The sequence below is a fragment of the Triturus cristatus genome, chromosome 9 (assembly GCF_964204655.1).
Source record: "Triturus cristatus chromosome 9, aTriCri1.1, whole genome shotgun sequence".
NCBI lineage: Eukaryota > Metazoa > Chordata > Amphibia > Caudata > Salamandridae > Triturus > Triturus cristatus.
In genome coordinates this window covers 1,060,276,044-1,060,348,132 of record NC_140592.1, presented here as the reverse complement: position 1 = coordinate 1,060,348,132, position 72,089 = coordinate 1,060,276,044, and positions in this window count along the sequence as shown.

The window sequence follows — 72,089 nt, the reverse complement described above, 5'->3', positions numbered from 1 at the left end:
TGCGAACGGGGAAATAAGGCGTTGCGGGCCCCGAGCCCGATACTGGAACTTCTTTCGTGATGTGGAGAGTCGGCACAGGTCGGTGCGACTCTCAGCTTGGGAAGTGTTCTTGGGTCCTCAATCAGCAGGTGTGGGCAAGTAGGCAGGCGCGGCCAGCGACCCTTTAGCACGGCGGTGCAGGAGGGTCTCCACAACGGGGGCGGCGCGGCCTGAGATGTCCGGGGATAGCGAAGCGGGGTCGCAGGGCACGGTCAGTGCAGCTGTTTGACCCGGCGTAGATCACAGTCGTCGGACGGTTTCCGGCGGGAGGGGTGATAGCACGGTCAGCGCGCTCCAGTAGCAGGCGGTGACAGGGATGCAGGCGGCCTGGCCCGGGGACAGAGAGCGGCTCGGGACGGAGCGGGGCTCTCACGGGTTTGAGGCAGGCGAGCTTCTGAGTGTCACGGCCCTAGGAGGGGCGATGAGGGGCGCAGTCTCTTTTCCAGCGGGATGCACACACGGCTCGAATTGGAGGACGAGCAAGAAGCACAGAGAACCCACTGGTCCTGGGGTTCAGTTCAGGGGGCAAGCTCAGATCAAGCCCTTGGAGAATGTTCAAGCACAAAGTAGCAAAGTCTTTTCAGTAAGTCTCTTCCTCTCCTTTCTCAGCAAGGCAAGCAGCAGGCCAGCTCCTCCAGCGTCTTCTTCTCCTTCTAGTCGGGCAGAGGTTCTTTGTGGTAAACAGGATTCTGATTTCTTAGGAGCCAGGCTCCTACTTTTATACCATGATTCTTTTGTTCTTTAGCGCCAGGGGGCCTAGGCCTGGCTCAGTCCAGTTCTGGAGCACTTTGTTATGGTGACTCTGCTCTTTCCTTTCAGCAGCAGGGCAGAGACATCAGCCGCCCCACAGGGGGTGGCGCCGGCTTTGTGGTGGCAGAGCACAGGTCTATTCAAGAGTCAAGATGTACTCCTCCCACCCATCCAGGTGTAATCTTGCTACCCACCACCTGGCAGCCAACCTGTCTCTGGGGATCCCCCCACCCTGCTCCTACTGTTGCTGGGCAGAACACACACACACACAGCAGAGGCAGACTGAGATGGTCAGGTCAGTAAATACTAACTTTCTAAAAGTAGTATTTACAAACCCAGGATATTAAAATAGACTTGACTACAAGACGTATTTTATCATCCTGAGTTCAGGCATACTAGACTTGACACTTCTACCATGCTCTCTGAGTCCACTGGGGTCACAGCGTTGGCGTGATCCCAGCAGCCCATTCTGGCCTATGGAGAGCAGGTAGCCTTCAATAGTGAAGAACGAAAATGGCTGTAATTCACTACTAAGACATGCCACACACATCAGGGCATGTCCTACCTTATGCCTACAATGCACCCTGCCCTTGGGCCTACCAGAGGGGTGGCTAATATGTAGGTAAGGGAAGGTTTAGGGACTGGCAAGTGGGGGCACTTGCGCAGTCAGCGCGACGGTCCCGGACCGCGCACAGGGTCTGCGGTGGCAGGCCCTAGACACACTTTACAAGGCCGCTTCCGTGGGTGGCGCAACCAGCGCTGCAAGCCCACCAGCAGCATTGGCATTCACAAGCCCTGGCACCCCTGGTGCACTTTACTGGGGACTGACAGTGAATCCAATAAACCAATCATGGACATCAATTACAGGTACACTTTACCTAGGGAGCACTTGCACTGCGGCACGGATTAGCCGTGGCGCAGTGCCCTGAGCGGACAACACCAGCAAAACAATCGAGGCACACCATCAAAAAGTGGAAGGGAAACTCACGCCAAGGTGCCAGGTCTAACACCTATGAAAAGAGGTGCTCCAGGGAACAGAGTCAGAGGAAATGAAATTCACAGGCATTAATCACCTGCATCACTGTTAGGAGCTCTTAGACATTTGTAGGGGGAAATGTTGTGTGGCAGAAGATCAGAGTGGACAGATAGCTTGGTGTGGGGGTAACGTTGCACATGAGCAGGACCACTGGAATTATGCAATTGTGCGGAGATTTTTCTATACTTGTAGATTTGCCTAATTTGTCACATAATCCGTCATTTGCAGATTAGTCTGAAGATTTTAACAAAACAAATTTGTTTCTATCTTAAATGGTACAACTTAACATCCAGCACAGCACTAGAATAATTCTATTGGTGATGGTCTGTCCACAGGCAGTCTTACGGATGACCATCTGGACAAAATCATAACTCATCATGTGCGTATAGAAGTAAAAGTGCTCAGGGAGCTCAGTAACTGGCAGACATGCACCGTATAAAAACATATAACATGACAGGTAGAAGACACCACAACAGAACATCCATGTTCCTAAACTTACACTTTAATGAATCATGCTAAAGGGGGGCAGATATAATTATAATAGATTTATATTGGGGAGAGGATGTAGCCTCAGGATTAGAGCTACCGACTTTGGAGCTGGGGAGCCGGGTTGGAGCATCAGCGACCGCTCAGCTTCCTGTGATTCTGGGCAAATCACTTAACCTCCCCGTACCTAACAAAAATGTATGTGTCCATCTGTAACGAAACTGGCGCTCATGTAAAGTGCTCCAATAGCTTCCGGTCGAGTTCGGGCTATATAAATCTGCAAAAAAAAATCGAATTAAATCATAAATCTCCATTACACATGGTCGTATGCAATCCGTATGTATACAGGGACTGATGAACAAAGGACATGTTCATGGACAACAATGTTTTCATAGTTCCCCTCCGGAGTACATGATTCTGGAGTAGAAAACCGCATGCAAGTAATGGGCAGCACAAAGCATGGTTTGCCTTGTAAATGCGTTTGCGGACATCCACAAATGTGGGAGTTCACCAAGTCTGGCACACCCCTGTGCCACCCTGGAAATAATCATAGTTTTACTCCAGTATGGGACTGGTGTAACTCACCATCAAGGGTGGGATGCGGAATGGATCAGGATTTAACAGAAGGTGTTTCTTCACCTTCCCCTAAAGCCCGGTGTTACGCCCTCGACTAGCAAACGAAACCACGTACATCTGCACACAGGGCTGCGTTTCATCAGTGTGTAAATGTACACAGTTTACAATTAAGCTTTAGAGAAATGTAAGACCAGGGCCTATGTCACATGACCCTTCTAGTCACCTCCCTGCAGATTCCCAGGCGCTTTATTACAATGCTTGAATTGCAAAACAAGTAGACAAGTTCGTTTAAGAAGTGTAATTATTTATATGTGTTTTATAGCTTTATCATTTATTTTAGGCCTTTTAATAAGCACAGCATTTGTAGTAGCTGGTTCTCTAGGGACTGTGGATAACACTCAGGGCAGGGCACAAGTCATGTGTGGACACAGAAGTACAGAGTTCCCATACATTTTTTTAAGGAAGGATGTCTGCCCCCTCTCACCAAGGAAGTATTCCAAGCACCAATATGTTTTTTAGTGCTTTTGCGTGTCAGTTGCCCTTTTTATATGTGGCTAATACAAATTGAAGTTAACACTTTCACGTCTATCCGTGCGCATATTTATTTTTTCCGTTTAGTATTGCAATCAGGAAACTATGTCATTGAAGTATATACATACTATACAAGACCTTATAGGTGTTTAGTCATGCAACAGTTAATGTTGTTGCACCAAGGATATTGTGCTGCATAACTAAATACTTATAAGATCCCAAAGGCGAGACCTATTGGCTATGCCAATGCTTGTTTGTCTTTGTCACAGAAAGCGGAATTTGTTTTGTTTTGCTTCGGGCTCCAAGAATATTTTAAAGACGGCCGATACCCCTTAAGACCACCATTGCCTACGACTTACTGCCACCATCGATGCTCACACTAATCAACAGACAAAAGTGAACAGTTTTTGAAAATTGAACAGTTTGCATTGGTCTTTCGTTTTACTTTACGAAGCAGATTTGATGTGATGAGACGAAATTTAATAAAGTATGGTGAGGTTAAGACTTTCGTAGTTTTCTTGAAAGACATATATCTTCACAGGCACACTGTTTCCAGGCTACCTGTGGGGCTATAAATTGCATGGGATGGTATATATATTTGCATTTATTTGCCTTACGAGTTTCAAAGCACTCAGATTCTTGATCACACGCACGACGATACTGCACAGAAATGGTGAAAAGGCACTCCCCTCTGCATGTCCATTTAATTAGCCCTCAGTGGGCCTCACAGGTGAAATCAACTGAGTGTTGCATGCTGGGATCAGTTGTGCACTTTAAAAATTCCCTTACCTTTAGTAGGCTTCTGTGCTGTGTCAAAGTGTTCATTTCATTAAAGAGCCCTGCAGTGGGCCTCCAAGATGAAAATGTTCAGTTCAATTTTCTTTTTTTCTGCCGTATATATATCTATATATATCTCTAAATATATATTTCCAACCAAATCCGACCTTTTCCAAATCAGACACCGACACTGGAAATGCTTTCAGCCATCCGGCTTGGGTATTTATTTCCTTCTCGTAACGCGTTTCGGGACGTATCCCTTGCTCACACAATCTAATGTGAACCAAACGTTTCCATTTAAAGCAAAAATACAAAGTCACATGATTAGCTCCTCACTAGACATAAAAAACAGACTATTATTGCCGTGATACCTAGTGTTTCTCAATTCAAAGTTATCTTGACATAGTGCCAAAGTCTCTCTTATATCAACATTTGTTCTCATTCAAGTGAATCAAAAAATGGATTGGATTTAAAAATACAAAATATTTCATATATTTACATTCAAATCAAAACATCCATTATTGAGAAAAGGGGAGTTCAGAGAGAGTGACATTATTTGATACATAGATAGAGTACTCTAAGTCTCATTTCAATAGTGTGTCATTCTTATAATTCCATACTAAAATTCATTTATAAAGTTATTACACAGATCATTGTCTAGTCGTATAAATCTAAGTCCCTTGTCACAGTTGAATTGTCCATCTTTCTTAAATTATGATTAAAGTAGCTTCCGATGAATGATTTGTTTACAATCCATTTTGGTAGCCTTTACATCCAGGAACCAAGAGAAGGGACAAGGGAAAAAGAAGACACATAATAATGTCATATTAGGACATACATTTATAAAATACCATAACAATAGGATTCAACTTTGTATTGATAAAGTGCTAGTGCTTTATACAGTACAAACATATGTGCAATCAATGCTTAATTAAAGTGCTAGTGCCTCTTTTTGTGCAAAAATCGCAATGAAAGTGCTAGTGCAATACAGTATTCTGTCTGTCAGGGAATCCTGAAAGAATTTATAAATTGTGTCCTATTGTTGTTAAAAACGGCTGTCCTTAGAATGATCACATTGGAAAGTATGGAAAAAAGGAGCAATCAATCCATCACTGGATTAGTCATTATTAAAATCAAAGATAAAACCAAGTTTAAAAACCAACATAGTTGGGAACGATACCTCTATTTTAAATGTATGTGTAGGTCTTCTTCAACATTCATACCATGAGGACTTTTTGTGTTGAACATAAGTATGTATTTAGACTCCAGTTTCCTTAATTTTCTTTCCCTATCGCCTCCTCTTTGTTCTTTAGGGACTTGGTCAATGGCAAAGTATACTAGTTCATTGGTGTTGCCTTTATGAAATTCATTTATGTGACGAGCAACAACATAGTTTTTATCGTTGTTAACAATTGCCCTAAGATGTTGCAGGATGCACACGTGAACCATGTGGATGGTACTTCCTATATACATCTTAGGGCAAGAGCATTTCAAGACATAAACAACAAATTCACGTTTGCAATTAAGGGGCTTTCTTATTTTCCAAGGACTGTTCAAAAGGGGAGAAATTATTTGTTGTGTATTCTTACCGTGTCTACAGGCCTTGCATTTAAAACATTTATGGAAGCCTGGGCTTACTTTAAGCCAACCACCACCTTTCTTGGCTTCCAAATCAGTTTTAAATAGGTCATCTCTCATTGATTTAGCACGGTTAAAAGTCACCAGAGGGATTTGTGAGACCTTCCCTTGTAAAATAGGGTCCTGTTTGACAAGGTGCCAGTGTCTACTCAGGCTGTCTCTCACCCTAGCCTGGTACGCACTGAAACCAGTAATCATACGGATCTGACTCTCAGTATTTTTCCGCTTTTCTTCAGCTTTTTTGGTATCTGGTTTTAATAATACACTTCTCTCCATATTTTCTACTTTCGATTTTGCCTGTCTTAGCGTTTCCATTCTAAATATATATATATATATATATTCACTTAAAAAAACAAAGTTTACAAGAACATTATAGTTAGGGAATAGAATTTGAAAAACCTTAGAAATGTACTGAAATAAACAGAGGTGACGTTATAGTTAGGCTCAGATTTCACTCGTACAAAGCAGTGAAACTCTGCAGTTATAGTTACCTGAGCTAGCTATAACTTATGTCCTCGCAATGCACTGCTTATGACCTCACATATTACTTCCAATTTTGACAGAAAAGGAGCTTGTAAAAGTCCATTCTTTATTTATCTTGTAAAAATTGCAAGGATAGTACTGTTAATTCCAGATGGATACTGGATGAGCAGCAGTCAGGAGGTCTTCATGGAGGGCTCCATGGACACGTTGTTGGGACTGACAGCTTAAGATCTATGAGAACAGGATATGAAACATTTATGTGAATACAATCACTCACACACTCACACACCCACAAAACCACTTACATACCCATTCACAAATCCATACAAGCACTCCCACATCCATTCAGTCACCCATACAGCCACTTACACACTGAGTCACTCACTCATACAACCATTCACCCATACAGTCACTACACACCCACTTACCCACCCATAGAGCCGCTCACACTGCCACTCACTCACCCCTGCAGCCACTGACACACTCCCTCACTCATGAACACAGATACTCAGACAGCATCTCACTCACCCACACAGCTGCTCACAGATCCACTTATACACCCATACAGCCACTTGTACACCCATACACACAAGGATACAATCACACAGTAATGTCATTTGAGATGCAATCAGTGATGTCATCAGTGATGTCACTGACCATATATATATATATCCAACAAAAGAAGTGCAGAGCCTGATTCCGTTTTCTAACCATGCATTTATTTTCATAATGAAAAGTGACTGCAAACTCATTTCTTTACGCGTTTCAGCTTAATAAAGCCTTGATCACAGGTGAGTTAAATTGCAACACAGGGAGGTGCTTGTGTCCATTAACCCACGTGGTTTGATGTCACACTACTACAGATCCCAAGATGCACCAGTGTTGTAATAATACTCCAAATATATGGTGCAATATTTAATTAAACTGCATAGCGTCCAAAACACCTTATTTAGGTTTGTAATGTTATCAGTGCATCTTGTCTGCTTTAAATAAAGTGCTCACGTGCATGTTGATAAAATGGCAAAAGCACATTGTCATGATGATGAAATCCGAAATTGTCCAAGAGAGGTTGTTGCCTCTCTCTTCTCCCTTTCTCACCTCGTGTCCAGAAATACCTCGGCAAATCCATTTACGTCTGGCACAAAGCAAGCAGGTCATGCCCCCAGAGATATGTCAACATATTTCAACAAAACACTCCATGAAAGGGGGCCCCCAATCTTGCAGGGCGGCTGCTGCGAACAGGAATGGAGATCCTGTGACATTAATCCAACAAAAGAAGTGCAGAGCCTGATATATATATTCACTGAAAAACCATAGGTTTCAGGCATGTTATAGTTAGAAATTAGCATTTAAAAAACCATAGAAATTAACTGAAAAAACCATAGGTTTCAGGAACGTTATAGTTAGTTGGACATTTCACTCGTACAAAACCATAGAAATTCCGGTGTTATAGTTAGTTCAACTAACTATAACTCGCGCCCACGCAATGCACTGCTGATGACTTCACAGATTACATCATTCATGACATGGTCAGTGACATCACTGATGACATCACTGATGACATCTCGAATGACATCACTGATGACATCATCCAGTGACTGTGTGTTTCTGTAAAGTTTAATTTTGTTTTATATATATGCCAAGCTGTATTGACGAATGAGTGGGTGTATAAGTGTCTGTATGGAGGATTTAGTAGGTACGTGACTGACTGTATAAGTGAGTGATTAAATGTGTCTTACTGAATGCATGGGTTAGTGACTAAACTGTGTGAAAGTCTGTATCAGTCTGTCTGTGTAAGCTGCTGCATGGGTTGGTGAGTAGCTGCATGAGTGTCTATATGGGTTATTGATTGCTTGCCTGAGTATTTGTATGGCTGCCTGAGTGTGTGTGTGGGAGGTGTGTGACTCTGTGCATAGATGTGTGAGTCGTTGATTCACTGGGTGTATGGGTTTAAGAGTGCATATGGATACAGCTGTATGGGTAGGTAAGTGTGTGTATGGATGTGTTGGTGAGTGAATGGATGTCTCAGTGGTACATGTGCAAGTAACTACATATGTAAAAGGCAGTATATGTGAGTGATGGTGTATATAAATAACTATATGTGAGAGTCAGTAATTGTGAGATTGGCTGCATGGATGAGTGTGTATTTGTATCAGTGATTCTATAAGAGAGTAATTATGTGTTAGTATCTGTATGAATAAGTGAGGTTGTGTCTGTATAACTGCATAGGTGAGTAAATGGAAGTATGATTGATTCTAGGGGTGGGCGGCATTTGCGAAATTAACTTTCGCAAATTATCGCGAAAATGCAGAAAATCTCCGCAAACACGCCGGAAATATCGCGAAGACGCGGAAGTTTTTTTGCCGCCTGTTCGCGGTATTTTTTGCATGATCGCGGGTCGCCAACTTACCCATGCGGTTGCTCATGGGCGCGGCCATCTTGTTTTCACTTGTCCCGCCCTCTCGCGATGCTTACTTCCTGTTCCGGGTCACGCAATGCATGTTCGCGCCTGTTCGCGGTCGATATTTCCTGTTCGCGACCGCTTTTACTTGATCGCGTTGCTTTTTGCTTGCTCGGGGAGAAAATATCGCGCAAACTTGCGCCCATGGTCGCAATGGGCGCGGCCATCTTTTTTTTCACTCTATTGCATGGTTCTGGGGCCTGATTTTCAATCCTCCCTAAATCTTTTCAATCCTTTGTTTATAGCCACTTTTTTTGGATCTTTATTACTTATTATTTCTCTAACTATTTTCCTGCTTCTATATTTTTGGTTTTTGTCTACTTTTTTTTTGTTTTTTAGCTACTTTTTCTCTTTCTATTGCCTGCTATTTATTTCCTTTACTCCTTTATTTATTTTACCTTTTCTTTCCCGCCCCGTCCCCAGAACCATGTCCAAGGGTAGGGCTGTTCGCCGGCGCAGCCAGAGCCGCGACCGCCTTCCTTGCGGAAGGCAGCGCCCACAAGGGGTGCAGGCACAGGCCTTATTTGGGGAGGTGGAGTTGGCTGCACTAATTTTCTTTGTGCAGCGCCACCTCCCCTCAACCCTGGCAGCAGGTGGCAGGCCTGGGTCCGGGTACGGCCTCCGGGGGCGTCGGCAGCGGTGGGGGAAGGTGCGCCGGGCAGTGTCGCGCATCTCTGGGGTCCGGCGCACCCAGGCACAGCTGACGCACCGGTGGTCCGACATCCTGGACCGTGAGCAGGACCTGCTGGACCTGCTAGGAGTGGAGGTCCCGGGGCTTGGTGAGTACCTATTTAATTATTACAACTTTGTGTCTGTTCTTCTGCTCTATGTTATATATTGCGAATATCTTTTTTTCCTTCCAACCAGCTAGAATGTTGCTGCTTACAACACATTCCAGATAATAACGTTTAAAAGTCTTCTGTGATTATAACACAGGTGCTCTTCTGCGCTGCTACTACTAATCTTACTTGTTTGCAGCTTTGCGTTTGCGCTTGATTAGCGTGATTCTTTACGAGTTTATTTTAGAGAAATTAAGTTACGTAATGCTACAGTGACTCACATCCACTCCTTACTTTGTCCTGTCACTAATAGATAGGGGCGGATTGATACTTAGGTTTAGGTACTTTGTATGAGCTTCTAATTGGTTAGTGGTATGCGTGATGCCCCCCCTCACTCAGTTACGTGACGTGCTGCTAGTAAGGCAGTCTTTAGAACCTTTTCTAGTTTGTTCAATGAGTGGAGGTAGGCTTAGCAGTTACTTAGCAGTAGCAGATCAGCATCAATCAAACCAAAATATGGTGTATACAAAAAATGTAGTCATGTTCATGTGTCCTCCATGATTGGACCACACGCATTGTTGAGGAATACAGTGGAAATGCATACTTAATGTACAATTGGCATGCCTGGAATAGGTGGGCTAGGTTGGGTGGTATGTTGTACTACTACTTAGGCTTAGTTGTAACTTCGTTTTCTGGAATCAGAATGGAAGACTGGATTACTGTTGATAAATAGCAACTTAAGTAGTCGAACTGCGAATCCCCCGATATTACATGTTGACCAGATGAGATCGGTCAATGTAGTTATTGCAATTGTTGTTTACATAAGTGTTTTTTGACCGTTGTTGAAAAATATTGTATTTGTTTGACACCATCCATCAATGTTTGTCCCTTTCTTATATCTTTCCTGTTCATCAGCACCCAGGGGCAGACCGACAGCGACTGGGCAGTCAGCGGGACAGGAACACCACCAGGAGGACACCGCTGAGGGCTCCTCTGCTGGCCCCAGTAAGTCTTCTTGTTTTTAATAATATTTCTTATTCCATAACTTTTACTGCCCCATTTTTCCCGAACTATAGTGTGTTTCCAAATGCTATTTTTTTACCACCAATTATCCTTCGATCTGTACGGTTTCAAAAATCTTATCCCTGCCTCCGCTATGATGACTCTGAGTACTACTACTACTACTACATACTATCAGTCTGTCTGTACTGTAGTAGCTAGTCTTGCCCAGTTGGCCAGTGCCACTCTTTGTGAAAGGTTGTAATATAAAACTCATATTCACCAGTAGCTCATACAATCCGTTGGGTCGTAGTCTTGTACTACTTTTACTCTTATTGATGTTGAGGCTTTGAAAATTCACAGCAACAACAGCCCTACCAGATTTCTTAATATTTTGATATGATACCCTATAGGACATACCACTGTTGTAGGGATCTTGCACATACATTTGCACCAGAAAATAGGATGTTGGTGATGGTAGGTTGGACCTTCCTTGCACACCTCAATCAGAAATTCCGCACCCACCACAATTCCACTGCTTGACTATAGTACTGTCTTGTCATACCTATTAGGTCTCGGAACCCTCCCCCCAAGATACCCAACAAGTACACAACCCAGAACATAACACACCCAACCTCTGTCGTGGAAGCAATTCACATGCACACCCTTACTTTAATTTGCTCACTCGTGTAAGTTAGTCCACACCAAATACCACCAAGTCTATGTAAGTTTAAAATGTTTATTTCAATTTGAGAAGGTCTGTACACTGTTTTCTTAGCAGCACCAACTGGCAAATCAATAACATTAAAACAATATACATTGTTACACTTATACAGTTGGGAATTAAATCATGATAACTGAACAGTGGTGGAAGGCAGCACCACCATCCCATTGCAATTTAGTTTATATACATTTATAAATGAAGATGTGAGTGAAGGGACCCCTCACCTCAGAAGAACCTAGTACTGGTAGTTGGTGCATCGTTCAGAAGCTCTGGTTCGTAGAAGGGAATCCTGCGTCTGTAATGCGAAAAAAGAAATGGTGTGCGTTAGTATATTGCAACTTGCAAGCATTTCTCAGCCGTGCCAAAAAGTGTAGCATCTATGGATAAGCAATACGGACTAACAGTAACAGTAGTACACCAGTTCTTCCTAAAAAAGTGGCTTGTTAATGTTTGTTGACCGCTTGTACGCAGCGCGTATACTAGACAGTAGCAGTGTGAGGCAGGTCATGTGGGCTCAAAGGTGTCTTAAGAAGCTGCAAGGTAAAGGTAACGTCACATGTGCATGGCTAGGGCTAATCAAGCAAAGGCTACAATGATCATATAACTATTAGTGTCTACTCTACTACTACCTGATTTGTACTAGTGATGTATGTTAGTATTAACTCATTTTTCAACCTTGCTACTGATCAATAGGGGGGAGGTGTATATGACGACTAATAAATGTGTAATGTTTTCTAGGCGCACTACCGACCACCATTGCCGGGGCCAGCGAAGGCGATGTGGAGGGCGAGGATGCGGCAGTTGCAGATAGCAACGGAGCGGTAGGGGGAGTGGCAGCACCAGTGGCAGGCGGTGGTAAGTTAGATTCATAATCCTTAACTATTGTTGAACTTGACAGCACACTCACTGCAAGGGTGTACTGTATGTATATGTATACTGTACAGTTGTGACTTAGGGCCCCATTAGGATGGTGGGCGTATTGCCCCCGCCGGGCCGGCTGGAATTCACTGCCGTCACCGCAGGGGCAAACCTCCCGCCATCCCTGTAGAAAATATTCAGACATGTCCAGGCGGAAAAGGGTTCTATATGGCGGTGGTGTCTCTCTCACCACACCGCCAGCCATATAATCTGCATTTTGGAATGCCTTTGCGTGGCGGCATTTCCGTCCGCCACGGAAAGGCATGCACACATTGCAGAGTATGCTTGGGGGCCCCCATGGAGGGTACCTACCTATGCTATGGTACCCCCCCCCCGACTTTCAAAGCAAAACGTGACAGGCTCCGTGCGGGGCCCGTCATGTTGTGCTTGGAAAAGCAGCACAACATTTTAGCATTGCTTTCAGCAAAGCCAACCAGAATTTAAATTTAAAAAAACAGGGTGCGCCCGCCACTGTGCCGGGCGCATCATCCTAATTAATTGTCCCCACGGGACCCCCACCCTTTTTAGCAGTCGGATGGCGGGCGAACAAAGTCCGCCCGCTATCCGATGTCGTAAGTAAGTATGAGTTGTTGGGGACGTTTGAAGAGTGAACAAGAAGACTAGAATTCCCTTTAATTGGTATAGGACTAGGAGCCGGAGTATTGAGTAACCAATGGCCTCATCTATCTGATTTCAACTCCGCTTTGAAAGTTTTATGGAGAAGAGCACCTGGTGCACTGTTCAACTAAAAAGTGTAAGACAGGTGGAAGGAAGAAGGACGGGCGACATTTAAAATGTTATGTACTACTGTGCTTTATTTTATAGTGCTACTCTACCATGCCACTATGTGTATAAATAATTACCTTGTCCTACTGTTTTATTAAGACTATATTTTACAATTGTCTTGTTTTTTTCTTTTTGATACACAGCTACTCCGAAAATCAACCGGAAGGAGTTGGCCACCAAGGCACGGCGCCGGAAGCTGGAGGCAATCCAGCAGGAATACCGGCGGCTGGTGGTCCTAGCCGAGGAGGAGGAGGAGACTGCAGCAGCAATTCTGAAGGACTGGGTTATTCTTAAGACCCAGCGGTGCCAGGGAACAACACCTGAAACCTTCGTGGGTTACCTGTTCTGGCGTACCAAACACAGAGACACGGGACACTTCCAGCGACGTCAGAGATCAGCGTTTATTTACTGCAGGGATACAGAGGTCACAAGAAGTACACAACGTGTAGGTTCTCGGAGACTGCTTCAAATTCGTAGAAGTGGATCGCTCCTTTTATACAGGTTTTTGCCATAGCACAGTATGGCGAACAAAGGTTACAACTCAGTTCCCACAATAAACTTCAAAAGGGTCGCGTTCATGTTTCAGAGGCCGGAACATAATTACAACAGTCTTGCCGGTTCCCAACTGTAAAAACATATTCCCTCCGCAATAAACACATTCCATCCTAACCATAAACACATTAAGAGGAAGGACGGAAAACAGATGCAAGGAAAGGACAAGAATACACAACAGGTTAGAAAAGAGTGTCAGGGGCAATAAAGGAAACTCGATAGAAGGGTCAAAGACCTCGTGTCTAATGTATGCGTGGCTGAAACAATAGACCGGAGCGGCAAGATGAGCCTTGAGCGGGGCCATCTGCCTTACTCGTGTCATTTCCCTCATCGTAAAAGTCACCTCAAAGAAACACGTGTCCTTCGTGCAGGCTTGAAAGTCCCAGGGTCACGAAGCGGACAAAAAGCCCGTTCGCTGGCTACCTGAGGGCAAGAAACAAAATGGATGCTGTATCTAAAATGGAACCCGAGGGTTCGGATGAACAAACCCAAAAATGAGACGAACCATACGTGGCTGCATAGCGAAACTGCGTACACCCACTATACTCGTCATTTGCGGTTCGTGGATACCAAACTCATCCATATTCGTCACCACTCAAAAAGTGCCGTCCCGTCTCATACGGAACCTCAGACGCTCCTTTTGCCCTCATGTAGGCAAGCACTAGTCAAGATCGGAATCTATATCAATATTCATCAGATCGTTCAGCTGCTGCTGGAACATCATCCTATTCATCAACGTCTCCTTGGTAACAGATGGCCGCCTTATACACGTCGCAGCACATAGGCCACATAAGGCAGGACCACACTGTACACAAAGACAACACGTGAACAGAAACGTTACAACAGCCCCTACGATCATTAGAATCTTCCAACCCCAGGTTGACATCATGCCCCAAAACCATCCCAGAAGCGTCCAATTACCTTCGTCCACGTGTATGGACTCGGAAATCTTGTGCAACTTCGAGATGGCTTGGTAAACAGTTGGAGCATTGTCAGGAATAAAAATGCAACAACTCGAATGGATAATTTTACACACACCCCCTCTATCTGCAAGAACAACGTCTAGAACCATACGATTCTGCAACGTCATGAGTCTATCCGCCCGTAGTTCAGCTGTTAGATTACCAAGGGCATTTGCAGTAATATTAGCAGTCGACTCTACCACACGGGTCAACTGTCTTAGGTTCCTACTATTAACCATAGGTCCCCAAAATGGCAAGAAACCCTTAAAGAAGTCTCCTGCTTCTTGACCAGCAGTATCCTCTTTGCTAATAACGCCTCTCACGACTCTAGTTTTGTGGTAGTCCGAAGCAACTGTGAAAGTCGGAGGTAAAAGATTCGCAATATAACAGGTACCCGAAAAGTCGCGGGGCAACCATGTATACGCGCGTTCATAACATACAAAATAGGTGCCCTTAGCAGTCAGAAAAACAGGGGAGGAGAGCATCGGTAGGACATACGTATCAGTGCAAGCACTGTTCCCAAGTTGTGCTCTCGGATTTCGACCCAAACCTTTCAAGCAGAAATTACCAAGGTGCGGTACAATCCATATTGGGGACGAGCTCTTAAGCTGTCTATCACCCACTGACGTACTATACTCAGTCTCACTCAGATCCTTATAGGCCTGCATTTCTTCATCTGGAATGAGTGATGCATCAAAAACATCTCTATCCAGATCTGCTATGGCTATCGCCAAAGGCTTGTGGTACGGCCCAGGACCAAAATTGACAGACCGTGGCTCTCGACTGGGGTAGGAATCTAGTGCACTACGGAACATAGTTTGGAATGCTCGAGCTGAACCCTGGGAGCTGTATGGAAGGACCAAATACGGAATACCCCTATCCATGGTGTGTGGCATTAACCCACATACCCAACAATTGGTAGTATTCACCACCAACTGATGCTGATGTAGAAGTTGAACAAAGGAATTATTCATGAATTCCGCACGCCTAACCTGCTCATGTTGAGGCAAAGGATGAAAGGAATGTGGGGAGACAGTGGTGAGGGAACTTAGGTTAGGAGAAAAAGTAGGTGAAACAGAAGGCAAGAACAACGGCACTCCGAAATACACTCCACCCACCAATAACATAGATAACGCCAGAAACAGTAGAAACACCTGAAACAAAAAACATTTTGTTCGTACAACCCTCCATAATTCTGATCTCTGTGCCAACACCCTTTCTTCTTCCAACAGCTTAGAGAATGCCATCCTCTACAAACCGTCCGTGACGTACTTGACGCACTTCGTTCTGAGTAGCGATTATCAATCCCCAGGAGTTCCCAGAGATCAACAAAAGTAACCAACCTAACATCAGAAACCTGCTAAACAGAAAGGAGTACCCGCACGGCCCTACGGTGACCCGGATGGTGAGGTTTCCTCGAAACGTTCAAATTTATTACAAGTCTCTTAGCAGTGGAAAAGCACAAAAAAACTCAAAAAGAAAGGATGTAATTGTCCATAATATTCGTAACGTCAAAAACCACTGTACTGTTACTTTTTATTAGTCCTTGTACGAAGAAAGTATCGACTTCTTCCAGGTCGAGTTTGCTCTACAAACAATTGTTCAGCTGACGCAACAGTGTTCGATGAAGTGGACAACGAGTCAGACCTTGGGTTCTCTGCTACTGATGACTCCACATGTGGATCTGGCAGCGACGAATCCTCCTCCACAAGTTGAGCGTCGCTAAATGGCACAAAGTGCAAAGGAGTCTCAGTTTCTGTGGCCGAAATCCCAGTCCTCACCCAACCGTCAGTTGGTAAGGGGATCGGTACCTTCTTTGTGTGGCTGGCATGCACCCAGTTTTTCCGACCCTCCAGTCGAACCGCTGTCCTCGTCGTCAATAAGACTTGGAAAGGTCCAACGAATCTTGGCTCCAAATTACGCTTTCGACCAAAATTTCGGGTAACCACCCAGTCTCCTGGCCGGAGCTGGTGTCCAGGACCCTCTGTCTGCGCCGGTAGAGCTTCAAGGACCTGTTGATGGATTAACCGTAGTTTAGTGGTCAAATCATGCAAGTAATCAATTAACATTGGATACTCAAGACTATCAAAAGCCTTAGGCCTCGGGACTCCCCAAATATTCGCAGGGCGACCGAACACAATCTCATATGGGCTAAGCCCTACTCGAGAGTGTACGGTTGCTCTGGTTGATAGGAGAGCCAGAGGCAAAGCATCAGGCCATGACAGACCAGTCGTAGCTTGGATCTTGGCGAGTTTCAGCTTCAGGGTACCATTGTACCCTTCAACCAAACCCGCTGCCTGAGGATGATTAGCACTGTGGAATTTCTGTCGAATTCCCAGGCCCTTACACACACTCTGCATTACACTTCCCACAAACTCGCTTCCATTATCCGACCACACAATCCGTGGCATTCCGTACCTAGAAAAGTACTCCTTCAGCAGGATTTTTGCTGTGGACAGGGCAGTATTATCCTTAAGAGGATAGGCCTCAATCCATCTGGAGAACGCGCAAACCACAACCAAAACATACTTCAGGTTATTGCATCTCTCCATATGGATAAAGTCCAGCTGGATAACCTCAAAGGGACAAACAGGAGGGGCGAAATGACCAGGCGGAGTGGGGGTGCCTTTTCCGGGATTATGCATCAAACACACCATACAATTCTTAATCACTCTCTCGGCACACTTAGCAATACCCTCATTCCTCCATACAGGGGACAAGAACTTACATATTCCTTTCGCACTAATATGTGACAACCCATGAGCCATCGTCACAACAGCTAATACATACGCATCTGGTAACATCCACCTCTGACATTCCGTCAGGTCAACCCAACATCCATGCATATCCAATTTCCCTGTACCTTCTTTCCACTTGGTCTTTTCAGTTTCAGTAGCTTCGTTCTGAATTGCTTTCACACTCTCAACAGTATTTTCACACATACCAGTCTCCTTCGGCCACCTCACTGAACTCGTGACATACATTCGAGTTGCAATATTCTTAGCCGTTTCCTTAGCAATCTCATCCGCGAATGCATTACCACGACCAACATCATCCGTCACTTTCCGATGTGCACTGCATTTAACGATCGCCACTTGTTTAGGCAACGTAAGTGCATCCAAGAGATCATTCACGAGATGCCCGTGTTGGATCTTCGTACCATGCGATGTCATAAATCCTCTTTCTCTCCACAATCTTCCAAAGTTATGCGCAACACCAAATGCATACTGACTGTCAGTAAACACATTCACTCGCTTTCCCTTCGACAGAACACACGCTCTTGTCAATGCAATTAACTCTGCCGCTTGTGCGGAATTCTGATTCAATCTCGCAGTTTCCACAACCGTGCTCAACGTCACCACAGCATACGCAGTCGTCACATCGCCATTCGGCAATTTGAAGCAAGAACCATCCACATACAAAGTACCATCGGGGTCTGCCAAGGGAGTGTTTTTCAGGTCCACACGACCTTTTGTTTCTTCCTCAGTCCGTAAATAACAATCATGTGGCAGTACATCATCTGATTCCATATTAATCGGCAACAATGTCGCCGGATTCAGTACATTACAACGTTTGATCTGTATATGACTTGCCAAAAGGGTCAGCTCGTACCCAGACAACCTTGCACTCGTCAGATGTTGAGTCTTTGTCCGATTCAAGAGCGTATCAACTGCATGCGGAACCATTACTATGAGCATATTATCCATGACCAAACCTGCGGATTGTCGAATAGACGCCGCAGCTGCCGCTGTCGCCCTCAAGCAACTCGGCAACGCTCTAGCTACTGGGTCTAAGGTCGAGGAAAAATATGCACACGGACGCTGCTTATCACCAAATTGTTGCGTTAAAACACTCAACGCACAACCGTCCCTCTCATGGACGTATAATGTGAAAGGCTTACTGTAATCAGGAGTACCTAACACAGGAGCCGAACACAACGCATCACGTAGTTCAGAAAAACTCTTCTGACATTCCTCCGTCCAGGGCAAAGGAGTCGAAACGTCCTTGCACGTGAGAGCTACCAATGGCTTCGCTAACAGTGAAAAGTTCGGGATCCACTGTCTGCAGTATGACGTGATACCTAGAAAGGCACGCACATCTCTCTGAGTTGTTGGCACAGTCATTCGAGCAATTGCTGCAATTCGTTCAGGGGTCAACCTTCTTCCCGCCTTTGACAATAAGTGACCTAGATAGGTAACTTCTTGACAACAATATTGCAGTTTGGAAGGTGACACTTTATGATGTAAAGCACAGAGATGCTGTAACAGAGACACCGTAGCGGCTCTACAGAGCTGTTCAGTGTCAGCAGCGACCAACAAATCATCAACGTACTGAATCAAGGCAGCACCAGCCGGTAACACAAACGCATCAAGTTGACTCTTAAGAGCTTGGCTGTAAATTGATGGACTCTCACAGTAGCCCTGTGGTGCGCGTTTGAATCTGAAGCTGCGACCACCTAATGAGAAACCGAACAAATCTCTGCTTTCCTCAGCAATCGGAATGCTAAAGAACGCATTCTTCAGATCGATCACCGAGAACCATGATGCAGTGGCTGGAATCAGAGTCAGTAAAGCTGTAATGTCTGGCACCACAGGAAACTGCGGAACAACGACTTTATTTACCTCCCGTAAGTCGATAACTAGACGGTACACAGGAGGCTTGGAGGGATCCGTTCGTTTCAGAATAGGCAACACGGGACTATTGCACACATTACCCCGTGTCTCCTCAATAACATCTTTACCGATCAGATCGTAAATGATCGCTAACAGTGCCCTTTCACCATCAAGGGAAATACGATACTGAGGTATACGTGGCAAACGCGCACCAACTTTCAGTTGGACAACATAAGGTGGTATATCCAACAGGCCCACGTCATTGGGACCTGTCGCCCACAAGGAGTCCGGAAGAGATCTCAATGCCGCTGGGAGCTTGTCGATCGATAAATACATAGGGGAAATCAAGCTCTTACCCAACGTAAGCTCCACACCCGTAGGAGAACAGTACAAAGTCGCATGTAACCTTTTCAACAAATCTAAGCCCAAAAGATTCTCACCACAACCAGTAGTCAAAATCAAAGGAGCTTCTAGCTCATGAGACCCAATTGTAAGGGGCAAAGGGCTAGAAACTGGATTGCTAATGGGGGCGCCAGAAAATCCAACGGAAACATTCGTTAAGCCAGACAAAGGCGCGCCAGGGAGTTTCGAATGCATGATGGAACTTTTTGCTGCACCAGTGTCCAACAGAAAAGGCTCAACGACGCCCAAAGTGGCTACTGCAACATAAGGCCCTCTCTGATCAACCGGAACTGATACTTCTCCCTTCCTTTGTCTATGGCTGTCCTAGTAAATACCATCCGCATCAACATCACGCTCAACATAGCAATCATCCACATGATACTGTGCAGACCGACCGGACGATGGTTCGCGCCGATCGAAACAATTGTGCGAGTCCGAAGACGTGGCAAAGCGTTCGGCCTGATTCTGGGTAACTCCGCGACCTCTACCACGGGAAGCCTGTTGAGGACCACTACGTCCTCCTCGAGCCGACACACCATTGGTCCTATCACGGAGAACCGGACAATCGAACTTCAGATGGCCCTCCCCACGACAATATGCGCATTGATTATATCCCAGCACAAAGCGAGGTGCGGGCGAAACATTTCGCGTCTGCGATCTGGAGAACTGTGGTTGTGATCTGTTTAGCTGCTGTGTATCACTGAAATTCGAACGCGGAGGATAGGCTTGCTGCAATAAGACCTTAGTTTTAAGATCCTTCGTTTTCTTATCTGCACGCTCACTTTCCTCCTTTTCTCTATTTTCGTAATATTGGGCCGTAGCCAATATTTGGGCAGTGGTAGAAACAGCCCACGAACTCTCAGAATTCTTCAACTTGTTGCTAAGGTCGGGCAACAAGTTCGATACAAACTTATCAACGAACAGCCGCTGACCACCCTCAGAACCCATGTCCTGACCACTATGATCAACAAACGCTTCCTCAAATCTAGTAAAGAAATCAGAAACGCTTTCATCCCTCTTTTGCTTGCACGCTGATAATTTGTCCCAATTGACGCGCATCGCTGGCATAAGTGTTTTCATGAGAGTAATTATCCTCTGAGGCAAAGCCACAATAATCTGTTCAGGTTTAGCCCCACCGACCTGCCGGGCATCCGCCGCTGTAAGGGCAGCCCAGTCACCGCCTAGGTCGGCTGCGTGATTCTCGTGATGAATTTTCGCCCAAATCGGCTGAGGCACCACATTGCCAAACAACATGTCAATATCGGCTAGGTTCATAACAGTAGCATCCACCAATTGGGACAGCTCCTTGTAATAACCCGCAGGATTCTTACGGGGATCAGGCAAGGATTGCTTCACTTGTAAAACTTCCGATCGTTTCCAAGGGAGGTGTATCCACACTCTCTGGAAATGGCCTGGGACAGGAGGGTTAGCAGCAGGATCACCTGGCATCCATACCGGGGGAACTTCCCGCATGGGATATTGACCAGGTTGTGCCATCCATTCCGCAGTCTCGTCCTTAAACAACACACGAGGTTGCACCGTACATCGAAAGGATAACAAGCCTTCTAGGGCCTCTCGAACTTTGTCACCCACGATTACACCCGTGGCAAACCGAAGCTGTAGCTCGGAAACTTCAGGTGGTATATCATCGGTTATATCATCGTCCCACTCCTCTTTCAATGCCTTACACAATTCTTCGAACACAAATCGTTGCGTGGGCACATTAAACTGAGAAAACGTTTCAAACACTACACGTGGGGTGTATTTAACAGGGTTACGAATCCATCTACGTGCCGTTTTCACCAACGATTCACGTTCTCTACCATCAGGAAGCTGACTGCGTCTTTGAGCGACATCTGAAAGAGTCGAGCCAAGTATCGGCCCAAAAAGCGGAGAATAAAGAGAAGCAACAGCAGTCATGAGACGACTACGAACAGAAGGAGAAGAGGAAGAAGATGCAGGCGTAGCAACAATAGGGGTGGAAACAGTGGAAGTAGACGCAGCAGCAGGAATAACAGGAATGACAGGCTGAGGAGGGACTTGGAAAGGCGCAGTTGGGAGAGAAGCCGGAACAAGAGGATGTACGATCTGTGGCCCAAGGGGATTCGGGAGTACGGGAGGAACGGCGGGCTGACCAGCAGCCGCCAAAACAGCGGGTTGAGGAAGAGGTGGACGAACGGGACCCATAACATCGGGAGCATAGGGAGGGGGTGATTTCATCAGATAAGACAAGAGCGAATCCTCCATCGCTTCTTCTCCTGTCTTATCAATATTAGAAGGTAGCACCGGATAACATTTATCCACTGCCATATGGTGAAGCCGAGCACTAACTTCCTGCTCTTTCTCATCTTTGTCTAACTGATATTGTTCTGCATTGCGCATCACCGTGATAACACCTTCTCTTTTATTTTTCTTATTCTGTTTGATTTCTCTCTGCTTGGCCTCTTTCCGCTATAACCGGAAGGAATCAAACATGGCCGGCCTAGCTTTCTTTTTAAATAATTTAGCTTCCAAGTTATCTAAAACGGTAGTCTCGAAACTACCATGAGATGGCCAACTAAGGACGCCATCATTTTTAGTGTAGCGGACCCAATATTCATTATATACGATAGGACCCACGCCATGACGACTATAGAGCTCATAAATTGGAGTTCCAACCGGAGGTATCGGACATGAATCCTCCAGCCGGGAATCCATGCTGCAACATTTGAGAAACCCAAACAAAGTACTACGGCCAGGCATCGTGCACACTAACCGAGTATACAAACTTCAAGGGCTATCGAATTACGATGTCCTCGCAAAAAAATGCAAGACCCTCGGTTTTTGGCAATTGCAATCGTCAAATAAACCCAACAACTAAGAACCACGAATGCTATGGAACCATGCAAACAACAAAGCAACACTGGGAGCGACCCACAAATACTTAACTGAGAGAACAATGGCGTCACCAGGAAGGCCCGTTGAGCGTCTCGCCGTACAAAGGACTACGCCAGGCGCCAAAACAGGTCGACAGTCAGGGCATCGGTCCGTCGCAGCCGTCAGGAGGCGGGGATCTTCGCGGGAAAAGACGTCGGGCCACTTATTTCGACAACTGGATCGATGAAGCGGGGTGCACCTTCCCTCGGCGATTTCACACGAAGTTCCTCACGATCGTCGGGCTTTGGACCGGTACCGTTGATGTGGCCCCACGTTGGGCGCCAACTGAAGGACTGGGTTATTCTTAAGACCCAGCGGTGCCAGGGAACAACACCTGAAACCTTCGTGGGTTACCTGTTCTGGCGTACCAAACACAGAGACACGGGACACTTCCAGCGACGTCAGAGATCAGCGTTTATTTACTGCAGGGATACAGAGGTCACAAGAAGTACACAACGTGTAGGTTCTCGGAGACTGCTTCAAATTCGTAGAAGTGGATCGCTCCTTTTATACAGGTTTTTGCCATAGCACAGTATGGCGAACAAAGGTTACAACTCAGTTCCCACAATAAACTTCAAAAGGGTCGCGTTCATGTTTCAGAGGCCGGAACATAATTACAACAGTCTTGCCGGTTCCCAACTGTAAAAACATATTCCCTCCGCAATAAACACATTCCATCCTAACCATAAACACATTAAGAGGAAGGACGGAAAACAGATGCAAGGAAAGGACAAGAATACACAACAGGTTAGAAAAGAGTGTCAGGGGCAATAAAGGAAACTCGATAGAAGGGTCAAAGACCTCGTGTCTAATGTATGCGTGGCTGAAACAATAGACCGGAGCGGCAAGATGAGCCTTGAGCGGGGCCATCTGCCTTACTCGTGTCATTTCCCTCATCGTAAAAGTCACCTCAAAGAAACACGTGTCCTTCGTGCAGGCTTGAAAGTCCCAGGGTCACGAAGCGGACAAAAAGCCCGTTCGCTGGCTACCTGAGGGCAAGAAACAAAATGGATGCTGTATCTAAAATGGAACCCGAGGGTTCGGATGAACAAACCCAAAAATGAGACGAACCATACGTGGCTGCATAGCGAAACTGCGTACACCCACTATACTCGTCATTTGCGGTTCGTGGATACCAAACTCATCCATATTCGTCACCACTCAAAAAGTGCCGTCCCGTCTCATACGGAACCTCAATTCAAGCCTCCTCCAGTGCCCCGGGCCCCAGCCACCGCCCTCCAGCGGTACGGCGCCACCGTCTGGCGCTGGCCGCCGCCACTGTGCCATCTCCGGTGCCCCCCCCACTGTGGCTGCAACTGCCGCGGCCTTAGACGCCGCGTCGCCCATTTAGAGGACGAGATGCGCCAGATGCGTGTCCTCCTCCAGTCCCGCCCCACCAGTTAGTCCCTGTCACTGTCCCTTTTTTAATTCCTGTTCTTGTTCTTTACTCGTTTGGCCGTTAAGACTTTTTTCTACTGTGGACAGTGGTTGGGGTTAGGGAGGGGGGTGGGTCAGCTTTTGTGGGTTTAGTTTATTTTTGTTAGGGTCAATTAAATATATTTTTCTATGTTACATGCAATGTTGTTAATGTTTTGTAGGTGGGGTAACTGTTTTACATCACACTGTTTCCTTGCTGGTGCATGGCCGCCCATAGCCTGTGTTTGATTTCAATAATTTGCTGACTGTATAAGACACAAACAGATAGATGCGACACACCTCACTCATTGACTGGTCCTTCTAGTACTTTCAGTCTGTCCTCTAGTCTATGCATTCTTTGGAGTGGTGTGTGAAAATGAAATCATTGACAACATGTCCATTATTAATTCTGCCTCCCCCAAACTTCTCTCTTACCGGTGCTCGATGTTTATGTTCAACTGTGGCACAGCACTGGCTGCATGGTGAAGATGGTTTCCTTTTTCATACATGCCATGATTGGGGTGGTGGTGGTGGTAGTATAGTAGTAGTAGTAGACACTGGCAGGGTGGCAGCATTTCCAAAAAAAGAAAAGGAGACAGTCAATCGCCTTTGAGAGACTGTTAGAGGAGTAGTTGAATGAAGTACATTACAGAACTTACCGAGCAACAATTATATGCTCAAATATAATTTGACAAAAAAACTGAATGGTGGTTATGAGGATAGCCTACTAGACAGAGTTACAAACTATAGTTGTGTCGACTCGAGTCACTTGACTATGCCTACAGTCTAACAGTTAGTGCTGTATATGATGAATGACAACAAACAAATCCAATCAATGCCGGCAATTCATGCTGAGGTATATGTTCCTTTGTTAAATAAAATAACCTCTGAAATATCCTACTCATGGGTGGGCAAGCAGAAGAAGATCACTGCTCTGCATTGAAATTGAAGTAGTGTTGCTTTCACCACATCCGCCCCAGCAAGTGTGTGATTAAGTATTGGTGTAAATTTAATTTAGTTACACCTCGACAATAATGCACACAGCCCGGGGGAAGAGGGTTAGGGTTTGTTGAATGGATGGGAAGGGGAATTTTGGGAAAGGTTTGACATAGAAAAACAGTATGCATACATAGAGAAACAAATGACAATCATTGAAGACTACCATATCCATATGTTAAGGGAGAAAAAGGCAATGCATGCATGATGATGAGAGACCCGGATTACATACACTTCTATTTCTTGTTCTGTTCCGGCCTTAATACTTTAACAGATAGCAAATAGAAATTTTAAATATTGGTAGTGAAGAATCGTAAACACAGAGCAAATCTAATGATGATTGATAATAACAACTCCAAGAACACACTGTTGTAAAGATTGTATACAAGATATTAATCAAATTATTTAAAAGAAGTTAAAAGTGGATACTGTTACTGTGTTATCCTGGTCAAAAATGTGGACTGGATTTTTGCATCTCGGCATTCCTCTTGCTCCTCTCGTCCATCAATCTTGGGTGTGTCGCCTCGCCCCTCGCCACTGCCCGGCTGGAAAAAAAGGTGATTGATTGGTAAGGTAATTAATATGCATTGTAATGTTTTACAAAGTTTTGGCCAAGGCCCGGACTGTAATTTTAGATTGAAAAACAAAGGGGATAATGAGAAATCAAGTGAAAACAAATGCACAAGTGATGGTGTAGTGCAACAAGAACACTTTCCGAGGTGGCATGTATGCATATGCATCATCTCTACTCTAGTCTGTTTCCAGCATTGACCTTCAACAGTAACAGGAGAGATCAGGCCCACAGTGCTTACCATTAGCACATCCTACGTTAACACTTTAGAGTCCTTTTTTTTTCTCTCAAAGAGTTGGACAAACGCAAAGCACATTATCCATTCCAAACATAGCATTTTACAGTTTAAGTTAGTAAAATCAATGCACTACAGTCATCCCACCGCTACACTCTATTCAACTTCTACACAGACATTTGGGTCTGCTGTGGTTGTTGTTGACGTGTTTACCTTTAGGCTTTTCCGTTTTATGCCACTCCTGAAACATCCTCCTCCTGACTTCATCATCATCTCTGATACTTTTACTGACTGAAGATCGGCCTGCAGTATAAGTATAATTTTTATGACACAACAAGAGTAGAAATATAAATATTACTGACTTGAGTCATTCTTTATTGTGTACAGAAAGATAGATTACTACTAGTACACTTTGACATCACTTTGTGCACAACAAACAAACAACACAAACACAAAGACCAATAGCTCAGAGTCAGGTGTCCAATGCATGCCATTAATTGTCATCATTCATTACCTGTTCCTTCTCATCTTAAGTTAACGGGCCGTCTCTTTCGCCATCATCATGATGGACGGTGCTGTTAAGTCACAGTCATTTGCATTGCGCAGATTGAGTGAGTCCCCTTCCTATATTGAATTAAAAGCAATGTATCACCAAGATGCAGGAGAAGTACACATTTCTTGTTTGCAAGAAGGGGAAAATTTGTGTTTTCTGTAGAAAGTTGATTAGTGGCAGTGCACAATTACATCAATTCATGCGCAACACACACAACAAAATCTACATCATTCAGTCTGCGATTCTGCGGCCAATGCATGGCATCAATCATTACCTGTTCCATCTCATCTTGTTAACGCTGCAGGCCGTCTCTTTCGCCATCATCATGATGGACGGTGCTGTAAGTCACAGTCATTTGCATTGCGCAGATTGAGTGAGTCCCCTTCCTGTATTGAATTAAAAGCAATGTATCACCAAGATGCAGGAGAAGTACACATTTCTTGTTTGCAAGAAGGGGAAAATTAGTGTTTTCTGTAAAAAGTTGATTAGTGGCAGTGCACAATTACATCAATTCATACGCAACACACACAACAAAATCTACATCATTCAGTCTGCGATTCTGCGGCCAATGCATGGCATCAATCATTACCTGTTCCATCTTATTTTCAGTTAATGGCCAGTCTCTCTCGGCTCTGAAAGGAGGATAGCTATAGTAGTCATCTGATTCATGGTCCACTTGTTTTGGAAGGACGAGGAAAGTTTGAATTTGTTGTTACCATCATCCAATCATCATTCATGAGGGAAATGGAATTGAGCAGGAGATTCAGTATGATCGAGCGGAGGAGCTGGATTCTGAGGACTGTAGTGTCAAATGGCAGACACCTGAAACTTGTATCTTAAATTAGAAGAGTAGAAGACGGTGAGAATGGATTTGTTGCGATTCACAAGTTTATAACCGGAACGACAGACACATAAACAAAGGGGGAAAAAAGGGAGGAAGACAGTAAGTGCGAGCCTAATTGTCAGGGAAGTATAGCTCGTCCTCAAACTCTGGGGGTTCTTCCAGTAGTAGGTAATCATCTGACACAATACTTCCGTCACCTGAGCCGCTGTCCTCATCTTCCTCTGTTGATTCATGCATTGTGTAATTCGGTGGTATGAAGTGCTGATTCATTTTGATCATTGTTAACCTCTCCACGTTTTTGGAGATAGACTGGTCCTTCTCAAGGTTACAATGGAACCAGCAGCACTGAAAACACGTTCGGAAGAGACACTTGCGACAGGGCAAGCCAGATAGCTTATCGCCAGCCTGCTGAGCTGTGGCCATTCAGACCTTTCCCTATACCAATACTGCACTGGGTTTTGATCAACGTACACCTCTGTTGGGTCGTCCAGATAGGCCTGAACCATCCGCTCAATGTTCAGGGTTGCTGCTGGTAAGCTTTTGTGCTGTTTTTTCTGTGCATCAGCACTGTGCTTACAATAGCCCATCTTTACATACCAATCTGATAATGATTGTACTCGGCCTAATGATCCAGTTATTGTTTCTGTAGTCGATGGTGATGGTGAGTGTTGTGATTGTGAGCCAACCGCACTGCCCTCAGCCGACGAAGTTCCACTTGATTCTGCATGGCCTGCTTCAGTATCAGTACTTGTTGTGGGTTGATGTGGCGGGCTTTTAATTAGCAGCCCTTCCTTTTCAAACTTAATGGCTGCTTCAGCTATACAACTTTTGTAGCGGGCAACATCATTGTCGGAAAAAGCAAGGAATGTCTTCACTAGTCCTAATTTTGCACATGGATCCAGAATTGTGGCACAAATGTAATGTTTTTGTGACACAATTTTATTTTGTATCCTTACATTTTCAGTTAAGCGCCTGGATAAGCTCTCCACCAAGTCATGGGCTTGCCTTCTGTCCTCTACACCTTTGTAGGATTCAGACACATTATTCAGCTCATGCTCTAGCATTTGCAACAATGGGATAGCTTGGCCCATTGTACAGTCCTCCTTGCTGACTTCACGTGTGAAGACCTCAAAAGGAGACAGCATCTCAGTCAGGCATTTAATTAGGGTCCATTGCTCCCGCTGAAGGGTCATACCTTTAACACTAGCATCACTGCTTCTGTACCAGACATATTCATGGAGTGACCTGTGCTGTTCGTACAGACGATCAAGCATGTAATACGTTGAGTTCCAACGTGTTGCCACCTCCTGGATGAGTGCCTTGACTGGCATCCTAAATTCACGTTGGATGATCCTCAGCTGCTTCCGAGCTTTAAAAGAATGGCTGAAATGAGTGCATATTCTTCGGCAGATGGCCAGTAAATTGCTGACTATGGGTTCTTTTTTAAGAAAGTCTTGCACTCTAATGTTTATGCAGTGTGCCAAACATGGAACCCTGAAATAGGAACCAAGTTCCATGGCCTTAAGTACATTACTGCCATTGTCTGTGGCAACAAAACCAATACCAAGCCCTCTGGGCCGCAGCCATTCCAAAACCTTGGTGCGAAACTCTTCTAAAATGTTTTCAGCCGTATGAGATTTCTCCATGGCGAACATGGCTACAGTTGCATGTTTCCGAGTACCTTCAAAAATCGCAGCTGTGTCAACAACACCTCGTGCAGATAGTTGATCTCTAACCCCCACAAAAGAGATCCAGTGTGCAGTGATGCACATGTAATCTGTGGCTTGGCAACTGCTCCACATGTCTGTTGTCAGGTGGATATTGTGCACAGCACTCTGCTGCAAACCTTGACCAACCAATTCCAGCACATCATGATGTAGTGCCGGAACAGCAATTCGTGCAAAATAGGACCGGCTGGGAACCTTCCATTTAGGGCAGATGGCAGACCCAAATTCAAGGAAACCCAACCCTTCCACAAATGAAAAAGGAAGAAGGTCCAGCGCTAACATTTTAGCCAGCTTCGCATTGTACAATCGTGCCATTGGGTGGTTGCGTTGGAACTGCCCCTCCAACCTAAACATGCTCTCAATGGTAGGCTGGCTTACTTTCCCTAGTGGTGCTGTTTTCATTAACCCACTAAGGCTCAACGACACAGATTGTCTCATTGAGGTAGTCGCCGGTCGCCTTGGTGTCTCAGCCTGACTCTGAGTATGGCTCTTACTGCGGTGCCACTCTGATGTTACTGAGGAGGATGTGGGCGTTACCACTGCAGTACTGGGGACAGGCCTAGAAATGCCTCCCTCTTCTTCACCTTCCACCACAATAATATCGCTCCCTGATTCACCTTGACCAACTTCAATGGGTTGAGTTTTTCTACTTTCTTTTAACTTAAGTAGGTGAGCCTCCCACATGATATTGTGGTGTATTCTGAGATGGCTTGCTTGTCCTCCGGTACCATAGTTTGTACCAAGCTTACCACGCCGAACACCTTGGCGACAAATTGAGCATATAGCAACGTTCTCCTCCTTGGGGCTAACAGAAAAGAAGTCCCAAACTGGGGAGGAGAACTTTCTGTCACTGCTGGATGTGCCACTTTCAACACCAGATGAACTTGAGGGGGTGCTTGAAAATATGTGACCCTGTCCACCTACACTGTGACTTTTACTACCACTACCTACTGAGATGGTTGAGCTGGATGTAGGTCCCTGCCGGGCCTTGGAAAATATGGCAGCTGGAGGTAGTGGTGGTGTAACCTGTGTTGTTGAGATCCGTGCTACATCCCGCTCAGTAGCAGCCTTTCTGGATAGGGTGAGAATGTCGGTCTCCAATCCCTTTGGGGCGGGAGTAATGTGTGTGATGACTGGCTCGTCTTCATCAACATCATCACCCCCCTCTTCTACATCTACCTCCATAACTCTAAGTTTTTCTGGGACCTTCCTTTTCAGAAGCAATGTCTTGTGGCGTACATCACTCTCAGACCGAGCTGGTGGGACCCAAGTGTCATCACGATCATCAGAAGTGGGGCTTGAAGAAGAAGATGATGGACTAAGCCTCCTTTTCCTTGCTGGTGGTCTGGAAGACAATTGATCTTCTGAAACAGTGGTTTGACTTCGCTCCACTTTGTCTGCAGGAAGCTCGATTTCCTGAAATGCCCCTACGTCAGGAGCAACAACTACTATGGTGGGCTGTTGCGGCGGCTGCTGCTGTTCTGGTTGCGGCGGCTGCTGCTGTTCTGGTTGCGGCGGCTGCTGCTGTTCTGGTTGCGGCAGCTGCTGCTGTTCTGGTTGCGGCGGCTGCTGCTGTTCTGGTTGCGGCAGCTGCTGCTGTTCTGGTTGCGGCAGCTGCTGCTGTTCTGGTTGCGGCAGCTGCTGCTGTTCTGGTTGCGGCGAATTGACACTGATCTGCTGAGTTTGCGCGTGCGTTGAACTTGATTGTGTACTACTTTGCGGTAAGGACATTTCTTGAACATCGCTGCTCGTTAGTAGACTGGCTACCTCTGCGACACTAAAGCCCTTGGGCCTAGGTTGGTGGGTTTTGACCGCTGTGCTGCTCCCAGCTTGGTTCCCGTACAATGCTTTGGTGCCAAAAAAAACATTGGCCGGCACACCACCAGTCGTGGTTAATGGCACTTCCTTTTTCTGTTCCTTCTTCTCACCGGCAACTTTCTTGGTACTGGACCTGGTACCTTTCTTTGGGGCCATCTTCTTCAGATGTCAGGCAGGAGGCAGATGCACAACAAGTTCTGGTCACACGTGGGCGTGATGCGCAGCAGGACTTCTGGCTGGCTGGCAGTACAACGGGTAGCCAGGTGATGCCGATGACACCTCCTACTCTGTCTTTTGTGCACCTAAAAGCAAAGAAGACAGGAGAAGAACATCAGTGAAATGTTGCATTTGTTGTTGTGGTTCAGTAAACTTAGTACTGTACTAGTGCAAACAAAAGATAGTCTAGCCATTTATGACTATTTTTTTTAACTAGAGCTATGTTATACTACTAGTACTGTGTACAGCCACACAGTACACTCTCAGGAAGGATAGGAAAGTTAATAATAAACAACAAAATACAAATCTAATGGAAGTGGGGTGGACCATTGCATTATTTGAGCATCTCAGCATCCATGGAGCTGCTGCTGGCAAAGGGGGTGGATGGATGGAAGCAGTAAGCCAAAGAGGCAATAGGAAAACCATGCAGGCCTATGGCAAAAGCAGGACACTAATAATCACAGTCCAAACACCCAAAAAGGCCACCACCCACATGGACACACACAAATCACAAAGAAGCCGGGGGCCTGGGAAACACCAGGAGCAGACAAAAGGCCTATAAAAGCCAGGTAAAGGATGCCTGCTAAAGCACACTGCTCTGACTTTTTAATGCAACAAAATGTAGGAACATTCACAGGCCCCAAAAAGCTCTGCAGGGTGCATGCATTGCACACCAACACACCAGTGACCAGACATATAAAAAAGCATGGATTGTCTTTAAGACAACCAACATCAGCAAGGCCACCCCCCTAAAAGCACACTTCCCCAACTCAATCCAATGCCATCCATGCCCTAAATGAAGTCTAAATTCAACAGATCACATAGAAAACACTTGATCAATAAAGCTGTGGCTACCTGCTCTGATCCTAGTGGATGAAAAAGCAGGCCTGTTGGCAGACAAGGCCAGGCAAGCTTGCAGGCCTAGGCCTCAAAATGGCCACCAGCCACATGGCCAGGCCCAACAACATCAGCAAGGCCACCCCCAAAAACACACTTCCTAAACTCAATCCAATGCCATCCATGCCCTAAATGATGTCTAAATTCAACAGATCACATAGAAAACACTTGATCAATAAAGCTGTGGCTACCTGCTCTGGTCCTAGTGGATGAAAGCAGGCCTGTTGGCAGACAAGGCCAGGCAAGCTTGCAGGCCTAGGCCTCAAAATGGCCACCAGCCACATGGCCAGGCCCAAAACCATCAGCAAGGCCACCCCCTAAAACACACTTCCTAAACTCAATCCAATGCCATCCATGCCCTAAATGATGTCTAAATTCAACAGATCACATAGAAAACAGTAGATTAATAAAGCTGTGGCTACCTGCTCTGGTCCTAGTGGATGAAAGCAGGCCTGTTGGCAGACAAGGCCAGGCAAGCTTGCAGGCCTAGGCCTCAAAATGGCCACCAGCCACATGGCCAAGCCCAACAACATCAGCAAGGCCACCCCCAAAACCACACTTCCCCAACTCAATCCAATGCCATCCATGCCCTAAATGAAGTCTAAATTCAACAGATCGCATAGAAAACACTTGATCAATAAAGCTGTGGCTACCTGCTCTGATCCTAGTGGATGAAAAAGCAGGCCTGTTGGCAGACAAGGCCAGGCAAGCTTGCAGGCCTAGGCCTCAAAATGGCCACCAGCCACATGGCCAGGCCCAACAACATCAGCAAGGCCACCCCCAAAAACACACTTCCCCAACTCAATCCAATGCCATCCATGCCCTAAATGATGTATAAATTCAACAGATCACATAGAAAACACTTGATCAATAAAGCTGTGGCTACCTGCTCTGGTCCTAGTGGATGAAAGCAGGCCTGTTGGCAGACAAGGCCAGGCAAGCTTGCAGGTCTAGGCCTCAAAATGGCCACCAGCCACATGGCCAGGCCCAACAACATCAGCAAGGCCACCCCCAAAAACACACTTCCTAAACTCAATCCAATGCCATCCATGCCCTAAATGATGTCTAAATTCAACAGATCACATAGAAAACAGTAGATTAATAAAGCTGTGGCTACCTGCTCTGGTCCTAGTGGATGAAAGCAGGCCTGTTGGCAGACAAGGCCAGGCAAGCTTGCAGGCCTAGGCCTCAAAATGGCCACCAGCCACATGGCCAGGCCCAACAACATCAGCAAGGCCACCCCCAAAAACACACTTCCTAAACTCAATCCAATGCCATCCATGCCCTAAATGGTGTCTAAATTCAACAGATCACATAGAAAACAGTAGATTAATAAAGCTGTGGCTACCTGCTCTGGTCCTAGTGGATGAAAGCAGGCCTGTTGGCAGTCAAGGCCAGGCAAGCTTGCAGGCCTAGGCCTCAAAATGGCCACCAGCCACATGGCCAGGCCCAACAACATCAGCAAGGCCACCCCCAAAAACACACTTCCCCAACTCAATCCAATGCCATCCATGCCCTAAATGATGTCTAAATTCAACAGATCACATAGAAAACACTTGATCAATAAAGCTGTGGCTACCTGCTCTGGTCCTAGTGGATGAAAGCAGGTCTGTTGGCAGACAAGGCCAGGCAAGCTTGCAGGCCTAGGCCTCAAAATGGCCACCAGCCACATGGCCAGGCCCAACAACATCAGCAAGGCCACCCCCAAAAACACACTTCCTAAACTCAATCCAATGCCATCCATGCCCTAAATGATGTCTAAATTCAACAGATCAAATAGAAAACAGTAGATTAATAAAGCTGTGGCTACCTGCTCAGGTCCTAGTGGATGAAAGCAGGCCTGTTGGCAGACAAGGCCAGGCAAGCTTGCAGGCCTAGGCCTCAAAATGGCCACCAGCCACATGGCCAAGCCCAACAACATCAGCAAGGCCACCCCCAAAAACACACTTCCCCAACTCAATCCAATGCCATCCATGCCCTAAATGAAGTCTAAATTCAACAGATCGCATAGAAAACACTTGATCAATAAAGCTGTGGCTACCTGCTCTGATCCTAGTGGATGAAAAAGCAGGCCTGTTGGCAGACAAGGCCAGGCAAGCTTGCAGGCCTAGGCCTCAAAATGGCCACCAGCCACATGGCCAGGCCCAACAACATCAGCAAGGCCACCCCCAAAAACACACTTCCCCAACTCAATCCAATGCCATCCATGCCCTAAATGATGTCTAAATTCAACAGATCACATAGAAAACACTTGATCAATAAAGCTGTGGCTACCTGCTCTGGTCCTAGTGGATGAAAGCAGGTCTGTTGGCAGACAAGGCCAGGCAAGCTTGCAGGCCTAGGCCTCAAAATGGCCACCAGCCACATGGCCAGGCCCAACAACATCAGCAAGGCCACCCCCAAAAACACACTTCCTAAACTCAATCCAATGCCATCCATGCCCTAAATGATGTCTAAATTCAACAGATCAAATAGAAAACAGTAGATTAATAAAGCTGTGGCTACCTGCTCAGGTCCTAGTGGATGAAAGCAGGCCTGTTGGCAGACAAGGCCAGGCAAGCTTGCAGGCCTAGGCCTCAAAATGGCCACCAGCCACATGGCCAGGCCCAACAACATCAGCAAGGCCACCCCCAAAAACACACTTCCTAAACTCAATCCAATGCCATCCATGCCCTAAATGGTTTTTAAATTCAACAGATCACATAGAAAACAGTAGATTAATAAAGCTGTGGCTACCTGCTCTGGTCCTAGTGGATGAAAGCAGGCCTGTTGGCAGACAAGGCCAGGCAAGCTTGCAGGCCTAGGCCTCAAAATGGCCACCAGCCACATGGCTAGGCCCAACAACATCAGCAAGGCCACCCCCAAAAACACACTTCCTAAACTCAATCCAATGCCATCCATGCCCTAAATGATGTCTAAATTCAACAGATCACATAGAAAACAGTAGATTAATAAAGCTGTGGCTACCTGCTCTGGTCCTAGTGGATGAAAGCAGGCCTATTGGCAGACAAGGCCAGGCAAGCTTGCAGGCCTAGGCCTCAAAATGGCCACCAGCCACATGGCCAGGCCCAACCACATCAGCAAGGCCACCCCCAAAAACACACTTCCCCAACTCAATCCAATGCCATCCATGCCCTAAATGATGTCTAAATTCAACAGATCACATAGAAAACACTTGATCAATAAAGCTGTGGCTACCTGCTCTGGTCCTAGTGGATGAAAGCAGGCCTGTTGGCAGACAAGGCCAGGCAAGCTTGCAGGCCTAGGCCTCAAAATGGCCACCAGCCACATAGCCAGGCCCAACAACATCAGCAAGGCCACCCCCAAAAACACACTTCCTCAACTCAATCCAATGCCATCCATGCCCTAAATGATGTCTAAATTCAACAGATCACATAGAAAACACTTGATCAATAAAGCTGTGGCTACCTGCTCTGGTCCTAGTGGATGAAAGCAGGCCTGTTGGCAGACAAGGCCAGGCAAGCTTGCAGGCCTAGGCCTCAAAATGGCCACCAGCCACATGGCCAGGCCCAACAACATCACAAAGGCCACCCCAAAAAACACACTTCCCCAACTCAATCCAATGCCATCCATGCCCTAAATGTGCTTGAAAATGAAATAGATTCAAAAAACAAAAGGAACAGTTGCTTCATCATGCACACACACCCATGAGGCCATGCCCATGGCTAGCTCGGGCCTACTACTACAACCCACAAAATAAAAAAAATTAAAAAAAAGAATGATGATAATTAATTAATTATCAAAAATAAATTGTAGTTACAACAACTGCAATGCCCACAATCAAACACAACAACCACTTACTTGTAAAATATCGTATTCCAAAAATCCTGAAATCCAATTGCAATGATGCAGCAGACAAAAAGAGTGATCTTTCCAGCTCCAAATCCAAAGGCAAGAATGAGCAGGAGATGGACAAAGCACTGGGAGGAGTCTGCTGGACAGGAACAGGAAGTTGGAGATTCTGTGTGACTTCCTCCCTCTCTCCACCTTTTAAAAAAATGACTCCTTGCACAAAAAAGGAAAGCCAAATGTCAATGTAAGGAGTTCTTTTCATCCAAAATCAGCATTTGCAGATGGTTTCATGCTGCTAGAGCCGATATTCCTCTCAAAATTGTAAATTTTACGTTGTTGAGTTCTCGAGCTTCACATTACTTCCGCCGGCGTGTCGAAAACGATATGATCGCGTTCTCTTCTTTGTCCCTGTCGCGTTGGATATGACGTGTTCGCGGTCTCTTTCTCCTGTTCGCGTTCAATTACACGTGCCCGCGTCCTCATCCTCTGGCTCGCGATGTAGAATGACATGTTCGAGATCTCAATCTTCTCATACTCGCGCGGTGCATGATCGCGAGAAGAAAGACGTGATCGCGTGACAAATGACGTGATCGCGTGACAAATGACGTTAATGCGGCCGCGAACTCTCGCGAGACAGCGCAAAATGGCTACCAAAATCCAACATCTCGTGGAGAACGCGACCGGGTCAAGAAAACTTGTCAGAGAACGCAGGGATTCAGGTAAGGCGATCGCGCGCGCGCGAGAATGTATTATTTTACAACGCGAGCAAGAAACAAATTATCACTAAGCTGCGGAATGCGGAAATTTTGACATTTTCGCGCTTTCCTCGGAACGCGAAAATGCCAAAATATCGCAATTTCCGCGAACGGAACAGAATTTTGGCCCAGGCCTAATTGATTCTTTGCATGACTGACTAAGTGTGTGAGTAACTCTGGATATGTGGCAGTATGTGAGTGTCTGTATAGGTGTATGAGTGCATATGATAGTGTTGTATTGATGAGTGACTGCATGTATGAGTGACTGTATGGGTGAATGAGTGGATGTGTGTGTAGACCTTGGAATCAGTCAGTGTGTATTTAGTAACTGGTATTGATGTGTCTATTTTTTTGAAAATAGTAGTCTGTATTTTAGAATGGGTGTATCAAAGGTTATGTTCAGGTGTGAGGAGGTGCATCAGATTCTCACGTGGATGATGTCATCAGTGATGTCATCAGTAATGTCATTTGAGATGTCATCACTGATGACACAGACATGGTCAGTGTCATCAGTGATGTCACTGACCATGTCATGAATGATGTAATATGTGACGTCATCAGCAGTGCATTGCGGGGGCGCGAGTTAATGTTAGCTGAACTAACTATAACGCCGGAATTTCTATGGTTTTGTACGAGTGAAATGTCCAACTAACTATAACGGTCCTGAAACCAATGATTTTTTCAGTTAATTTCTACGGTTTTTTAAATGCTAATTTCTAACTATAACGTGCCTGAAACCTATAGTTTTTCCAGTCTAATGTACCTCAATCCTATATTTTTTTATTTTCTACATTATCTACTGGCGGTCGCTAGTAGATAGTCATAGTTAGGACCTATTTTCCATAGGAAATCCGCAACATTCTATTCCCAATAAGTCTGGCGCCGATTGATGAATCGTCGCGAAATTTTCCAAACTTTTGGCCAGCTCCGCTCCGCTCCTACCCTGAAAGTTTCATGGTGATTCGTCAAGTGGGGGCTGAGAAAAAAGGGGGGTCCCAAAACGCGTTTTCCCCATGCAATTCCCCATAGGATCTGTTGTTGCAGCTACAGCCCGAACTGCTGAACGGAATTACACCAAATTTGGCAAAGAGGTAGTCCTCAGTTCAGACTCATGCCTTTTGCATAAATGGTGTGAATCTGTTCAGTAGTTCCTGAGAAAACTAGGGTAAAAAAGTTAGTGATATTTATGGCCGGGGAGGATCCGCGCACCCTACCCGCACCGTAAGCGCACCCTCCCCGAACCGAGCGCGCACCCTGACGATCACGCGCTGAATACTAATTGGCTGTCGAGTGTCTGTCTGCATTCAAAACCAGGAACTGTTGGCAGCCATTTTCTGCCTCGGTAGAAGCGATGCTGAAGAAGCAAGGGTAATAAGTGTGTAAAACATATAAAGGGAGTGGAAATACTCTGACCCTCTAGATCTGCTTAGGGGGTCCCAGAAGGACCCCCTGGGGCCCCTTTTTTAGAAAAAAAAAACCAGCGAAATGCGCGCAGGGTGCGCGCATCCTATTGCGTTGGGTGCACGGATTCTCTCGCGTTGGGTGAGCGGTTCCTAACGCGTTGGGTGCGCAGATCCAAAAGACATGGAACAAAATATATAAAATAATGTTTTGAACATATAGTTAAAAAAATATTTTTAAAAATATAAAAAAATATGTTTGAAAAACCCAATAAAAACAAATAATATTTTTTAATTTTGAAAAGATTTAAATGAAAAAATAGGTTAAAAAAATAGTGTTGAAAAAGAATTTCAAAAAAATATAATTAATGAAATTGACACACTGAAATTGAAAAATATAGAAATCCAATGAAAATCTTTAAACATGATATCTTTAGAGATAAGTTATAGATAGGAATTAGCACTTAAAAAACCTTTGAAATTCACTGAAAAAACCATAGGTTTCATGCACGTTATAGTTAGGAATTGGCATTTAAAAAACCTTTGAAATTCACTGAAAAAACCAAAGGTTTCAGGGGCCTTATAGTTAGGAATTGGCATTTAAAAAAGCTTAGAATTTCACTGAAAAAAACATAGGTTTCAGGGACGTTATAGTTAGCTGGACATTTCCCTCATCAGTGATGTCATCAGTGATATCATTTCAGATGTCATCAGTGATGTCATCAGTGATGTCACTGACCATGTCATGAGTGATGTAATATGTGACGTCATCAGCAGTGCATTGCGGGGCGCGAGTTATAGCTAGCTGAACTAACTATAACGGGGGAATTTCTAAGGTTTTGTATGAGGGAAATGTCCAGCTAACTATAACACCCCTGAAACCTATGGTTTTTTCAGTGAATATATATATATCTATATATATATATATTCACTGAAAAAACTATAGGTTTTCAGAGACGTTATAGTTAGGAATTAGCATTTAAAAAACCTTAGAAATTCACTGAAAAAATCATAGGTTTCAGAGAAAGTTCTAGTTAGCAGGTCATGTGATCAAGGCTCTGCGGAGCTGAAACGCGTAATGGCGACGGTTGAATAAAACACCTTTTAGCACCAGTTTGGGTCCATGTCCGTTACATTGGGAGAAAGGAACCTACAGCGGAATTCACGTCATATATATACATATATATATATTAAAAAAAATTGTGAATAATTTTTAGTAAAGAAAACGATATTCATTCTTGTTTTTTTTAATATTATACAGAAGTAGCGTACCTTTCGCGCATCCTACATGATGGCTGCGTGCATTCCGGTAGCCATTTTGAAAAGTCGTGCTGGGGTTGCGACTTCGGCGTAATTTGTAAAGTATGAAATGTCTTTAAATTAATTATAAATAAAAGTTTTCCTTTAAGTGTTTATCTAGAGGTATTAATAAAAGTATTTTTAAAGTATTATTTTCAATATAATTTAGACTAAAAATTATTAAATTATTATTGGATTCGGAGGGTAGGAGGGATGGCCATTTTGCTCGATCTGTTTTGCAAGATTTTTTATTCTAGTCAGGTGGACACCCTCCTCCGGGTGAGGTACGGCTTTAGGATTCTATTCAAAAGGTGAGGAGTCAACAGGCAGAAGTATCCATCAGAAGAGCAAGTTACTTACCTATGGTAACGCTTTTTCTGGTGGATATAGTATCTGCCTGTGGATTCCTCACTGTCCCACCCGCCTTCCCGTTGTCCACCTGTTTCTACCAAAAAGATGCTTTTACTGTTTGACTGTTTGGCATGAATGTTTTTAATATGTCTTAAGCATGCTTATGTTTTAATAGTGAGAAATGCTTGATCTGTTGCTATTTCTTTATGCCGTTATTGGTTATGCATTTGTGTATATATATATATATATATATATATATATATATATATATATATTCACTGAAAAAACCATAGGTTTCAAACACGTTATAGTTACGAATTAGCATTTAAAAAACCTTGCAAATTCACTTAAAAAACCATAGGTTTCACACATGTTATAGTTAGCTGGACATTTCACTCGTAAAAAACCAATGAAATTCCCCCGTTATAGTTACTGCAGGCAACTATAACTCACGCGACCGCAATCCTCTGCTGATTATGTCAGATATTACATCACTGTATTTAGACACTTATTTACCCAGGTCTTCTTCCATTAATCTTTAGCTATACATATATTACAAATATTTATTTTTCATAAAGACACATATGTCATCAGTGATGTAATATCTGACGTCATCAGCAGAGGATTGCGGTCGCGTGAGTTATAGTTGCCTGCAGTAACTATAACGGGGGAATTTCATTGTTTTTTTACGAGTGAAATGTCCAGCTAACTATAACATGTGTGAAACCTATGGTTTTTTAAGTGAATTTGCAAGGTTTTTTAAATGCTAATTCGTAACTATAACGTGTGTGAAACCTATGTTTTTTTCAGTAAATTTGTACAGTTTTTTAAATGCGAAGTTATTTTTTTTTTTTTTTTTTTTAGGTTTTTCACCGTGCGCGCACCGTGAATTTTTTTTTTTTTTAAATCGCGAGGTGCGCGCGCTGTGGGCGCACGGTGCGCTTCGCGCACCGAGCACCCACGGTTCGCAGTGCGTGCCGTGCGCGCAGGGGGCGCGCACCTTGCAATTTAAAAAAAAAATTTAATTGTTTTTTTCTCCCTTGGGGGCTCTTCTGTGACCCCCTGACCAAGGTTAGGGGGTCAGGAACTGTCCACTCTGCCCCCTTTTCACGTTCTCCACCTTTTTTTTCACCCCCTCAGACTGCGAGAGACAAAATGGTGGCCGACACTTCCTGGTTTCGACCGATTCGAATGTTTACCGACATCTAACAACCAATCAGAATTGCGCTCGCGCACGGCAGGGTGCGCGCACAGTGCGCGCACCCTGCGCACTTATAGATATTGATATGCTTTTAAATGCTATTTTCTCAGGAAATACTGAACAGATTTACACCAGACCTGCAAAAGGCACTTCCTTGACCTTATGTTTACCTCTCTGCCAAATTTCAAGTAATTCTGTTCAGCCGTTCGGGCTGTAGCTGCGTCTAAAAGTCCTATGGAAAAATGCATGGGGAAAACGCGTTTTGAGACCCCCCCTTTTTCTCAGCCCCCGCTTGACGAATCACCCCGAGACTTTCAGGGTAGGAGCTAAGCGGAGCGCCCCATTAGTTTTGAAAATTTCGCGAGGATTCGTCAACCGGCGCCAAAGTTATTCAAAATAGAATTTTGAGATTTCCCATGGAAACTAGGTTGTAACTATAACTATCTACTGGCGACCGCCAGTAGATAATATATATACATATATATATATTTAGTATACTATGTATACATGTGAAAATGTGTTGGTCCATCTGTTTACCTCGGTGGCATGGAAAAAATGCGTGGAACTGACGTCAGCACGCCGAAGAGGTCCTCTTAAGGCTCCTATGATGTCATCCGGTGTCGCGAGCAGAGCCGTGCTATTATGACATCGTCGTCGATGTGGGAGAGCTAGGAATGAAATTCCGCGGAATGCTAGAGCAGGGGATATTCACCTAAGTGTTCAGGCTAGGCCTTTGGGAGCAACTGTTTATGTTACCACTCCAGAAACCAAAAACAGTGATCCGAGGGCAGCGACCCTGTAGATGGCACACGAGGTGGTGAGACACATCGTGTGCACCGGCGAGGCAGCGAAGTGACAAGCACCACTACCCACAGGAAAGGTAACGAGGGCACTGAATAACACAGGATCTTCTCTTTGTATCTGGCAGGAACAACAAGGTTAAAATGCCCTAGTTCCAAAATGTAGAATTAGTGCTACAACGGTCTTCAGGAGGACCTGCGATGGATGCCGCTTCTGCCTTCTGTACACTGGAGGCGGCACATGGGTCACGTGGTACGGTCATACTGCGGTGGGACGCACACTCGTTGACCTCACATGGGACTGCTCCACACTTCGGGGACAACGCTTTCCATTAGCTGCGTTTTCTGATGACGTGTCGCGTCGGCCCCGTCCAACAGCAGAACCCCTTTAGATCCAAACAGACTCTTCCACTCTCTCACCGGAACTGAAACCAGGCCACGCAGACACTTTCACAATACAACAGCTGGGAATGCACTTTTCGGTAAAAAAACACATTCCTTCCTCCTAATTTATCAAAAAAATGACTCACTGAAGAACAGGGACCAGCTTAGATCGGTAAACAGCAGTCACAACAAATTTTTTACTTTGCGATACCATTACAATGCATGCATTACCACGCATGCGTTGTACATCGCGAAGTCATTACTACGCATTTTTTTAGAACGCATGGTCATTTACCACACATGCCTTTACAATGAATTTTGTTGTATAGGTATGTATGGTAAATGACCATGAGTTCTAAAAAAATGTAGACAATCCACGTCGTTGTCAGGAAACAGAGGCTGTTCCGATTCCTCACAACGATGTGCACCGCCCCTCAGAGACGACATGAAGCAGGAACCATGAGGAGAGAGGAACCACGAGGAGTGAGAGGTAAGGGGGATTGGGCATGGGGTGGTGGTTACTTTTCTAGGGTGTATGGTAGTGCAGTGGTGTTTGAGTAATGGAGGGGGTCGTACTGGGGGTAGAGTTTTAGGGTTTAGGGTAGTTCAGTGGTGTTTGTGTAGTATAGGGGGTCGTGCTGGGGGTACTGTTTTAGGGTTTAGGGTAGTGCAGTGGTGTTTGGGTAGTATAGGGGTCATGCTGAGCGTAGATTTAGGGTTTAGGGTAGTGCGGTAGTGTTTGGGTAGTGTAGGGGGTCGTGCTGGGGTAGTGTTTTAGGGTTTAGGGTAGTGCAGTGGTGTTGGTGTAGTGTAGGGGGTCATGCTGGGGGTACTGTTTTAGGGTTTAGGGTAGTGCAGTGGTGTATGGGTAGTGTAGGGGTCATGCTGGGGGTAGATTTAGGGTTCAGGGTAGTGCAGTGGTGTTTGGGTAGTGTAGGGGGTCGTGCTGGGGATAGATTTAGGGTTTAGGGTAGTGCAGTGGTGTTTGGGTAGTGTAGGGGTCGTGCTGGGGGTGGTGTTTCAGGGTTTAGGGCAGTGCAGTGGTGTTTGGGCAGTGTAGGGGGTCGTGCAGGGGGTGGTGTTTCAGGGTTTAGGGCAGTGCAGTGGTGTTCGGGCAGAGTAGGGGTCGTGCTGGGGGTGGTGTTTCAGGGTTTAGGGCAGTGGTGTTCGGGCAATGTAGGGGGTCGTGCTGGGGATAGATTTAGGGTTTAGGGTAGTGCAGTGGTGTTTGGGTAGTGTAGGGGTCGTGCTGGGGGTGGTGTTTCAGGGTTTAGGGCAGTGCAGTGGTGTTTGGGCAGTGTAGGGGGTCATGCAGGGGGTGGTGTTTCAGGGTTCAGGGCAGTGCAGTGGTGTTCGGGCAGAGTAGGGGTCGTGCAGGGGGTGGTGTTTCAGGGTTTAGGGCAGTGGTGTTCGGGCAATGTAGGTGGTCTTGCTGGGGGTGGTGTTTCAGGGTTTAGGGCAGTGGTGTTCGGGCAGTGTAGGGGGTCGTGCTGGGGCTGGTGTTTCAGGGTTTAGGGCAGTGCAGTGGTGTTCGGGCAGGATACGGGGTCATGCTGGGGCTGGTGTTTCAGGGTTTAGGGCAGTGCAGTGGTGTTCAGGCAGTGTAGGGTGTTGTGCTGGGGCTGGTGTTTCAGGGTTTAGGACAGTGCAGTGGTTTTCGGGCAGTGTAGGGGGTCATGCTGGGTCTGGTGTTTCAGGGTTTAGGGCAGTGCAGTGGTGTTCGGGCAGTGTAGGTGGTTGTGCTGGGGCTGGTGTTTCAGGGTTTAGGGCAGTGCAGTGGTGTTCAGGCAGTGTAGGGGGACGTGCTGGCTGGTGTTTCAGGGTTTAGGGCAGTGCAGTGGTGTTCGGGCAGTGTAGGGGGTCGTGCTGGGGCTGGTGTTCCAGGGTTTAGGGCAGTGCAGTGGTGTTCGGGCAGTGTAGGGGGTCGTGCTGGGGCTGGTGTTTCAGGGTTTTGGGCAGAGCAGTGGGGTTTGAGCAGTGTAGGGGGTTGTGCTGGGGGTGGTGTTTCAGGGTTTAGGGCAGTGCAGTGGCGTTCGGGCAGTGTAGGGGGTCTTGCTGGGGGTGGTGTTTCAGGGTTTAGGGCAGTGGTGTTCGGGCAGTGTAGGGGATCTTGCTGGAGGTGATGTTTCAGGGGTTAGGGCAGTGCAGTAGTGTTCGGGCAGTGTAGGGGGTCTTGCTGGGGGTATTTTTTTATGGTTTAGGGCAGTGTAGTGGTATTCGGGCAGTGTAGGGGGTTGTGCTGGGGGTGGTGTTTCAGGGTTTAGGGCAGTGCAGTGCAGTGTAAGGGGCCGTGCTAGGGGTGGTGTTTCAGGGCTTAGGGCAGTGCAGTGGTGTTCGGGCAGTGTAGGGGGTCGTGCTGGGGGTAGTGTTTTAGGTTTTAGGGCAGTGCAGTGGTGTTCCGGCAGTGTTGGGGTCGTGCTGGGGTTGGTGTTTCAGGGTTTAGGGCAGTGCAGTTGTGTTTGGGCAGTGTAGGGGGTCGTGCTGGGGTAGTGTTTCAGGTTTTAGGGCAGTGCAGTGGTGTTCAGGCAGTGTAGGGGGTCGTGCTGGGAGTAGTGTTTCAGGGTTTAGGGCAGTGCAGTTGTGTTTGGGCAGTGTAGGGAGTCTTGCTGGGGTAGTGTTTCAGGGTTTAGGGCAGTGCAGTGGTGTTCGTGCAGTGTAGGGGCTCGTGCTGGGGTAGTGTTTTAGGGTTTAGGGCAGCGCAGTTGTGTTTATGTAGTGAGCAGCACATTCTGGATTGAAGTGTTGGCAGCCAATTAGAGCCAAGCTTGTGCTTGTGTAGTTAGGTCCCGTCCAGATATATAAAGATTGGTTTCCTTTATTATCTCAAAAACTACTGAACGGATTGACACCATTTACAGAAAAGGTCGCGTTCTGAACCAAGGGCTACCGTTTTGCCAACTTTGGTGTAATTCCGTTCAGCAGTTCGGGCTGTAGTCGTGTCTAAAGTTTCCTATGGGCAATAACATTGAGAAACTGCATTTTGGGACCCGCCTTTTTTCTCGGTCCCCGCTTGGCGAATCACCCCGAAACTTTCAGGATAGGAGCTGACCGGAGCAGGACCAACGTTTTGAAAATGTCGCGAAGATTCGTCAACCAGCTCCAAAGTTATTGGGAAAAGAAAAACGCTTTTTGAATAGAAACAAGGTCCTAACTATAACTACCTACTGGCAACCGCCAGTAGGTAATATATATATATAAATATGTATATATATATATACATATATATATATGGACACGGTGATTCGAACATAAAAAGTAAAGATTGTTTACTTGCCTGGAGTGCCCACCTCTACTCTTTTTCTAAGACAGTTTGTGAAGAATATATATATATATTTTCACTGAAAAAAACATAGGTTTCAGGGATGTTATAGTTAGTTGGACATTTCACTCATAAAAAACCATAGAAATTCACCTGTTATAGTTAGTTGAGCTAACTATAACTCACGCCCCCGCAATGCACTACTGATGATGTCACATATTACATCATTCATGACATGGTCAGTGACATCACTGATGACATCTCAACTGACATCACTGATGACATCATCCAGTGAATGTGTGTTTCTATCAAATGTATATATGTTTCATATATATATGCCAAGGTGTATTGAAGAATGAATGGGTGTATACGAGTCAGGATGGATGATTAAGTAGGTGTGTGACTGACTGTATAAGTGAGTGATTAATTGTGTCTTGCTTAATTCATGTGTTAGCGACTGATACAGACATTCACACAGTTTAGGTTGTCAGTTGGTGTGTAAGCAGTTCCATGGTTTGGTTAGCAACTAAATGAGGATCTGTATGAGCTATTGATTGCTTGTCTGAGTACCTGTGTGGGTGCCTGAGTGTCTGTGTAGGTGGGTGGGGTGTAGCATAGGTGTGTGAGTGGATAATTTGCTGGGTATATGTGTTCAAGTCTTTATCGGTGAATGGCTGTATGGCTTGGTGAGTGTGTGTATGAGTGTCTTGGTGAGTAAATGGATGCCTCAGTGGTACATGTGTGAGTAGCTCCATATGTGAAAGGCAGGATATATGAGGGTTGGACTGTATAAATGACTATATGTGAGAGTGAGTGATTGTGAGAGTGCCTGTATGGATGAGTGTGTGCTTGTATTAGTTATTGTATTAGAGTGTAAGTATGTGTTAGTATATGTTTAAATAAGTGATGTGGTATGTGTATATCTGTACAGGTGAGTAAATGAAAGTGTGATTGATTATTTCCATTACTGTCTAGGTGTGTGAATAACTCTATGAATGAGAGGCGGTGTGTGAGTGTCTGTATAGATATGTGACTGGATATTATAATGCTGTATTGATGGTTGACGGTATGTATGAGTGACTGTATGAGTGAATGAATGGATGTGCGTGTAGACCTAGGAATTAGTGAGTTGATATGTACTAACTGGTATTGGTGTGTTCATGGTTTCAAATGTATTTTAGAGTGGGTGTATCAAGTGTTATATTAGAGTCTGATAAGGTGCATCAGATTTTGACTTGGATGATGTCATCAGTGATGCCATCAGTGCTGTCATTTGAGATGTCATCAGTGATGTCATCAGTGATGTCACTGACCATGTCATGAATGATGTAATATGTGATGTCATCAGCAGTGCATTGCGGGGGCGCGAGTTATAGTTAGCCCAACTAACTATAACAGGAGAATTTCTATGGTTTTCTATGGGTGAAATGTCCAACTAACTATAATATCCCTGAAACCTATGTTTTTTTCAGTGAATTTCAAATGTTTTTTAAATTCTAATTTCTAACTATAACGTGTCTGAAACCTATGGTTTTTTCAGGGAATTTCTAATGTTTTTTAAATGTTAATTTCTAACTATAACGTGCCTGAAACCTATGTTTTTTTCTGTGACTTTCTAAGGTTTCTTAAATGCTAATTTCTAACTATAACATGCCTTAAACCTATGGTTTTGTCTGTGAATTTCTAAGGTTTTTTAAATGCTAATTTCTAACTATAACGTGCCTGAAGCCTATGGTTTTTTCAGTGAATTTCAAAGGATTTTTAAATGCTAATTTCTAATTATAATGTTCATTTAACCTATCTTTTTTTCTGTGTTTTTTAATTATCAACCCATTCTCAACTTGGTGAAATCTGTAAATCTCACAACTCTTCCATCGATACCTTACGCCAACAAAATCGCCGCAAACAGGAGCCACAACTAACGCTAATGAAATGCAAAGTAGGCGTTCCCGTGCAAAAAAAACATGAAAACACCACTTCCCCATATTTTCAACGACAAGCCAAATCTGCAATGCGATCCAAACAGCAGGCAATAAGCCGAGTTAGCAGTAACAAATTAACATCAACCTTTAACTGGTGTAAGTAGGTCGACTATCTACTCCGTGAATTGGACCCAACTCACAGCCACATCTAAAGACCAACACGTGATAGAGCTACTGATCATGCAGGTCCAACACGCAACAAGACCACAACACCCACCGCCACCACCACCTGAACCTCCCCCCCGCACCACCCCCCGTACTACCACCAAGGCAGCACAAAACAGGACAACGGACCTTCCCAAAACACCATGCCCCTCAGCCACACAATAGCTGAATGTTGGGTGATGTGGAAACCAACTATATATGAAGGAGGCAAGTCACCCTTCAATAGTAAAGCACACAATGCCAAGTGTAGCGCTGATGTGCTGCACAGACCTCAGTATGCAAAGCACAAACCTCTCCATGTGGAGATATACTGTTGATACTTGTAGTGTAGTGCACAGTGGACGCAACCATGTTACCTCAGGTAGTGGGGAAGATCTCGTCTTGTAGCTGTGTTGTCTCCCTCCTGGAAGCGGAAGTGGAGTGGGCTGCTCCAACGTACGCCACTCCAGCATAGCAGTATGAATAAATAGGCCAGGCCCTAGGCGTGGTTCACTTGAGGGAAGACCAACAAGTCTGTCACAGCGGCAGCCCACACCCTGGCACGTGACTGCCACCATAACCGCGGTCCTCCTCGACACAGGCCCCCTGTGAACCCAGTGGCCCAGCACCACAGACTTATGTCTGTACCAACTACTGCCTTCGATCTACACTGCGGACAGCAGCACTCACAATTCAGATGCAGTGGCGATTGCAGATGTCGCAGTCCAGTTCGCAAGAAACTGTGCTTCCAGTGCGGCCCGCCCAGACCACGCATCATCGCACGGTGCACACACGCTGTGTGCTTCAGGTGCTACTAACTCACTGCACCATAAATCATCGCCTTGTAGCTGTGCGCTCATCCTGACCGCTGCCTCCACCCTACACTGGGGTTACATGGTTCACAATTCAAGATTAGTAACAACGCAAATTGTGTAAATCACAATAATGGGTTAAGAAGACCACATGCTCCCAATCTGTGCATCTCAAGTCAACGTCACCTGCCTGTGGGCTTTTGCTGACCTCTGCCTCCGGCCTACACTGTGGAAGACCGACGGCACGTGGTGCCAACTAACCCTGTTCAACACAAGCTGATCCCACATGTGTGTCCTGAGTCCTGAACTGCAGCGACCACAGCACCAGACTCCCTTCGATCAGTGAGGGGTATTTCCATATGGAAGGCTGGCGACACGTGGTGCCACTGAACCTGCACTACGCAGGCCGGTGGGGCCACCAACGTATGCACGTGGCTGTGGCCCCTCGATCACCACTACCTCTGGCCTACACTGTGGAAGACCGGTGACAAATGGTGCCACTAACCGTCTTCAACACAAGCCGATCCCACATGTGGAACTGTGTCCTAAGTCCTGAATGGTAGTGACCCTAACTCCTTGAGACAACCACAGCACCAGACTCCCTTCAATCAGTGAGGCATATTTCCATAAGCAACGGCAGCGACACATGGTGCCAATAACTCTGTTCAACACAAGCCGAACAAGCCCACATGTGGAACTGTGTCCTGAGTCCTGAATGGCAGTTACCCCAAGTCCATGGCAGCGTCTACAGCAGCATACTCCATCTGATTAGTTAGGCATATTTCCATATGCAACGGTGGCGACACGTGGTGTCAATAACTCTGTTCAACACAAGCCGAACAATCCCACATGTGGAACTGTGTCCTGAGTCCTGAATGGCAGTGACCCCAACTCCGTACCACCACACACCCTTTGATCAGTGAGGGGTTTTTCCATATGCAACTACAGACCCCAGTAGGCAACTAACTATCACAGTCCTACACCCTACATATTATCCTTTTAGTATCCTCGCTTCAAGATATTTTTTTTATATCAGTTATAGCTTTTCTACAATGACCAAATTAATCTTCAAATGCAAACTAACATGGAATAGCAGTCTACACTACTGGCAGTACAGCTGGCAATTCCAATTTTAAATGCTAATTTCTAACAACAAGATTGTACTCAGAAAATACAACACTTCGTCAATGTATTCTATACTTATTTCATCTTTTCATCATACGCCTACACTGCACTCAGTAGGGCTCACAATGAAAATTATTTCTTCATTCATTAACTACAGAGTTCACTAGGCAAGTAACTATTACAGGCCTCAAATTTACATAATATCCTTTTAGCATCCTTTCTTCTTGAACATTTTTTATATCAGTTATAGCTTTAGTACAATGACCAAATTAGTTTTCAAGTACAAATGAACACTCAGCAGTCTACACTGCGGGCAGCAGAGCTCACAATTTGAATTTTGGGCACGTGGTGATCCCACATGTGTAACTGTGTCCTGTGTCCTGAATGGCAGTGACCCCAAGTCCATGGCAGCGACCACAGCACCAGACTCCCTTCAATCAGTGAGGCATATTTCGATATGCAAGGCCGGCGACATGTAGTCCCACTAACCCTCTTTAACACAAGCCGATCCCACATGTGTAACTGTGTCCCGAGTCCTGAATAGCAGTGACCCCAAGTACATCGCAGCGACCACAGCAGCATACTCTTTGATCAGTTAGACATATTTCCATATGTAGGCCGGCGACACGTAGTCCCACTAACCCTCTTTAACGCAAGCTGACCCCACATGTGTAACTGTGTCCTGAGTCCTGAATAGCAGTCACCCCAAGTCCATGGCAGCCGCCACAGCACCAGACTCCCTCTGATCAGTGAGGCATATTTCCATATGCAAGTCCGGCGACACATAGTTCCACTAACCCTCTTTAACACAAGCCGATCCCACATTTGTAACTGTGTCCTGAGTCCTGAATGGCAATCACCCCAAGTCCGTGGCAGTGACCACAGCACCAGACTCCCTTTCATCAGTGATGCATACTTCCATATGCAAGTAAAATATCCCGTGGTGCCACTAACCCTGTTCAACACAAATCAATCCCACATGTGTAACTGTGTCCTGAGTCCTAAACATCAGTGACCCGAACTTTGTAGCAGCAACCAGGGCACCACACTCCCTTCGAATAGTGAGGGCTATTTGCATATGGAAGGCCGGCGACATGTGGTGCTACTGAACCTCCACTACGCAGGCCGGTGGGGCCACCAACATATGCATGTGGCTGTGGGCTCTTGCTCACCACTACCTCTGGGCTACACTACGGTCAGCACGCCTCACAAGTCAGATAGAGTCCTGATTCCACATGACGCAGTCCAGTACCCAAGACACATTGCTCCCAGTGCGGCCCGTCCACACCAAGCATCATCACAGGCTCATACAGTCTCAATACTTCTGATGCCACTAACCCTCTTTAACACAAGCCGATCCCACATGTGTAACTGTGTCCTGATTCCTGAATGGCAGTGACCCCAAGTTCGTGGCACCGACACACAGCACCACACTCCCTTCGATCAGTGACGCATATTTCGATATGCAAGGCCGGCGACACGTAGTCCCACTAACCCTCTTTAACACAAGCCGATCCCACATGTGTAACTGTGTCCTGAGTCCTGAATGGCAGTGATCCCAACTTCATGGCAGCGACCATAGCACCAGACTCCCTTCAGTCTTATTTGTTGTTCTTTTCTTTTAATAATTTTTTTTATATGTAAATCTATACATGACTAAGATTCTTCTTTGTCCAACCGCACAGGGACACTTCCAGGCCCAAGATGGTTATTGGGGGTATGATGGTAATGTGGGAAGAGGGTGAATTACCTGCTGATGTGGGCGAGGCAGCGTCAAAGGGGTATCTATCACAGAAAGAACTCCGATATGTTTTCACAAATGCCTCGGACAAATGCCAGCTGACAGACTGAATCGCAAAATGGTTTTTCAATGCTAATGTAGTGTGAGTTATAAACAGTTCGCACCCAGGCTCGCAGAGGGCCAGCTGTGTCCCGTCCGCTCGACTCACAGACGCAGTACTATGAGCCGTCCGCATTATTGTAGCTATCCCTGCCCTGTTCCGTCGTACGCCACGCCATGCCACACCACTGCGATTATATTCTGACGTTGGCCCCACATAGCTACCTGTTGCAGGTGTACTCGCTGTTGGTGTGCAGGTCAGTGGTCTAGTTCTCAACATCTCACGGCCACTCCCTCAGGGCAGGTTTGCACACACACCACACCCATCCGGCACATGTGTCACAGGCCATGTGACCACGCAAATCTAATAGATCGACAACGTCACATCCTTTATTGCCGGTGCTGACTAGATGGAGGACGCTCCACGTGTCTCAACCATAAAGAGTCTTTGAAAAGTTGCGCAGAAGGTTAGTCGCACCCTGATCTGTATAGCCATCAGGGGCCTACCACCACGTGCACACACTTGAGTTCCACAGGCTTAGCGGCCCCAAAAGCTGATATGGTGTTTTAAGTTCGAACAGTGCCTTCCAAATGCAAGTAGCAGCTGTGGTTCAGTTGTACAAATTTATCCTATGATATGTACTCCACGCTGAAACTGCTTTTTCTTAACCAATCACAAAGATGCTTTTCCACAAAACGAATGTGCAACCTACTTTTAACCCCTTGGCAGCGGCACGAATTCTGCCGCGGCACTGGGGGGGTGTGGGGTGAGCGCGGTGCTGCCATGCTCGCAACGGAACCACTACGTCATGAGTCACGGGCGAGCTGTGCTCATGATGGAGTGGTTCCGTCACGACTCCGCCCACTCGTTAATTCGCCCGCACAGGCGGGGAATCAGCGACGCGTGGGCAGAGCGACCGCAGCATGACAGAACCACTCCGTCAAGAGCACACACGCCCGTGGCTCATGACGGAGTGGTTCCGTCATGGGCACGCAAGGGGTTAAAAAAGAATGTTGTTCAACTCCCAATCACGTATCGTTGTGTATGGCAAAAAATAGTACTTCCCCATCTTTAAACATATCTCTTATTCTACCAAGGAACTGCATGAGCTACAGACATCTTTCCATACCTTCCAACCATACCTTCAAAATGTTAGTGTGGATCGTAGGACATAGCTATATTTTCAGGTGCAAGAGGTATGCAGAACACAGACGTATTGAGGAGAGTAGTGGCTCACTGGTTAGAGGCAGCAGATTCGTAAGCAGAGAATCGGCCAGGGACCAGGGTTCAATTCCCGACGCGGCAGGGTCGTGGACCAGGGTCAAAAACAGACTCGATAATTCTCGCCTCGGTACCTACTCTAACCAGGAACACACTCGGCAACTCTGGGCATTAAGATTGCCTCATCTCTACAACGGCCCCCCACAGACGCCGGGGATGCCTGGTTTTACCTTGGAGATACCCAGAAAGGGACCATCTCACAGGGATAGCCAGGACGGGTTCCCCAGCGGTCTATAGCGCCGGGACACTTCCGAGTAGCTGTGTGCTGAATAAATTAAAATAACATAACATAACATTGACTTAGACCTAGGTTTACAAAATGTGGAGATTAAATGGTTTACACAGAAAAGATTGAAGTTGCACCAATTGCTACCTTTGGTTAAAACCTCTTTGCATCTTCCACACCCTGACCTCATGATTGTGCATTGTGGTGGAAATGACCTACGCACATTGACTGGGGTAGGTTTGGAAATGTCTATGAAGGCCACCTTTGGACACCTCAGCTCAGCACCATGTGACTCTGGGCAATAGCTCACTTAATAGCTCACATAATTTCCACGCCGGCCTTGAGGACCTTCAGACCCATAGGGGTGAGTATTTTGCGCTTTACAAATACCGTATTGATTTGATACGCGCAAATTTACCTTCGCACTCCCTGTATAACACCCCCTAAGCACCATACACAAGTTACAATGTTCAAAACAAAAGTTCCTCCGAGTAGGTATAACTACATGCTGACACTACTTGACAGATGTGGCACAGCGGTCAGAGCACATGACTTCACAGCATATGACACACAGTTTGGACTCACGCTTTCATCCCCGACTCCAGCAGCACCTCAGCTTAGCACCATGAGACTCTAGACAATACCTCACATATTTTCCATACCCCAGGACTTTCAAACCAGTAGGAGTCAGTTCATCCTAGTAGGTATAAACACATACTGACACTACTTCCACAGGTGTGCTCCAGCAGCCAGGGCACATGACTTCACACCATAAGACACACAGTTTAGGCTCACGCTTTCATCCCCGACTCCCACAGCAGCTCACCTTAGCAGCATCAGACTACGCAATACCTCACTTAATTTCCGTACCCAGCACTTTCAGACCGGTAGGTATGAGTAGTTTGCTTTGCACCCCCTCTATAGCACACCCTAAACACCCCACAGAGGTTACAGTGCTCCTACCCTCCTCTTTCCCACATTTTTCCCCCTTTTCCCCCCCTACTCGCTTCAACGGAATCACAAAATGGCGGCCAACACTTCCTAGTTGCAAACGCTTGCAGCCAATCAGCAGCAAGCTCGTGCTCGTAACGTCTCAGCCAATCGGATGGCAGAATTCCCAAATATCGATATCTGTAAATTTTGATATTTATCAAAAACTACTGAACGGATTTACACCAAATAAACAAAATTGTGCTTTCTAGACAAAGACCCTTCTCCCTGCTAAATCTGGGGTAATTCCGTTCACCCATTCGACCTGTAGCCTTGTCTAAAGTTTCCTATGGAAATTAACATTGAATAAACACGTTTAGGGACCCCTTTTTTCACAGCCCCCCTTGACAAATCCCCCCAAACGTTCAACATAGGAGCTGATCTCAACAAAGAATTAGTTTTGATAATTTCAGGAAGCCAAAGTTATTGCGAATAGAATGTTGCCATTTTCCTATAGTAACTAGGTCCTAACTATAACTACCTACTGGCGACAGCCAGTAAGTAATATATATATATATATATAGAGAGAGAGATAGATAGATAGATAGATAGATAGATAGATAGATAGATAGATAGATAGATAGATAGATAGATAGATAGATAGATAGATAGATAGATAGATAGATAGATAGATAGATAGATAGATAGATAGATAGATAGATAGATAGATAGATAGATAGATAGATAGATAGATAGATAGATAGATAGATAGATAGATAGATAGATAGATAGATAGATAGATAGATAGATAGATAGATAGATAGATAGATAGATAGATAGATAGATAGATAGATAGATAGATAGATAGATAGATAGATAGATAGATAGATAGATATTACCTACTGGCGGTCACCAGTAGGTAGTTATAGTTAGGACCTAGTTACCAAAGGAAAAGCATTTTTTGTTTTCCCAATAACTTTGGCCCTGGTTGACGAATCATCACGAAATATTCAAAACTAATGACCCGCTTCAGTCAGCTCCTGTCTTGAAAGTTTCGGGGTGATTCTTCAAGCAGGGGCCGAGAAAAAAGGGGGGTCCCACAAACCTGTTTTCCCAATGTTATTTTCCATAGGAAAATTTAGACAAAGCTACAGCCCGAACTGCTGAACGGAATTACACCAATTTTGGCAAAAATGTAGGTCTTGGTTCAGAAAGAGCCCTTTCTTTTAAATAGTGTAAATCCATTAGGTAGTTCCTGAGAAATTAGAAAAAGAAAAAGTTTTGATATCTGGGGCAGCGGTGGGTTCGCGAACCCTCCCGACCACGAGCTTCATTCTAATTTGCTGTCAACACTCTAAACCAGGAAGTGTTGGCAGCCATCTTGTGACTCTGTAGAACCGAGTCACAAGAAAACAGTAAAAAAAAGGTCAAAAAACAAGACAAGGGGGCAGGGTAGAAACACCCAGACCCCCATGCCTGCTCAGGGGGTCCCACAAGGACCCACAGGACCCGAATTTTTTTTTTTTTTAAACGGCAGAATTTGCACTGGGTGCGCGAATCCTACAGATAACATTTTTAAAAACCAAAGCGCGGGCTTCGTGCTTCATTATTATTGAGCCCCCGGGTGGGCAAGGTCCCGGGGGCATGCTTAAAAGTAATAGCGGGGACCCGTGGGTGCCCCCGCAGCCCCGGGACCGCCACCTCACTGGGGCTTATTAAATCTAATGCAGGGGGCATGCAGCCCCCCGCAGCCTCCCGCAGCCCCGGGGATCGCCACCTCCCTGTGGCTTTTTAAATAAATAAAGTGTGGGGGTCCCACCCTCTCCCACGCTTCCCCAGGGACCGCCACCTCCCCGGGGCTTCATTAATTAAGGGAGGGGACCTCGTGGGCCCCCATGCCCTGGGGACCGCCACCTCCCCGGGGCTGTAATTAATAATTAGTGTGGGGGGGCTCAGGATTCAAAGGTACTTATTCCCCCAACTTACAACACACCAGGGGGCATGTTTGCACAGTGGTGCAGGAAGGGGCGTGGTCTGATATGACAAGTGTGGAAACACATCCCCTGGTGCATTGTAAATTGGGGATTAAGTCCCCTTGAATCCTGAGGGTCCCTGGGGGCCAACTAGCCCACCAGGTACCTCCAGTAAGCGCCACAGAGCTGCATTGCAGGGAGGTGGTCCGAGACAATGCCCCTTTTTACACCACTCTGCAAACGCGGCTTCTGGTGCACTGCTGGTGGGGTGATGAGGTCCTCTTATGTCCTAAAGACCTCATAGCTAGAAATTAGCATTTAAAAAACCTTTGAAATTCACTAAAAAAACATAGGTTTCAGGCACGTTATAGTTTGAAATTATCATTTAAAAAACCTTAGAAATTCACTGAAATAACCATAGGTTTCAGGGACGTTATAGTTAGTTGGACATTTCACTCGTATAAAACCATAGAAATTCCACCGTTATAGTTAGTTCAGCTAACTATAACTCACGCCCCAGCAATGCACTGCTGATGACGTCACATATTACATCACTCATGACATGGTCAGTGACATCACTGATGACATCTCAAATGACATCACTGATTACATCTTCCAGTGACTGTGTGTTACTGTAAAGTTTAAATATGTTTTATATATATATATATATATATATATATATATATATATATATAGGCCAAGGTGTATTGAAGAATGAGTGGGTGTATGAGTGTCTGTATGGTTGATTTAGTTGGTGCGTGACTGACTGTTTAAGTGAGTGATTAAACGTGTCTTAGTGAATGCATGGGTTAGTCATTAAACTGTGTAAATGTCTGTATCGGTCTGTCAGTTGGTGTGTAAGCGGTTGCATGGGTTAGTGAGTAGCTAAATGATTATATATATGGGTTATTGATTGGTTGTCTGAGTATCTGTATAGGTGCCTCAGTGTCTGTCTGGGTGGGTGGGGGGTGTGTGACTCTGTGCATAGATATGTGAGTGGGCGATTCACTGTATGTATGGGTTCAAGAGTGCATCTGTGATGGACTGTATGGGTGGGTGAGTGTGTGTATGGGTATGTTGGTGAGTGAATGGATGTCTCAGTGGTACATGTGTGAGTAACTACATATGTGAAAAGCAGTATATGTGAGTGTTGGAGTATATAAATGACTATATGTGAGAGTGGCTGTATGGATGAGTGTGTGCTTGTATCAGTGATTGTATAAGAGCGCAAGTATGTGTTAGTATCTGTATGAGTAAGTGAGGTGGTGTGTGTATAACTGTATAGGTGAGTAAATGGGAGTGTGATTAATTCTTTGCATGACTGGCTAGTATGGATGAGTGGCAGTGTGTGAGTGTCTATATAGGTGTAGGAGTGCATTTGATAGTCATGTACTGATGAGTGACCGAAAGTATGAGTGACTGAATGGGTGAGTGAGTGGATTGGTTTGTAGACCTAAGAATCAGTGAGTGGGTATGTAGTTATTGGTCTTCAACTGTCTATGGTTTTGAGAATAGCAGTCTCTAATTTAGAGTGGGTGTATCATAGGTTATATTAGGGTGTGAGAAGATGCATCAAATTATCATGTGGATGATGTCATCAGTGATGTCATTTGAGATGTCATCAGTGATGTCACTGCTATGTCATGAGTGATGTAATATGTGACGTCATCAGCAGTGCATTGCGGGGGCATGAGTTATAGTTAACTGAACTAACTGTAACGGCTGAATTTCACTGGTTTTGAACGAGCGAAATGTCCAACTAACTATAACGTCCCTGAAACCTGTGTTTTTTTCAGTGAATTTCTAAGGTTTTTTAAATGCTAATTTCTAACTATAACTTCCCTGAAACATGTGGTTTTTTCAATGAATATATATATAGAGGCAGTTGGAGTTGCGGTACATCTTACATTTCAATTGCAAGATTCATACTGGCCTCAACACTGAGGAAGATTTACGTGTCCATCTTTGAATCTGCAGTAACATGTAAGGCAATAGGCCATAATGTGATATCTTGAACCGGTGTTATGCTTATGGACATTGTCTTCTATTTAAAGAATTATTTATTTTTAAGCACACTCCTGCAAGTGATGTTTTACCTATTTTTATAGTTTCACTTATTTGCACTGCACTTTAGAATTAATGAGATATGGCCTAATTTGTGGCAAAATTCAAGACAGTAAATGGGCACTTGCCCCAAATTGCTGTCATCAGTAAGTCACTAGTAATGCACCAAGTGTTAAAGAGCAGTCTGCACTTGGGCTTGTTTTGTACTAAGACCTAGACTTAGAAGTGTGTAGTAAAATTCAAGACTGTAAATGGGCACTTGCCCTAAATTAGTATTATTGTTGTCATCATCAAGGCACAAATAATGCACCAAGTGTCAAAAAGCAGTCTGTACTTGGGCGAGTTTTGCACAAAGATCTAGACTCAGTGGTAGTTTTGACATCAATTGGGAAACTCTAAGATGATTTTATAAATAGAATCAAAGCATTTAGCCATTGAGGAATATTAAATCCATTTTACCATTTGATATTTATTATGTCATATATCGGGGGGAAAAAAACAGCACTTTAGAAATGACATCATATGTGAAAGGCACAGGTCACTTTTTCTCAGGATTGAGAATGCCCATGTCACTTTAAATTTGAAAATTGAGCACTGTCACTTTAGGGTTGTCAAAACTTTAGCAATGGTAAAAAAAAATAACAAAAATGGCAGCAACTTTAGGTTTGACAAAGACCGCCTTTGCTGTTGAAACGCGTTACCTGGTTGTTTTGTAGCCACCAATAAACTGCTCTTCAAGTGATCCTGAACTTGTTGGAGTCTGTTCGTATGCTGGAGTAGGCACGTTGAAAGGATATATATTGGACTTGGCCCTTTTGACAGGTTCACCCCTAAACGTTTTGCCTGTCTCCTAGCCCTTTCCCTGTGTGGTGGTAGTGGTTTTAGGCCTCTAGGCACTTTAGCACTGTGGCCCAGTGTAAGGTGTGTGCGCTCTGTGTTGCATTTAATGAGATTGGCCTGCCCTCCCATAGGAATGGATGGGGGATTCCCTGATGAATGTGCGTCAGGTTAAATCCTGATATGAGAGGTGCAGCGTGGTCAAGTCTGGTATGTGTGAAATGGTATAAATAAATGCTGCACATTGGTGTGCGCAGATTTATTGTGGTTATTTTAGAAATGCCACTTTTAGAAGTTGGCATTTCCGTGTGTTATGTGTCTGCCTGCCTGATGTGAATTGCATGTCTGGTTTTTGAGTGACAGGGGCTGGTGAGGTGTGGGTGGCTCCAGGAGGGGCAGGATGAGTCAGCGCTAGGCTGAATAGGACATCTGCATTCTGAGTATTGGGAGGGGAGGTCTCTGGTCCCTGAATAGCAGTGTGCCTGCCTTAGTGAATGCTGGCTCCACCCCTCTGTGGTGTGTCTGATGACGAGCCCCCACCCTCACAAATGGGAAGAGGAGCCATGTAAATAAAGTGCTCCAATTCCCCCCTGAACCAGTTGCATCTGGTTTCCCAAGCCCTACACTGCAGACAAATGAGGGAAGTAGAGTAAGTAAAGGGACTGTGACCCCATGAGAGTTGTGGTGTTATTCCTGTGCTTGCGCTGTTCCTGACTTGGGGGGGCCTGTCGCTGTTGCTGGGCTCCATGAGGAAAGCCATGAGGGACTGCCTCCCTGTTGGAGGGCCCTGTGTGCTGGCCTGCCTGGCCCAGCTTTGCCCCTCTGGACTGATTCTAGCACCTGTAGAGCGTTTGACTTTTGTCTTTATGAGCGCTGTGTTTCTGCCCCAGGAGGACTGCTGGTGGCCTGCAGCGCGAAGCTGCATCGTGTGAGATTCCCCTACTTGGTGTGGGAAGGGTGGGAGCATTATTGCCACTGAGTTGTACTGAAAACCAGGCGGGAGCCCACCCCGCATCAGTACCTTGAAGACGGGTGCAGACCCCACGCTTCTGCTTGCTCTGACGGCGGGAGCACACCCCGCTGCCTTGTGTCTTTAGCGGGAGCCTACCCCGCATTGTGTGCCAAAGGATCAGGTGCCACCCTGCCTTGATGTTTTATTGATCAGCAGGAGCCCACCCCACGTTGTCTGCCTTCTTAAACCCAGCGGGAGCCCACCTCGCATCTTGGCAGCAAAATCCCTGCCGTGGCCCGGCAGAAGAAGCCCCGACCCCAAAGCCAGGCAGAGTCCGTCTGCTTAGGGGCGGGCCGGAACCAGGAAGCAGACGGAAGGTAGCGTGTGAAAAGCAGGGCTCCCGTGACCGGTGAGAGCCCTGCTGTATCTGCCTCCTTGGAGAAGTCCCGCCCCCCAGAAGGAGGACCGGGTGAAAAGGAGGACCAGGTGAAGAGGAGAACTGACCGAGGGGACTGGAGTATTCGAGGAGCCCTGCGCACTGCTGAGGGAGAGCAAGACCCGTGTTGAAGGGGAGGCCGGAGCCTTGCATGCTCCTCTTTGTCGCACTCTGCCCTCTTCCCCAGTGAGTGACAGAGTTGGAGAAGCCATCCCCTCTTGGTAGAACCGGGGAGAGGTAGGAAGGCTCCCAGGAGTACAGCTGACAGCTACAAGGAACCGCTCAGTCCCCAAGGAACGGTGAGTGGGGCTGAAGCAGGAGTGTTATTGGCACCAAGGAGCTTGTAGGAGAGCACTAGGGAATGGAGCTCCAGGGCGGAAGCACTCCCAAAGGTTTTAGGTAGCACCCCAGGGTTGCGTGCCTGATTTCTGCACTACAAGGAGTCCCAGGTGAGAGGGGGTCCCCGGGGCACATTGTCGGTGCCCCCCCTGTGGTCGCCCCTGTGCGGCACATTGGCGCCAGTTCTGCTAGGGTCATTGGTGTAGAGTCCCAGGGAGGACTCAAGGCATGTTAGGGGCAGTACCTGCTGACTTCCTCAGTTGCGCCGCCGTAGCGGGCAACTGCAACAATTGGGCAAGTTTTGTTGTAGAGAGCCCCAGTGGGGGCCCAGGTGGGCACAGTGAGTGCCATTTCCCATATTTTTCTACCCAGCTGCACCGCCATTAGCGGCAGCTGCAACGTTTAGGCCCTGTGCTTTGTGCCCCTTTAGAGTTTGCAACATTTGCAGCTAGGCCCTGACATTGTTGGACATAGGGCATTTGAGCCCCTGAGAGAGGCCCTGAGAGAGGCCATTTGGCCTGGGACCAGTTCCAGTGTGTGGCGCCCCCGATTGGGGCACACAGTGTTTATGCTAATGTGATGCCCCTGGTGTTTATGTGATGGTGCTCATGCTTACAGGTATTGCATAATGTATTTATGCTTGTGATGCCTACTGTGATGCCTATTGCGTAATGCGTTATCCTAATATGTTTTATGCCTAATGTGATAATGCTGAGGTCATTATTGTGCCAGTAGTTACTGGTCGTGTTTTGCATTTACTTACCTGCATTCTGATGGTTCTGACCGTGGCCCGATTGGCCCGGTCCTGTATATAATCCCCTGTGAATATTGCCTAGTGCCAGTTGGCACAGTGTATATTATGTGATTATGTTTCTAATGTATTTATGACAATACAAAGGCTATTTCTTTATATAACCTTGTGTGGGGTTCCTTTTGTAGTGTGCCTAGGGTGTTGCTGCTGTGTGTGTATGTTGCGCATATGCTTTACACATTGCCTCCGGGATAAGCCTGATTGCTTGTGCCACGCTACCAAGGGGGTGAGCAGGGGTTATCTTTGGCATGTAACTCCCTTGCCCTGACTAGAGTGGTGGTTTCTGCCAGGCTTTGGCGCAAGCCTTACCCAACCAGAAATCCCATTTCTAACAATATATATATTGCAAAATTAGGTAGGCGCACTCTCAGGATACAGCATAAATAGTCACAGTTATGCAGACAGCTGTTTATTTCACACAACACATTTCGACTGCCCAGCAGCCTTGGTCACATGTGATTACATCACCACTAGGGTGTCCTTAAGAATGCATGACATAAATAAAGAAAGGGACACAAGAACAATCCAATGTGTCGGTGTTGGACTTCGCCCTTTTTGGCAGGTTCACCCCTAAACTTTTTGCCTTAAGCTCTGACATGGGGGTAGTGACTTTAGGCCTCTGGGCACTTTAGCACTATGGCCCAGTGTAAAGTGTGTGCACACTCTGAGTGCATGTGGTGAGATTGGCCTGCCCCCCCATTGGAATGCATGGGGATTATGTGTGTCCATGGTAATTCCTGGCATGAGAGGAGTGCAGGGGTGAGTTTAGTATGTATGAACTCGTGAGAATAAATGCTGCGCAATGGTGTGCGCAGATTTATGGTGACTGGTGGAGAAATGCCACTTTTAGAAGTCGGCATTCCTGTGTGCTGTGTGTCTGCCTGCCTGATGTGAATTGCATGTCTGGCTTGTGATTGACAGGAGCTGAAGGGTGCGGGTGGCTCCAGGAGACAGGGTGAGTCAGCCCAGTGGTGAGTAGAGAGATCTGCATCTAGATGGGAGGGAGGAGTTGTACCTGGGACCTGAATAGGGCTGTGCCTTCCCTCCACAATGTTGGCTCCGCCCCCTGTGGTGTGTCTGATCACTGCACCCCCGCCTGACAAAGGGGAAAGGAGCTGGGCAAAACAAAGTGCTCCAAATCCCCTGTAAACCAGTTCTGACTGGTATCCCCCAAGCCATGTGCTGTGACACAAAGGGATTGTCTGATATAAATATAGGGGCTGTGACGCCATGAAAATGTTCAGTGTGCAGTCTTGGTTCCTGATTCCTGCGGGGCGTGCTGCTGCTGGGCCCCAGGAGGACCTACCAGCAGGGCTGCCTCCCTAGGCCCAGCTATGCCCCTGGGACCTTTTGCTTAATTTCTTGATCCCTAAGGACTTTAATCCTAGCACCTGGTGAGTGCTTTATTTCATTTTTCTACAGAGCGCTTTATTTTTCCTGAAGAGGAGCGCTCTTGTTTTCCCCCTGCAGCGCTGGGCTGCGATCATCTTCGAGGGAATCCTGACGTAGGGATTCCCTCGCTTTTGCTGACTTTGTAGCAGGTGCCCACCCCGCGTCATGGCCACATCCGATTTATTCTATTGGGTGCTGGTGCCCACCCCGCGTTTTCCGCCATAGCGGGTGCCCACCCCACTTTATGTGATTTTAGGGAAGAGGGAGCCTACCCCTCATTAAGACCGAGAAACGAGATCTCCGCCGCCGTCCGCGGCCCGCCTGGTTGTGGGCGGGGCCTGATGAATGGAAGAGGAGAGACAAAGGCGGCGTCTGCTCGCGCAGGGCTCCCGTGAGCCGATGGGAGCCCTGCATGTGCGCATGAAGCCCCGGGTCCCAGGAGAGGGCCCGGGTGAAGAAGAGAAGCGGCCGAGGCCCCCGATGGCAGTGCGGGGCTCCCGGGAGCGAAGGGAAGCCCCACGTGCTGCCAAAAGGAGAGCAGAGTTTTCCCCCTCGTGGTGGAGACCGGCGCAGAGAGAAGCGGGGCTCCCGTAAGCTGCTGGAAGCCCCGGCGCCCAGGGAGGTGTCCCGATCCTGAGCCCAGGTGAGTAGGGGCTTGGCCTGAGTATGGGAGTGGCATTCGAGGCATAGGGTCGGTGCTTTGGGAGAACTGAGTGGCCCCGCCTGACAGTGGGCCGCTCCAACGTGGGCCATATATGTTTCAGGGCCCCTTGGGGGTCCAGAGGGCCTGGGCGTGCCCAGGGCCTTGGCACTGGCGATTTTCTCAGCTCCCCCACCTAACAGAGGGCAGCTGCACCGATGGAGATTTGGCTCACGGAGCCCCAGTGGGGGCTTAGAGGGCACGTGTAGCGCCAGTGCCATGCCTGCAACGTTATGGGGGCAAAGTTAATGTAAGAGCCCCAGTGGGGCCCCGAGGGCACAATCATGCCAGGGCCTCTTCCCATGAGTCTCAGCTGCGCCGCACCAGCGCGGGCAGCTGCAACACTTTTGCACATTTGTTCTGAGGGCACAGTGAAAGCCCAGGCCTTCATTTGCTATACACAGCTGCCCAGCAAGTAGTGGGCAACTGCAACGTTTAGGCTACAGTTCTTTGGGGGACATGTCTTTTAAGTTAGGAGTGAGATGCACTCCTTGGCCACATATCTTCACAGCTGCGCAGCACTTATAGCCAGCTGCTACATTTAGGTTTGCGCAATGGCGCAATTGGATTCCGCTGCATAGGCAGCAGCCCTGACATTCTGGACACACAGGGCATTTGAGCCCCTCTTGAGAAGGCCAATTGGCCAGGGGGACTGGGAGGTTTGTAGGGTGCCAGGCCCTAATGTGATTTATGCCTCTACTATGGTCTTTCTTAGGAGACTATGTGCAAATGTGATTTATGTGGTGCTAGGAAATGTGATTCATGTAGTATGATTTATGCACCCTGTTTTATACCTCTAAATGTGGCTTGTATGATTATGAGGTTGGTTTGCATATTATGGTTTATGCTAATGAGATTATGTTCCACTGAGATTATTTCCTAATGTGAGTTATAGGAGGTTAAGGTCTAATGCGGTTAGACTTATGAGAGGATTGCATAATGTGTTTATGCTGGGGAGGTTGGCGCAGAATGTATTTCATGCCTAAATGTGATACTGTGCATAATGTGGTTTATGTTTCAGGCTGATGCTAAGTACAGTGATTATCAGTGGTTACTGGTTGTACGTTTATGAGATATAATCCCTTGTAAATATGACCTAGTGCCAGGTGGCACCATGTATATTATGTGTTTACTAATCTAATGTGTTATGAGAATACAAAGGCTATTTTTGATATAACCTTGTGTGGAGTTCCTTTTCTAGTGTGCCTAGAATGTTGTTGCTGTGTGCTTGCGCAAATGCTATACACATGGCCTCCGGGATAAGCCTGACTGCTCGTGCCTTGACTGTGCTTTGTGCACCGGCGTCAGCTGCTGAGCCTGCCCACGAGCCCATGACAAAGAGGCGACTGGGAGCACGCTCTTTTTCAAACGGCAAAGACCGCTCCAGCCCCCGCTCCCTGCAGAGGGCGGTCCGGGCTCCCCCACCTTCCATAACGTCACATGGGTCGCTTGGAGTGCCCTAGCCCCGGGCCGACCCCCTGCCAGTCCCACCTCATCCTGTAACTGAGCCAGGCCCATCCGCCCCATACAGCCCCCCTCCTCACACCTCGACTTTACAGACCTAATTGAGACCCGGATTGTTCGTTCCAACAACCAATTCTTAAGGATTTGACCGGACACAACTTCCGTCAAGATATTTATACCAGTACAGCCGACCTATAAAACTTTGCAGTGTTCTTTCTGCACGAGGCCTGACCGTAAAATGGCAGTGGTGAATGGTATGTGGGGATCGGAGTTCCGACTGCGGATTCGAAGTGCTGGGAAGGCTGAGCGCATGGGCAATCATGGTTGGTGCAGCGCGAGTGTTCCATGTGAAGCGCTTCATGGAGTAACCGTTTCCAAATACCTGGTGACTTTATTATGTAAAGTGCCTATCCTTAATAAAATGGCGGTCTCATGACGACGAAGAGTGTCTTATTTTGCCGGTGGTGCCGAGCACTGCAGTTCTGAAATGAATATAATAGTTATTGTGGCAGTGCCTGTTTCAAATGAGGAGCGCTTCAGTGCATGGCCAATCTCGCCAATCAAGCGACAATGCCAAGCCGCTTTTTACTGAAGGATGATCCTAAGATGGCTCCGGTCTCTCAGTATTAAGTGTCCTGTTGAGTAAGCCCTGGGATGATGTGCGAGAAGCTGTGACTCCGTCGCACATGGGCTTTGCAGACTGAGAGGTCTTTGAGGGGGTTCCGGCCGCCATATCTAGGTGAGTCTAAGGTGATGAATGAACGCGACGCTCTGTGTGGGACACTGAATGGACATTGTTCCCGTGGGGCATTTCACAGTCGAAACCGGGTAGCCTGGACTCGCCACATCCCCCATGCATTGGCTGCGATAGCGGAGGGCGTAAAGAAAATGAAACCAAAACCCCAGAAGCTTGTCAGAGGACGTAAACATTGCTGCCATTTTCCCCAGAAAAGCTGAAAAAACACGGGTCACTGAGAGAGAGGATGGTTGGGCACACCGACGGTCCTAGCGTGAGAAAGCGGTAAACAAATAAAGGGGTGGGCTGAGAAGCAAGTAAATAAGGAGCCCCACACACAGCCTGTCTGTGAATTTAAATGGAAGCGCATGTTGAGGGGCAAAACAAGGCATCTGCTGCAGACACAGGAAGGGGGACACAGACACGGGAGCTGCGCGAAGAGGGGGAAGAGGCGACAAGTGCGGGGGCCAAGCATGCTACGTTTTGACACACATTGAGACGCCACAGCGAGCATTGGTACCTGGGGCATAGGGGACAACAGGACCGGGGCTCCCCAGAGGCACCTGAATGAGTAAGAAAGCCCCCAAGCGGCCTGCCTGACTTCAAAATGGCGGCTGCATATACAAGCATCAATACCTCCGTGAATGCCAGAGACGGCGTGCAATGTGCAGTAGGGAAGGAGCAACCACAAGCCTGGGGCCCTGAAGGGACAATAAGGGCAGATCAATCCTCTCCCAACGGGTGAACTGCCAAAAGTTGTCCTCCTCTAGACTCTTAGGGTATTTGGGGCAGTTCTGTCTGAGTTAGGAGTGAGATGCACCCCTTGCCCCATTTCTTCACAGCTGCGCAGCAATTAGTGCCAGCTGCAATGTTTAGATTTGCGCAAGTACGAACCCTGGACTTTTGCTGCATTGGCAGCAGCCCCGACATTCTGAACACAGGACATTTGAGCCCCTTTGAGACGGCCAGTTGGCCAGGGGGACTGGGAGGTTTGTAGGGCGCCAGGCCCTAATGTGTATATGTGGTGCTAGGAAATGTATTTCATGTAGTTTGATTTACGGACCCTGTTCTGGCTACCTCTAAATGTTTTTTTTAATGATTATGAGGTTGTGAGATTATGTTCCACCCTGTGCTTTATGCCCCTAATGTTGGAGATACTTAGGAGGTTAGTGTCTAATATTAGACAGTTGAGATTATGGGCGTACAATGCGTTTGGTGCCTAAAATGAGGCTGTGCATAATGTGGTTTATGTCACAGGCTGATGCTAAGTACAGTGATTTTCCTCTTACACCACTCCATTTTGAGTCCTATCTTGTTGAATCAGTCCTGTTCTGAAGTAACAACCTGTTCCTAATCGCCTCACTTCCCTGACTGCACATTAGTTCAGATCTCTTCACCCGATGTCTGGAATATGTGCCCCCTTCTTGTCCTTATGCTTCTCCTCACCACCGCTTTCCTAGTAACACCCTTCTCATATCCCCACCACCCTCCTCCACCTCAGTTTCCCAACATGGCCACCACTCGAGTTAAGTCTGGAATTAATTGCTGCAAAATCATTTACCCTTCTAACCTGACTAAAGCTTCAGCAAAACGTTTCAAGCATAACACCATTGAATGTTTCCCTGATTCCCTTTTTGTGGATCAATTTTACAATGGTCGTTATGGGAGGCTTAAAAACGATTTCATTTTTTTCACTCATGACATCCCCTCTTGGTCCACTAGCTTTTACAATTCCCTCAACGTCACCTCCTCCTCCTCTATCCCTCATGGGAAACAGCTAAAAATGTCCCCCTCTGCGTGTTTCAATGGCTCCCTCACTATTTCACTCTATAACGGCACTGTCATGATCCAAGCCAAAGACAACTGTCTTTTTCTCTTTGACCACCTCTTCCCTTCCCTACTCCCCGCCCCTGCGACCGGGTTATCCCTTGACTCTTCATCTAGCTCCACCAATTACTCCCTATCTCCTCCCCTGACCACCCCACTCTCCAATAGGCTGCACCCTTGGGAAGCACAGGTCGAGCCTCTTCCCTCCCCCTCCCCTGTGCCCTCCCCTCCCATTATTCCCCCCTCACAGTATGCCCCCCCTCATCACTTCAGCCTTACCTCTAGCTAACACGCTCCTCGTCCAATCTGCACCGTCCCGGTACTCAATTCTCTTCTCCTCCCCCCTATCCCTACCTGCAACCCCCCTCTTTAGTTCACCTCTCCTCCAGCCTTCTCCCTTAGTTAACTTTCCTTACATTCCTCTTATTCCCTCCTCCTCTACGCTTTTCCACCCCCTCCTCCCCTCGCTATGTACCCCGATTTCCCCACAAATCCATTGCATCTCTCTCCTTCCCCCCACTCCTCCAGCAATGCTGTGCTACCCCCTTTTCCCCCCCTGGTAACCCTTTCTCTCCCTCGGGCCTAGCAGAACCACTTCCTTTCTTCAACTTCCCTTTCTCCCAACCCCCCTCCCTCTGCCAGATACCCGTTCCATCACAGCCACCTTACCTAGCTGACAGGACCTCTCCAACCCCCTCCCCTCTCTTCCTCCCAAACCTCCTTCATCCCTATGACTCCACATATTCCTCCCCTCTCCTTCCACCCCACCATCTTGCTCCTCTCCTATCTCCCCCTAATTATGTCTTTAATTCCTATCCTTCTTGCAACGCCAACAAAGACAACTCTCCTCCCACCTCTGGTACACCAACGCCTGCTCTCATCCACCACCTTTCCCCACCACTGAACCCTGTACCCCTACTCCCCTCCCGTTCCCCCACCTCTCCCTGCCTTCCACCGCAAAGTGCAACCCCTCCTGTTTCCATCGAGCCACCCAACATGCCATGCTCTGACTTACTCTCTCTGGAAAATAAGCTAGGCTCTCTAATCACCTCCATCTCCCAACTTGAAGCTACCATTTCACTTTTAAGCTCCAAGATTTTGACTTTTCCATACACCTCAATTCCTTTGGAAAACACTCACCCTCCCACGAGATGCACCTCGCCCCCACACCCCATAATAGCCAAGCATAACCTGTCATCTGCAAACTCACACAAGCCCTCGAACACCACCCTTCTTCCACTTTCATTTCCAAGTAACCCTACTATCTACACTATTCCGACCATCTCCTCTGTCAGAACCACTCATCCACCTAAACCCTCCAGAGCACCCTCGTATAAGTACAATATCCCCATCACCCCTCATAGCCCAGTTGCCCCCGTCACCAAAACAGTCTCGGTAGAGCTGCGCTGTATGCTCCGCAACTGCAGATATGCAATAAAACCCAAACTTGAAATCTCCGATACCATCATCCTGCACAATATTCACATGCTCTTCCTCACAGAGACCTGGTTCAACGATACCTCTCACTCTGTGTTTGATCTCCTAGTACCCACAGGCTATTCTATATTTAGAAATGACAGAATTGACAAAGTTGTGGGAGGTGTTGCAGTCATCTTTAGAAACTCCCTTCAACTTTTCCTAACAGCTCCTTTCGCACTTTTGAAGGCCTATCTCTTGAGCTTCAATTGCACCACCGCTCACCTCTCAGATTCCATGCTATTTACCACCCGCCTGATAGCAGCCCTTCGTTTATGGAGGAACTCACGGACTGCATCAGCGACCAATACTCGCAAAGTGACAATCAGATCTTCGTGTGACTTCAATGTCCACTGGGGCTCGCCTCAAGACACCTCTGCGAAATTGCTGGCCGCCTTCCTCTCTGCAAACGATCTTATCCAACACTGCACAGAAACAACACACTCTAAGGGCTCAATCCTGGACCTTGTTATTTCTAAAGCAGGCTTGCTGACTATCGCCACCCCTATTCATGTAGACTGGTCTGACCACCTCCTCATCCCATTCTCTCTTCACCTATCACACTCTATAACTCTCGGCCAACCTAAGAGGGCTACTTCCTGGTTCCGTGACACTAAAAATATTGACCTCGGTACCCTCTGTGATTCTGCTTTGCTATCACTTCCAAGGCTAGACCCGGACCTAGATGTTAACGAACTCACCTCCCAATGCCTCACAGTCCTTGCAGTCGAAATCAATAATGTCGCTCCTCTCCAAAGCAAAAAGAAAAGGCCTACTCCCTCAGCACCTTGGTTCAACAAATCCCTCTAGGAAGAAAGGAAGTACCTAAGAGTCCTTGAGAAACAATGGAGACAAGCGCCCTCCACCGATAATTTGGCCACACTCCGTTCAGCAAGATCCAAGTACCACAAGCACATCTTCCTTGGCAAAGCGTTGCACTTCAAATCCCTCCTCGACTCAGCCAAAAATAGACCCCAAAAACTTTTTGACCTCATCAAGAACCCAAACTGCTCTCCCCCAACCTCCAAGTTGGAGGATTCTACTAAGAATGCAGCGGAATTCGCTATATTCTTTGATGAAAAAGTGAAATCACTTGTAGATCAGGTCATTCATCCTACCCCTACAGAGGAGCGCAAATCCTTATCAATTTGGCAGAACTTAGACCCCATCTCTGAAGATGCCCTCCTTAAATGCATCCTCGATACAAAGCCCTCTAACCATTCTCTCGACCCCATCCCTGGTGCCATTGCCATTGACTTCTATACCCATTCTCTTTCCTATTGGACCACTCTGGTCAACCTCTTCCTCTGTCAAGGCTCCCTTCCTGTTTCCTTCAAAACTGGGCAGGTCACCCCTCTGCTTAAAAAACCCACCGCTGATGCGAACGACCTCAACAACTACTGCCCCATCAATAACCTACCTTTTCTCGTGAAAATCACAGAAAAATGTGTAGCAATACAACTCTCTTGTCATATCAAGGACAATGATCTTCTTGACAATTTCCAGTCCGGCTTCATGCAAAACTGCAGCACTGAAACAGCACTGCTGCAAGTGATTGATGACACGCTGCGGATACTCGATTTGGGAAAGTCTAGTCTTATGATCCTCCTTGACCTTTCTGCAGCCTTTGACACTGTCAATCACAACACTCTCCTTAACAGTCTTCAACAGAAAATGGGCATGGAGGGCACTGTACTTAAATGGTTTGCCTCCTTCCTCTCTGATAGATCCCAAATGATCAAAATAGCGAACAGTCTTTCATCTCATTTGGCGGTCGGTCAAGGTGTTCCTCAAGGCTCTATACTTGCACCCACATTGTTCAAATCTCTATCTAGAACCTTTGGGAAATGTCCTTAGTAAATCGGGGATCCACTATTATCTCTATGCGGACGACACTCAAATCTACCTTAAGGTGGCCTCCACTCACGATCTCTCCTTCCTAAGCTCTACTCTCGACTCCATTCAAAACTGGATGTTAACTCATCAACTGATTCTGAATACCTCCAAAACTGAATTCCTCCTCCTCTCCTCCTCACCCTCTCCTCCCCCAGTTCAATCATGAATGGATCAGATGAATCTACTTAACAATAAACCCATCATTGTCATCAGCGCAAAATCCCTTGGTGTCATACTCGACAAAAAACTCAATCTACTCTCCGACATCGATTCCATTGCAAAGTCTGCTCGATACCAACTGCGCCTTCTTTGGGGGATTCAATGCTTCGTCCCGGAGCACAACCTTAAAACCCTGGTCCAATCGCTGGCTCTCTCCAGATTGGACTACTGCAATTCTCTTCTTACTGGCCTCCCCAAATCCCACCTTTCCCCCCTGAAGTCTGTTCTCCATTCAGCAGCTCGTTTCATATATGGGGCCAAAAGAAGCGACCACATCACACCCATTTTATCCACCCTCCGTATGGCTTCCCATTGAGGCAAGATCTATCTACAAGACTGCATGTATCACCCACAAAGCCTTGCACTCCTCCTCCCCTCGCTACCTGGCAAATAAACTGAAACTCTCTGGAGGCTCCAGACCATCACGTAATGCAGAAAATGTATTGCTTGAACCTCCCACTTTCAAGAAGGAACGATCGATGGCCCAATCCTTTTCAGGCAACGTGGTGAGAATCTGTAACTCACTTCCGCCTCAGCTCCGGACCACCACCTCTTCCCAGGCCTTCAAAAATGACCGCAAAGCTCTCCTCCTTCAAAGACACTTCCAAATTTAATTCACGCCCTCTATTATCTGAAGGAAGTCCTTCCATTATAGGAAATTCTGTTCTCCATGCCTATAGAAGTACCTTCCCAGTGTGTTTTTGTGTTTTGAGTGTCTGCCATTTAGTGCAGTATTATACCTCTACTTGTACTTTGTACTCTTTTGTAACATGCACACATGTCACCTTTCCTTTTGTAACGTATCATTTGCTACCTCTTATATTTTGTTTGCTTTTGATACATGCACAATTGCGACCATTGCCTCATCTAACGTAACGTTTGTATTAGTGTTTTGAGTGTCTGCCATTTATTGCAGTTTTTTACCTCTACTTGTACTTTGTATGCTTTTGTAACCTGCACACGTCACTTTTTCCTTTTGTAACGTATCGTTTGCTACCTCTTGTGTTTTGTTTGCTCTTGATACTTGCACAATTGTCACTATTGCCTCATGTAACATAAAGTTTGCTTTTGTAACATGCTCACTTGTAATTTTTCTCCTCATGTATCATGAAGCTCTCTGACACCTTTGGGTAAAGTCTGCGCTATATAAAAAAGCATTAAATAAATAAATAAATAAATAAAATTAAAACCAAGGGAGTGAGCAGGGGTTATCTTTGGCTTGTAACTCCCTTGCCCTGACTAGAGTGGTGGTCTCTGCCTGGCTTTGGCGCACGCCTTAGCCAGCCAGAGATCACATTTCTAACAGTCGGCCCAATTGGAACGTGGTTGTTCATAGTCAAAAGGAACAGTACTTATAATTGAGAAAGTAAATCATGCCTGTTAGCAAATAAACAAAGCTAATAGCAAAATGACAGTAAGGACAGTTGGCCAAAATCAAATAAATTGCTCATAGCAAAATTGACTTCCTACTGGTGAGGGCTAGCTGTCAAGGACAAAGTGCTCCAAAGAGTTATAGTGCAAATGTCATCCTTGACCAGAGAACAATAACAGGCTGGCCCGTAGTCGTGTAGGCATGGTGCTATAATAATGCCATGTTCAACAGTCAATTCACATGTAATGTGTGTAGGTCTAGTTGGTATGGCAATGTTCAGAATGCGGAATG